A 72,089-nucleotide genomic window follows, 5' to 3' on the forward strand; every position below is an offset into this window, starting at 1 on the left:
TTGAAGCACCCATGTCCTGTCAGTATTTGGGTCAGGTAGTAATCTAACATCCGTTGGGAGACGAGCTCCATTTTTCCTGCCATGAAAGCTGGCTACGCTCTCTTGCTATCTTGCGTATTGTGGCCCGTTCTGAAGTAGCTTTTTTTTGTAGATTTCAGCATACTCTGTTGCCATTAGGTTGATTGGGAGTAGACCTGCTATAACCATAATGGCGTCTTCCGATACCGTGCGAAACGCGCAGCACACTCTGAGGGCACTCAATCGGTACACCGATTTCATACACTTCACATACGAGCTGTAGTTTGTGGCTTCCGCCCATGCTGGAGCTGCGTACAGCAAAATCGATGAGACCACAGTATTAAGAAGTCTCCTGCTGTTTTGCCTAGGGCCTCTAATATTCATCATTAGTCGTGTTAGTGCAGTTACTGCTTCTGCTGCCCTGCTACTCGCGTACACCAAGTGCTCTTTGAAATTGAGCCTACGGTCAATTATTACGCCCAGGTACTTAATGAATGGCTTCGATTCTATACCATGGTCGCCCACCATTATATTAGCTGACTCCACAATCTTCCTGCTGCTAATTAATACTACTTCAGTTTTATGGTCCGCAAGAGCTAGACCACTGTTGCATAACCATCTCTTTACCATGCCGACAGCCTGGTTGCATGTTTCTTCGGCTCGACGGAGTGTTTTGGCCACGACCACAACAGCTATGTCGTCAGCAAATCCAATGATTTGCGACCCTAGAGGCAGACTGAGGCGCAAGACTCCATCGTACATGACGTTCCAAAGTAAGGGTCCCAGGACTGAGCCTTGTGGAACTCCGCCAGTTATTTTGTGCTCTTTTACCCCAGCAGACTGATCACCAATTGCATTGATATCTAATAGAAAGTGTAGCAGTACAGTCAAGAAGAAGGATAAAAGTTTAATTGCCGAAATAGCTGCTTTATTTCTTTGCCTTAAGGGGTAAGGTGTATTCAGAATTTTCAAGAAACTCGATTTTTTTGCGTTTTCTTAAAGTATAATATCTTAAAAGTATTGTGTGAAAATTTGAAGTCAATCGGTCAAATACTTTTCGAGTTACTCAACAATTAACAAGGGGCGCTCGGGCGCTCCGGAGCCTTCGAGAGCAAATAACAAAAGTTTAAGCGCATTATTTTCAAAACTATGTTTTTTTCAACTGGTGATTACTGTAACTTAAAAACCGCTTGGTAGATTTCAATAAAATTTCAACTGCTTTTGACATACATAAAAAACTCGTGCCCGATCGAAGGATTTTTTTTTTTTTCAAAAATTTCGAGTTTTTTAAACAATTAATTGTCGGTTTTTTTCTCGAAAATCTGCGAAATATTTTGTGACACCGCCATATTGTTAATCTAAAAAAAAGCTGCGTTCAGGCACAATAGTATTTATTAATAAAAATAATCTCTCTTGTCCGGATGATTTTAGATGAATCTCCAAGGACTTGTGATGATCACCGCAAGGGACTTCTGGAGAAACGGGCTCCACACAAACAGCGACAACTTTTAAACCATTAATTTTTTTTTTGAAATTTTGCTGAAGTCAAGTCGAAATATGATGTATTTATGCTATGTAACAATTGTAAATTGTAAAATAAAGCAATTGACGGGCAAAAAAAAAAAAGATTGAAAACCATAATTTTTTCGGACCTCTGACTACCCGTAACCGGTTGTGACAGCAACTACTGCTAGAAGCCAGTTTTAAACGAGTAGGACGTAGCAAACGGTTAAAAAGGTCTTCACACTGTAGTATGCAGACTGAAATATTTTTTACGTACGCCTAACAGTTGCTCTTCGTCAACAGTTGAAAATGTACAATAAATGCGGGTAGAATCAATCAGAAGCGATTTGTGAACCAGTTTGGTTAGCCAATATTCCTTTCAAGATATTTATTAAAATTATTGAATTAGTATCAACTTTAGGCTTAGTCGTAGATCCAGCACTAAATTTGTCTTACGAGAGGTCTTTCAAAGCAGGACAAAAGTCGGTATATCTTTTCTGCTCTTTTATAGTATTTTGCTACTTCACAAAAGTAATTCCTTTGTAGCGCTGCGATTTTATCAGACTTTTTTAGAAATACATATTTTATAATTTGCTGTTTTTGATGACTCTTCACACCCTCAGACCAAGCAAAATGGATGGCTGGAATGGATTCGAACAAACAAATTTTATTACACCAGTTGCAAAATTAATTGACTTATTTTTTTTTTTGGTTAGCTGATTACCGCACTATGTCCCGGGATGGTTTCAAAACGCTCCAAGTAGTAGGAGCAGGAGTAGTGGGGACTAGAGCACTTAAAACCCTAACACTAAGTACAGATACCACGATTTTCCATGCGGAGCTCTTCACTATAATGGAAACAGTGGAAATCATATTTAAAAGAGAGTCCGAGAAAGTAAAAATTAAAATATATTTGGACAGTCGAACGGCTCTCTAAACCTTGAATAGCTTCACATTCAAGTCAAAAGTCCTAATAGAGTGTAACAATGCACTCAACAAACTGGCCACTCAGAATCAGGTCTCGCTGATTTGGGTACCTGGACATGAGGGATACGAAGGAAACGAGAAGGCAGAAGACATTTTTATGCCAAAAAAGGGCAGAAGAGCTGTTTATTGGACCATTTTTTAGCATTAACAAAAATAATATCAAACAGGAAACCAATAAATGGATCCAAACAGAAATCAGGAAACACTTGAACGGCACAAGCGGCCTTAATCACTCCAAAAAGTTTTTGAACTTCAATGCTAACAGAGCAAAATCTGCTCTAACCCTAGATAAAAAGGGCCTCAGACTACTCTGTGGAGCACTTACAGATCACTTTGCCTGTAACCCTTTAAAACAATAGGGTTATTTAATACAAGATCATGCAGGTTCTGCTGTGATGAAAAGGAGTCTATGGAACACTTAATCACCAACTGTGAGGCATTAAGCCACAGGGGTCACAGAATCCTGGGTTCGTACCTACTAGAGGAGAAAGACCTACAATTTCTCCCTCCTAAGGAGCTGGTTCGATTCCTCGGTATAAGAAATAATTAAAATTAAGTTAAAATTAGGGGCGCACAATAGATCAATCTGGTCGCAGTGCATAAAGGCCTTAGCCTAACCCGTACAACCATTACGATTACCATTGTCATATCCCGGGTTCAAGTCATTGGTAATCATTCACCATGAATACATACTTCGGCTGGAGGCTGCATTTTGAACAGCATCTTCACTAAGCAGAATTTCTATGATATAACAAGAAAATGAATTTATTTAATCAAGTTTTGCTTAATGAGTATCAAATAAAATGCCAAACTAACTGTGAAATTCCAAAAATATTAAAATATTAAAGTGTATATTTTAATCTTAGAATTTCATAGATTTCCATGTAATTATTTTATTTAATAAAGTAAATAATTCTCTTCCCATGCACACATTTCTGTAGTCAATATTCGAAATAATTTTATAAAAACAAATGATGCCTAAAATTGTCATTAATTACAAGAACACAAGCCTAAGTGCAAGCCTTGAAGATTGGAGGCGATGTGTGTATGTATATATGTATGTGTGCAACCTGTAATCTCAGCATAAATATTCGGATGCCCATTATTTAGTGACAGGAAATATTTAATAATTATTGGTAAAATGTGTAAATGGATTATTTATCTGTAAAAGAAAACACAGCAATACGAGAAATAATGCTTTCTAATGAGCATCTGTGGAACAACATCAACACGAACGACACAAGTAGGCGGAGGAGCTTGGCCGAACACGCAAAAGGAGCTTTGGTGGGAGAGGCTTTCAGCATATCGTATTTAATACTCCAATTATAATGAAACGAAAAGCATTGCATTCTTAAATTATATTTTGTTGTAGGTGCAATATTATTTTATATATATATTTTAATGTACAGTCGACTCTCGTTAATTCGAAATTCGAGGTGCTGTAAAATATTATTATATAATACGAATAATCGAGTGTTTGAAATATTATATTCAAAACTTTTGAGAGAAAATAAATAAAACTTCAAATTTCAAGTGTCTTTATTTAACTGATACTGCTTTACATATTTGATTGATTTTTATTAAAATTATTTAAAATGGGAAAGTCAATATATATATTTTTTTTCAAAATGGGCATACAGTTTATTTATACAATAAAATAATATAAATCTTTTTTTTATTTTAATCATTTAAAATGGCGAATGCACACTCAATTCTTCCAGGAAGGTCGCAGCGCCGGGCATTGTAGCATCGACGTCAGTGACCTGAATACAAAAAAAAAAAAAAAATTGTTTTGTTTATTAATTTCACAATTTCTATGTGAAAATGAAAAAAAAGTCGCCGAATGAAAAGTTAAAAAAAATGAATTTTGGGGCGAATTTTCCTACTATGCTTCGGAAAAATTATTTTTTCAACAATTTTTTCAAAAACTTGTAAATCCACATAGAAAGTAATATAAAAATTTCAGGGAGATCGGTCAATAACTTTTCGTGTTATCGTGTACGCCAATTCGAAAAATATAGTTTTGAGAAAAACGCGTCTAAAATTTTAATAGATGAAAATTCAACCTCTCCCAGCGCTCGAACGCAAAGAATAGAGTCGTCACGGTTGACGAGCTATTATATAATATAAGAAATACTTAAATTTACGGTCTAAATTTTTTTTTACATATTTTTGAAAGATTATATCCATTAACATTTTTTGAAAAAAAATAAAAGTTTTTTTCGAAATTTTACAGGTATCTGTCCCCTTAAGGGGAAAAAGTGCCTGATATGCTGTTCATCAGTTTCGTTTTGTAGATAAAAGTTTTGTAAATGTTTCGTAATTGTTTTCGAATGAGGCTCTTGCTACCTTAACTGACACCTCTGCCAAAGGTTCTGATGTATCGCCTTCATCTTGATTGTTGCCCTTTTCATTCGTATCTGTGGCAGATAAAATTTCGCCATCGCTTAGGAAGTGATCCTAAGACAGCAACATCTTCATCCACTTGAGCATAGTCAGAAAAACTCACAGCGCTGATGTCAACTACTGGTACCATTGATGGTTCTTCAACAAGTATTTGCGAATTGTCTTAATCTTCTTTTACGAAACCAGATTTTTTGAAGCAGTTGAGAATCGTTAAATGTGTTACTGCTCTCAATCAGTAAAATAGCTGTCAGAACCGTGATATTCGTAGTTAGCTGCTTGTCGAGAGATTCTAAAACGATTTGACCACTTTCTTTGCGATACAACGTCTTTTAATTATGAATGATTCCTTGGTCCGATGGTTGCGGTTTGGAAGTTGTATTTGGCGGAAAGAAGTAGAGTTCTACGTTGGACAATGTAGGATGACTGTTGTGGACAGTGCAATTGTCTAAAAATAATAAAGATTTTCTCTTTCATAAACAGCTAAAAGCCAATTGTTAAAAAGTTCTGTTGTCATCCAAGCTTTTTTGTTAGCACAGTAATCAGTAGGAAACGAGTTCAAACCTTTAAAACTTTAAACAATTAGAACTGTGAACCTCTCTTTTCTATATTTTCTTCCATGACACTTTTACCCTTTAAAAGTAAGCGTCTTGTCCGGTAAACATTTGAAAAATAGGCCAGTTTCATCAGTATTGAAAATTTCTCGGGCATCATAGTGTTCAATCAGTGCCTTCAATTTACCATGCCAATCTGAGCAAACAGCATCATTAACTGTTCCACTTTCTCCACAAACTTTTTTAAACAAGACTCCATTCCTCTTTTTGAAATTTGTAAGCCCCCCTTCACCTGCCGCAAAGATTTGTATGTTTAGAGTAGACGCGAACTCTTTTGCTTTTTCCTTTAACAAAGTTCCGCTAATAGATACTTTTTGTCCTCCACACTGTCTAAGCCAAATGACCAGGCTTTCTTCCTGGCGAGAAAGTTAACCTTTAGTTGTTCTTTTCCGTGCAGTTGGAGCAGCAGTAACTTTCTCCTTGTTCTTTATTATGGTTCAGAGAGTACAGAGAGGAATCTTAAATTCTTTTCCCACATCGCTTTCCTTCTCACCTCCTTCTACTTTTTGAATTAATTTCAATTAATTTCTTCAGCAGTCGTCAAACATTTATATGATACTTTTTAGGACTCATATTTAATACAAATTTTTAATCTGTATACCAATGAAGCGATTCGTGCGGAAGTGTGCGTCAAAATGTGCCTATGTTTTATGAGTAACAAGCAACCACGCCCAGTAAAGGTATTTTCCCGAGAGTCCCAAAATCCAAAGTTGTTACTAACACACCAAAGAACTTTGTAAATTTGAATTGTCGAATGTTTTGACCATATGAGTTCGAATTATAGCATCGTAGCAATGATTTTTTCGTTCGCATTACCGAGTGCATAAAAATTTATGGACATAATTTGAAATATAAAGAGATTTTGTAGGGGACTCGTGATAACTTTGAATTAATGAGAGGTTCGAAATATCGCAGGTTTGAATTGACGAGAGTCGACTGCATTAGTCTTATTGCTGTTGTGTGATGTACATCGGTCTTAAAAGGAGACGAAATGTTCTTGAGCCCGGAAGATGGACGATAGACTGGAGTGAACCAGGCAGGTTTATTTGCTCCCAGCAGCATATTTTGTGTAGGAACATTTTGTGTAATGCGACATTTTTCATATAATTTTTTATGCATTTATATACTACTAAGACTTTTAACGATTACTGTGATGACTTTTATTCTTTATTAAGAGTTTGCAACGAAGAAGAAAAAGGAAATTGATTTTCAAGTGAGTGTTTGTGCAAATATAGACACATTTTTTGTTGGTGTAATGAGATTACTCTTGGGTTCAGATAAATAGGAGACCCTGTAAATACAAGTGGTACAAGTATCTATGAGTACATTCAGAATCCAATAACCGCACAACTTTTAAAAATCTTAACCAATATCAGACTTTATCTTTAATACGGCAACACCACATTTTCATTTGTAATCCCATCACTTCTCGTTTTTCTAACTTCTGCTTCTACTTTCAACCACCGCGTGAGCAACACATTTTTTTGTCGTAAATCAAATTGTAATTAGCAAAATTAATCTTTTTGAAATCGTATAACTAAATATGAAATATTATATATAAAAATAATTTAAAACTTGTGATTATTGTGAATTTTATCGAAGATTAGGGTAAATCGCTACATAAACATACATACGAGGTGTGTTCAAAAAATGAGGATAATTATAATTTTTCTCAAAAAATATTTATTTAATCATCCATTTCTATTTTATCTCTTTCAAAGTATACCCCCTTAGAATTAATACACTTGTGCCAGCGTTCTTTCCACTCCTCGAAGCAGTTCTGATGTGCACTTTTTGGTATGTCCTTGAGCTCTCTCAGCGATTCGGTTTCTAGCTACTCAATCGTCGCGAAATGCCGTCCTGTCATGGGTCTCTTCAAACTTGGGAACAGAAGAAGTCGCCGGAGGCCAAATCTGGTGATAACGGTGTAGTTTTTGGTCAAATAATCTTTCACAAGCAAAGATGAGTGAGCAGGTGCATTGCCATAATGCATAGGCCACGCATTGTTTTCCACAATTGCGGGCGTTTTTTCGAATTGCTTCAAGTTATGCCCCTTATTAACCGTACGACCTCCTGATGCACTACGCCATATTAATCGAAGAAAAAAGTGAGCGAAATCTTTACATTTGATCGAAGTTGGCGTGCTTTTGTTGGTCTTGGCTCTGCTGGACACTTCCATTGGGACGGTTGGACTTTGGTTTCGATGTCACAACCATATACCCATGATTTTTCACCACTTATGATCTTTTTAGGCAAATCTGGATCATCGTTCACGTTATTCCTGAGGGATGCTCATGCGACGTTGTATTTCAAAATTCAGCAATTTTTGAGCGAACTTCGCTGCCACATACGTATGCCTTAAATTTCCGAAAATATTGTATAGCGTGAACCATATGATATGCCGATATATTCAGCAACTTCTCTAATTTTGCTCCGACGATTCTCCATAACAATTTTCTTCACTTTCTCAACATTTTCATCGGTTGTCCAGAGCGAGCGTCGTCATTTATAATAATTAATAATAATAAAAATGGCGCGTACACCCTCTTTGGGTGTTTCGCCGAACTCCTCCTCCTATTTGTGGTGTGCGTCTCGATGTTGTTCCACAAATGGAGGGACCTACAGTTTAAAGCCGACTCCGAACGGCAGATATTTTTATGAGGAGCTTTTTCATGGCAGAAATATACTCGGAGGTTTGCCATTGCCTGCCGAGGGGCGACCGCTATTAGAAAAATGTTTTTATTAATTTTGCTTTCACCGAGATTTGAACCAACGACCTCTCTGTGAATTCCGAATGGTAATCACGCACCAACCCATTCGGCTGCGGCGGCCGCCCGAGCGTCGTCATTTACATCTTCTCAAAAGTCTGTGAAAAGTTTGTAACACTTGTTAATATTTTTTTGACTCAGAGTACCCTCACCCGATTGCCACTGTCGACTTTTCAAGTGTTTTTGAGCACTTAATTCCATTTTTCACACAAAATTTGATGCAACTTCTCTGATCCATTTTTTTCGATAGCAGAAAGTCGCCGAACTCGCAAAACACTTGTCTTATTTAAGCCTCTTACAAACAAACTAAGCATGATATATGGCTAAAGCCGTGAACATATCTTCGAGCCGAGTGTACCAACATAAAAAAAAATAATAATCGAAAGTCGAATGTACGTAGCCCGCGAAATTTGAAAACTCATCTTATTTTTTGAGCACACCTCGTATACACGTGTTTGCGTATATGTACGTGAGCGTATTTAAAATGTATGCGGATATGTTAATTACTTTTTCCAGGTATGTTTCCATGACAGTTATTTTCCATACATAAGTACAAGGTGGCTCAAAGTTAATCATAAAATGTTGATATACGTTTTTGTTTTGATCTTTAGGCGCTCATTTTGTATACTGCAGCTGTTTAGTTGACAAATGTCAAATATGATTGACGTACGACGCCATTTGCAAAAATTAAAATTGGGTGAACCGGTTTGCCTGGTGAATAGGGTGATTAAATTCATGCCACCTTGTACTTATATAATCTCGAGCAACCACAACGAAGCATTGCCTAACTCTCTCAAATGAGTTAAAATTTATTTTTTGTTTTTTGCTAATGGTATTTATTGAGCTTTTGAAAAATTCCTAGTATCATTTGCAAGCAAACACTTTGAAGTGAAGTGGAAAAACTAATTACAGTAAACGATTTTCCACAAATTTTATGGCGTAACGCATGAAGCGTATATTAATTAAATAAATTTTATTTTTTTGTGAAAGTAATTAAATGATGATGTGCTGAAATAAATCTACTTTATGTAAGTACTTATTTATTGGCATAAGCGACTTACGTGAATTCGATAGCATTTGCAGATAACTTTTAGGTACGTGGAAGCAGTGGCCGGTAAAAAAATAGTGAAATGTTTGGAAACTGAACTGCGAATTAAGGTTCAAACAAAGCAGTTTTTAGGTATATCTTTTATGTATATCGAATTTGTTAGTATCCTTTAAAGTAATTCTCATTAGACATAAAATACAACTGTGCCAGCGCTTTTTCGATTCCTTGGAATATTTATGACACCTTTTGTATGGTTCTGAATTCTTCAGTGATGTGGCCAGTATATTCTTAAACATTCAGGAACAAGGAACAGAATTATAACAAAAATTAAGATACAAATAGAATAATTCAAATTAGAGTTAAAAGCGTGGGATGCTTGATATAGTAAATATTACAATCATTCTATTGGCAACTATTGGAACTTATGTACAGAGGGTTATGAAAGTGAAGCAAAATGCATCCGAGCCTGAATGAAAATTATTGTTTTCATTTAGTCAGTGATTTATAGTCCGACTATATGTCCAAAGAAAGGCCAGCATTGGCCTTGACACTGAATAGATACTCTCAGCACAGAAAAAGGAGACCGTGGATTATATTGACACAATCAAAACGAGATGTAAAGTTCCAGTTTGGTTTTTTTAGTTAATTTTTGTTGTGAATTGTACTTTAATCGATACAATTTTATAAATGAAATTATGGTAATGATAAATTCCTTCTTTACTTGCCAAAATTTTGTTCCGTAAAATAATTTCAAAATTTATGTTTTGATTATTTTATTGTAATTAACAAAATTACATCTTATTTGAAAATTATTTCATCTTATATGAACATTGAATAGAGTAAATTTGCGTGTATGAGACTTGTAGTATCTACGCATGTGTAAAGACTATACAAAGTGAGAATGCAACTAGCCTGAAAACGATTTAGCCTTCTATTCGTACTGCAATGCCGCGTGCCCGAGCAAGTTCAAATTCGAAAGAGTAAGTCGTAGACTCCCGAAATCAGTAAGAGTAACTCGGAGAGTGCAGGCATGCGCAGACCGCGCGTTAGCTCTGTCTTTCTTACTCTTCTATAGAAGATCTAAAAAAAGAAAATATTAATCCTGGCAATCCTAATAAAGATAATGAAAAACTTTTATCAAATTATTGCATTGTCATCGGTCCTTGATAGGTATGCAAAATTCCAAGTCGATAAGATTTTTAGAAGCCATTGAAAATTAAGCTCAAAGATTCCGTTACATACATACATAGGTACAACCCGAGCTAATAAAAGTGTGTTAAAAAAATCGAAATTTTTGAATAAAAAAATCCTTCGATCAAGCACGAGATTTTTACGTTTTTCAAATGCAGTATACATTTTATTGAAATCTACCTTAGCGGTTTTTAAGTTACAGTGATCACCAGCTCAAAAAACATCGTTTTGAGAAAAACGCATTTAAAGTTTTGCTATCGATTTATGTACAATTATACGAATTATTTAATTACTTACACTGTGTCATCTATTCATGGGCAACATAATAGTTCTTCATCGATCATAGCAGCTTCCAAATATCGATTTGCTGTAGCCTACGTAACATTCTACCTTCTCAAGTGTAATCGTTGGCGCGCTCATATTAGCCTTTTTTATACGAGCAGCATCCATTTTTTCAGTATACCGACGAGAATTAGGCGCACAATTAATTCCCAGTGTATTCATTATAACCAATAATGAATTTATAAATATATTATTATATATACATCAAAATGGACATTTATAACAATGAAACCCGAGAAGTCGGTTGCTTGCAGCTGCTGCTAGCTACTTGCTCTCGAATGCTCCGGAGCGTCTGAGCGCTCTTTGTTAATTTTTGAATAACTCAGTATTCAGTATTCAAGTATTAGTCGGATTCCCTATACATTTTCACACAATATTTTCAGTACTTTATATACTTTAAGAAAATGCAAAAAAAAAATTCAATACTTTGAAAATTCTGAGTACCCCTAAACCCTTAAATTTTTTATTCATATCACTCAAAATAATTTTTCTATTTAGTAAAAAAGTTATTCAACAGGCATACATAAATTTTTTGGTTTTCCACATTAAAAATGAGTTTGAGTTGAAGAATAAGTACTAAACTTTGCAATGGTTTCCCAATACTACTGCTACCTAGACAGCTGATAGAAGTGGCATGGTGGATAGTAAAAAACTATTTGGAAGATCACAACTTCCGGACCTTCTTTCCAGATGTCGACTTTTTACAGTTTCAAAAATGGATTTGAATGTACAACAACGAGTTCGTATTAAATTTTATGTTAAAAATGGGTTCAATTGTGCGAAAACCTTAGAAATGTTGGGAGACTGTTTCGGCACTATAGGACCTGAATTTTGCGCAAGAAAAGAGGACCACGTTGATATCGCCAAAGGCATTTTTTCCAAGGCTGAATCCGAATCAATATTCATCAAACGCATCATTCCTAGAGGGGAGTACGACCTGCAAACCAGTCATCAGGCGAGTAAGTGGGATCGATTTCAGACAAAAAATATGCTTACAAGTTCATAGATTAAGACGGTACTGTAAATCACAAATTTCTGGCAGAAGGTAAGGCAGTTAATAAGGCCTACTATTTGAGCGTTTTGAGACATTTACTTGGGGCGATTCGGGGAAAAAGAAAGGATTTGTTGGAAAACAACCTGTGGATTTTGCACCATGAAAACGCATCATTGCACAGTGCCATCAGTATCTGCTAATTTTTGACTACGAACGAAACCAATACCATCCAACAGTCATCTACTATAAGCATAATTCTTTCCGTTAAATCGAGTCAAAATACCATTATGGGAAACGCGTTTTAATAGCCGAGAGGAAGTAATGTAGAAATCAAAGGTGCTATAGCGAAAATAGCGTTTCAGAATTGTTTCATGAGCTGCAGCGAACGCTGTCTTAAGTGTGTCTCAGTTGATGGGAAGTACTTTGAAGTCGCTAATATAACTTTTGAGGAATAAACTTGTAGGCTGCATATATTCAAAAAATTTATATTTAAGGATAGTCTTCAGTCTTGAATCCAATACTATAATATCCATTCCTTTTGAGGTCCATTGATTACGATTGAATTCCAAAATGTTAAACTGCAATTGAGCTAAGCTCACAGAAATGGATACTAGAGGGTTTTGAGGTCGCTGAATACAAATAATACAAATACGTCAGTGCAAAGAGCTTGAGAGGCTGACCAATAGGAACAACGCCAGAAAATTGTACCAGAAGGCTCAGCGGCTTATAGAAGGTTTCAAGACTGGGACGACCGGCGATCTGGTGACTGACATACAGGGCCTGCTTAGATTATGGACGGAATACTTTTCGAATTTGTCAAATAGTGACAACTGCGCATGCCACAGAGAATGTGAAGAACCTAATCCTTCAATCGTTGATGATTGTGGGACTGTCGTTCTGCTACCCGACCATGCCGACGTGAGAATAGCGATAATGCGCCTAAAAAAAAACAAAGCCGCGGAAGCTAACGGACTGCCGGCTGAACTATCAAACATGGTGGTGAGGAGCTGGTAAGATGCATGCAAAATGGGGAAGCGATCAAGTTTAAAAAAATCGAGGTTTTTCATTCTGCATCCGCGACAACATTTTTTAAAGGCATCAAGGAAACAGTTCAAGGGGTTTATTTCTACAAAGATAAATTGTAGCTTTTCAGTGTTTAGGTATGGGTTAGCCTGCTTGTGGTGTGGTAGGGGTGGTTTCTAGGGGTTAGGGGATACGGGAGTTGATGGGTTAACAGTTAAGTTGGTTAGCCCACTTGTGTTGTGAGATATCTAGATATATAAGACTTATTTAAAAAAAATATGCGAGTAAACGCTGTCCCCACGGTTAAGTGGGTTAGCCTGCATGCGGTATGATAGGGGTGGTTTCTAGGGGTTAGGGCTGTGTGTGACTCGGTACCCAAAAGTTAGATAGTGTAGGGGTGTGGTGAGTCAGCACACTTATGGTGTGAGACAAAATTTTAAGAAAAATAAGACTCAATTCAAGAAAATTAGTAATCGACTATATCATGTCTATGTTATCTTAATCGATTTTCAGGTGTAGGAAAATTTAGAAACATGAAAATTTCAAAATACGATATCTCTGCGAAAAAAATGATATTTGAACAGACTCAACGCCATTTGAAAAAAAGGCTTGTATTTAAAGATGCTATCCTTTAATTTTGGTGAAAGAAAACATCTGCAAGGCTACATAACCTCAAATATGGGCAAAAACGGTGTTTTTTGCACTTTTAGGTTAGGATATCTCGAAAACCAGAGCTGATAGAGCAATTTTGAGGCCAGATTTCGATTCATCGCATCAAAATCCTTCGAAAATATATAATCCGGTTTCTGGGTCTGAGATGCTGTCGGCCTGTGTTATCGACTCGTCGCCGTTCGCAGCAATTGGGCCTCTGTTACTCAACAACGTGGTAAATTTTGCGAAAGGATTTAGGTGTGAAACCTTTCTAAATACAACTGGTGCAAGAAGTGAAGCCGAACGACCTACCAGAATGCAGAATTTTTGGTGAATGGGCTCTTGGAAAGTTGGCCGAAGATCCACCTTTTATTGAAAAAATGTGTTGAGCGACGAAGCTCTTTTTTGGATCAATGGGTACGTAAATACGCTGAATTGTCGATTTTGGAGTGAAGATCAGCCAGAAGAATTGCTAGAGCCACAAATGTATCCAGAAAAGGTTACAGATTGGTACGGTTTGTGGGCTGAAGGTATCATTGGACTGTACTTCTTCAAAGATGCTGCGAATCGTAACGTAACTAAGAATGGTGAGCGCTACCGTGAATGATATCAAACTTTTTCTTGCCTAAAATGCAAGAGCTTGACTTGCATGGCATGTGGTTTCAGCAAAACGGTGCCACATGCCACACAGCACGCGTAACAATGGACTTATTGAGAGGCGAGTTCGGTGAACATTTTATTTCACGTTCGGGACCTGTCAATTGGCCCCGCATATCGCGCGAATTAACGCCTTTAGATTATTTTTTGTGGGGCTATGTTAAAGCTCATGTCTATTCAGACAAGTCTGCGTCAATTAACGCATTGGAAGACAACATTAAAGCATTTATATGTGAGATACCGGCCGAAACATTGGAAAGAGTATGCCAGAACTGGACTAAGATGAAATAATCTTCAAACATTAAATTATATGGACTGTACTATCGATTTAAATAAAAATTTTACGTGTGTTTTTTTGAAAAACTTTCCTATAGCTCTTAAAAAATCACCTTTTATTTACGTGCCACGTTTGCCGTCAATTCCTGATCACATAAGTTGTTATATCATTTGAACAGAAAAGCGGCTTTCAACTCGCTTTGATGTTTCCGCTTAAGCTTTTCCACCTCATATTTTTATTATGTATGTATGTGTGTACACATTGTGTGTGTACTTAAATATGCCATGTGCTTTCACATATACTTGGAATAACGAAATGCATGACATTTGGCATGGCTGTTATATTAGCATAGCCTGTCCATGAATAAACATATTACAGAAATCCGCATGTGATCAAACATGGAATAGATTAAATTAAATACAAATCTTATGATTAATCACCGCAAATACCTATTTAATACACATAAGGCTGTCCCACGTGCGTCAATAAGGCTTAGCATAAGCACAAGGTGCTTCAAGGTCGAGTTTCGTTTAGCAATATTGTATTTTTTTCATTTCATTTAATTATTTAATTTAGATTATGATTACAAGAACCTTACATTCCAGATACATATACATATTTACTCAGAAGTACTCCTTACATGCCTCAAGGTCCGGCACTCGTAGTTTAGTAAATTTAGTTTGGAAAATTACTTTTATTCAATTCAAAGTAAAAAATGTGTGAAAATAATACAAAATTAAGAACCAATTTACTTTTGCTCGATATGTCCATCTTTTGCTTTGACTATGGCCTTGAAACGGTCCAGCAACGAATCGCAAGCAGGCCGTAGGTGACTTGCAGGCATTTTGACCCACTCGCGGACAATGGCTTTTTTGAGCGCCTCGAGACTGGTGAATCTTTCTGTTTGGACATTACTCTCCAAAATGGCCCAAAGAGAATAATCCATCGGATTTGCGTCTGGTGAATTTGAGAGTAATTGTGTGGACGTTATGAAGTTTGAACGTTGTTTTTTAGCCATTTTCTCAAGCTTTGTGAGACTGTGGCGAGTCCTGTTCAAACGTCCATGGTCAGCCACCAAAATGTTTGTGTGCACACGGCTTCGAAATAACCTCCAGAATACTTTCCCGATAATATTTCGCATTTACTTTGACGCTAGGCTCGATGAAAATGATTGGAGAGTGTCTATCTGCGGTTACAGTGGCCCAAGCCATTACCTATGGCGGGTGCTGCCTCTGGTGGCCAATCAATGACTAAAATTCTCGTATGAACTGTCAGTCAAATTAACCATAACGTTTCGGGAGTTTACGAATTGTTCAATTTGAAAAATTTTCTCGTCAGAAAACACAATGACCTAAAATTGGTCGCTTTCCGCCAAGCGAAGCACCTCCTTCGCTCTCTCAAGTCTGAGTTGCTGCTGCTTTGGTGTGATATTATGCGCCTTTTGGGTCTTGTAAGGCTTGACTTTGAGATAATTTTTCAATATGCGGCGGACGCTACGGTGAGATATTTTCAGTTCTTTTGCCATTTGATTGGCACTTCGTCGGGGATTTCGCTCAAGTCGCTTCTTCACTTTTTGAACCATTTCACGTGACGTTGCAGCCTTTTGATGACTAACTCCATGACGTTTCGCGATGCTACCAGTAACTAGATCATTTTAGATAGAAATTTCCGGAATGAACGATTTGCCATTCTGAGCAACGGACGGGTGACAGTTATCTTTGAGGATCTGACATCCTGTGTGATTAACTCCTCACTGGTTCTTGAGTGTATCGAGAAACTGAATCTGGGAAGACGCAATCGCATCCAGCCAATTTTGGTCACAGATCACAGGTGTATAACTGTAACACAAGAAAGGCTGCGGACTCGTTATTAGTAGAACTTGAGTCATTGCTTGTTAAACTCACCAGCAAGGAGAAGCTCAGGGGTCAAAAGCTAAGACTAAAGGAGGTTAGCTAGCACTAAACAATGAGACTACGATCGGCGAAACCCTTACTGGGTGCGTACAATCAAGAGATGTTTAGGAAACTCATACCCTTCCTAAAGCAAAACTGAGAATGCTCACGGGATTTATCACAGGTCAGTGCAAGGTGCGGAGCCATCTCCATTGATTCTTCTCGTTTCTGCGACCAATCCCCGCAGACTCCAATCCACCTTCCCCTTGGATGCAGCGCTATAGCGCGGAGAAGGTTGAGATATTTCGGCATGCAACCCAGCTCTATCTTAAGTTTAATAAGGCGGTTAAGTTTGCATGAGGTACTGCGATGCGCACAAAAAATCATGAGGTTGAAGTGCTAATCTCAAATCAAATCTAATCTAATTCAATCTACTGATTAATATTTTATACCTCCAGTAGGCATTGGATACGCTCCATCCGAAAAACAGTTAAGACCTCACGTAAACGCGAGACCTGCTAAGCAATGAAAAGCTCGATTAAATTGCTTTTGACACCGGTAATCGGTAGTCTTAATATTTGATTTGGCCAGCGAAACATCCACGGAAGAGGAATTGCCGTTGAATTAGTCGAGAGAATTACTTGTTTTTGATTTTAGATCCTATCTTCTTCTTTCTTGACATGATTGTCCTGGGTGGACCTCGGTGCGGAAGCAGCCATGTTGAAAGTCTTCAGTCATTGCCCTTTAACTTATGCTTTGGTCTGCACCGTTGGGTTCGATTATCAATTCGAGGCTATTGTTGCGATATAGCGACAATTAGTTTCGGGTAGGAGTTTGTCAAGATCGTAGTGCGTCTCTGATCGGTGTTCACCTTGCTTTATTTATTCCCTTACTCTCCACTGGAATTTTCCAAGCGATGATGCCCCACTCAGTCTCGAGTAAAGGCTAACAGCACCACCAATGTGGAGGAAAAGCAAGGATATTATTGATAGTTAGATGCGAGAAGCTTCCTTCTGTAGGATCAGCCATCAGTTTGTACATCACTACCCTTTTGTGGTGCCATTTTACATCCTATAGCTTTGAAAAATAGAAGTATTTACATCCACAATCTTCATCGATCGAAGGGCTTAGATATCAAAATGCTGATTATTTGCTGCTCGGTCTCAGATAATTAAATTTCCTGCCTTTTTTCTGAATTTAACGGAGTTTTATTATGTGTTCTTACTCTGTTGACAAACCATACAGAAGTGTGATAGTATGATAATAAAATTGTGTAGATGTGAGAGAAGGAAAAAAGTGAGAATGTGTGATGTCATAAATATCAACAGGATTCTCGTTTTTCTTTACTTATTATTATAATTTTTTTTTGATTTTTTTTTGTGGTTGCCTAATCCTATATTCACGCATGCATGCTGTTATCACCCCTGTCACATACAAATAAATGTATAGAGTGTCAAGGGAAACCAAAAATTTGTTTAAGAAGGTAATTGGATCCACGCCGAATTTCCGCTAAATCATTGCGTCTTTCATTGGAAAAATATAATGCAACAACTTAAAGCCGCAACACACGCATGCAAAAATATAATAAATATTTGTTATCATTTCTGCGAAAATCACGGCTTATTTGTAATTGTATCATTTGTGTGCTGAGATGTGAAAAGCAGGGCACAGATAATGTTTCTATCAGCTGTTGGCAGTAAATCTTGGCCTTTTTTGGGCGAGAACTAGGCCATTGGCAGCTGCATTCCAAAAAACGCGAATTTTTTAGTATTGGAAGAGGAAAAAATTACTTTTGAGAGAAAAACTTTTTTTATTCTATTTTTGTAGGATAATAAACCCAACAATTACCATCCATTAAACCGACAGAAGAAATGTAATCCGCAGGAAGTACGAATAATTTTTTGTTTTTACGTTGGGCCATGGAAGCCAAGAATTTTTTAAAAGTTAAGTATGAAAGTTGGCCGCTATAGAAAAAAATTATACGCTGCATAAAAACTTAAGTATTTTCCAACATTAATTACATCGAGAACATTATTTCTAATGATTGGATTATAAAAGACGCGCTTAGATGTGGTTTTATAATAAAATATGGTCAAATTTAAGTTCTTTCAGGTTTCACTTCTTCTTTATTTGCCAATTCGATTCCGCATATAGGCGATCATACAATTTATACAATATATATTACAATTAAATATCGATTTACAAAAATATTTTACGTTTAATATAAATGTGTTACAATTTCATGATAAAGGTCTCGATTTCTCGCTGTCTCCAATAAAGTTCCTACATTGCCGATTGTCTTATATTTCTCAGCCAGGAGAGTTGTTGAAGCACATGATATTTGTCGTTTCTCATAATATGACCCAAATACGCAGCTTTTTTTTCTTTTTATGGGGGTTAGTAAATGTCGATCATGCTGAATTCTACACAATACCTCAGCATTTGTTACTCTATCTGTCCAGGGTATTCTTAGAATTCTTCTATATATCCACATTTCAAATGTTTCTATTTTATTCATTTCAGTGGTTTTAATGGTCCATATCTCCATAGCATACAGAAGTACAGACAGCACGTAACACTTAACGAATCGAATTTTCAATTTAATATTGAAGACATGATTATTAAGAACCTTTTTGTACTTATGGAATGCAGCCCTAGTAATTTCAATTCGAGCTTTTATTTCTTTTGAAGAATTCCAATTTTCGTTAATCCAGCAACCTAAGTATTTGAAATTTTTTACTCTTTCTATGAGCATGTCATTAATTGTTAAGCTTGTGTCAACATAGGTGTTTATCTGCTGACAATCATATATTTAGTTTTATTAATATTGATTTTTAAACCGAAGTTTTTACTGCAACGCGTAACAACATTGACTAGCTCCTGTAGTCCACTTAGACTATCTGATAAGAGAGTTGTGTCGTCGGCGTATCTGATGTTGTTAATGTTTGTCCCATTTACTTTAATGCCAGTTTCTAATCCTTGGAGTGCTTCTTGAAAGATTTTTTCGGAGTAGATGTTAAATATTAATGGTGAGAGAATACATCCTTGTCTAACCCTTGTTAGTATAGGTATAGCGTCTGAAGTTTCGTTGTTTATGTTAGCTTCTGCAGTTTTCTGCCAATAAAGATTGCGTATACATTGAATTTCTTTTGTATCGATATTTATGTTTTGTAGAATTTCAATAAGCTTATCGTGCTGAACAGTGTTAAACGCTTTTTCATAATCTATGAAACACATAAACACATCTTTTTGGACGCGCTTCACGTGCGCCCATGCCCTTCTCTAAATCCGAATTGTGTTTCTCCTATTGCTGATTCGCACTTCTTGTAAATTCTTTTATGAATAATTTAAAAAAAAAATTTTAATGAATGACTCATCAAGCTTATAAGTCTGTGATCGCAACATTTCTTTGCACATTTCTTCTTTGGCAGCGCAATAAAAGTAGATCTAAGCCAGTCTTGTGGGTATTTTCCCGTGTCGTAAATATAGTTGAAAATTATTTCGAGGATTTCTACAATATATTTTCGTCATTTATTAATTTCAGGATTTCAGAAGGAAGCTCATCAGGTTTCACTATTTTTATTATATTTATGTATGTTGTAATATTTTATTATTTATATGTTTATATGTGAAAAATTACATAATTTAAATCACCAATCAGTAAAGTCGCCAAACAGTGGATTCATCAATGCTGAACCCTTTGAGGAGGGAACCGCTCGACGGCCGAGCGTCGCTGAGGACGAGAGTTATTGGAGTGCGCAGTGAAAATAAATTCGTTGAACGTTATTTAACACTAGAACAATTGTTCATAAAATCAAAAAATAACTATAAACAAACTGCTATCACTGCTAATGTGGAAATGCCTGAGTGGCACGGAATTCATTTCCACTTGACGAAGTAATGCCGTCAACTTCCGTTTTATCAGATTCAAATTAATATTCGTCAGAACTGTCACTATCTAACATATCATCTTTAGATCGCTTAGCCATCGTGCGTAGGATAAAATATAAAATATATAAAGGAGACACTGAATCGAAGAATTGAAATTGGTTCTGACTCTAGCATCGACTCACACCGTAAGTTTACATTATAAGGAAGATAAGACTTCGTCGCTAATGGCCCCCAATGTCTTTGAATGAAAACGACTCATTTACTATATTTACTATGACAAACGTTACGAGGCAGGTACGAACTAATTTTAGCGGCTATATGCCGACACTCGTCCGGAACGCTAAAAAAGCTTGGGCGGCTATATGCCGTCACTGGACCCCAAAGGGTTAAATGTTTCGAATTCGAGATATCGAGGTTAAAGGTTGTTCAGCAATACTTTGCGCTATATCAGCAATATTCTCAGCAGAACTTCCAGTGTTTTGTCTGCTTTGGTCTGCCAGACCTTTTTTAGCCTCAACCAGTTTGTTGAAATTTTTTCACCAACTTTTGAACTGTCGACTTATTGAACGATTATTTCCAATAAAAAATCCCGAATTTGTATATACATATGTTGTTCTTAAAAATCGACCATTTCCAAAATGTTTCAATAATTTCAATTTTACACTTATCTCTATGTAATTAAGTACACCCTGGAAAACCACAAGTTTTGCTGGTTGCAGTTACGTGCAAGCTGACTCAAACGAGTGGCTTCGTGAGACATGGAGTGGAGAGTTTCATAGTGATGATGATGTGATTTTGAGCATTTTCCAGCGAGCTACAAGTGGACGAAGATATGGGTAGGCTCCATGAGGATGCGGTCGAATACATTACAGGCTTCATTAAAAGAAATATGATATTGACGGAACATGTTTCTAATGAGTATACCTTCTCTTGGGAGAATAAAATATCCAGAGGACATGGTTGCCAGAACCTTATTTTTTTAAGCAGTTTTATTAAACCTTTTGGCTTATACAACTAATATTCTTCAAAATAGGACCCTTGAGCGTCAATACTCCGCTGGTAGCGGTCCTTCCACTGCATGAAACATTTTTTAAACTCATCCGCCGGAATCGCTTTCAATTCGGCTGTCACAGTTTTTTGGAACGCTTCGATGGAGTCGGCTTTCTTTTCAGGCGCGGGAACAAGAAGAAATCCGGAGGGGACAGGTCTGGGCTGTAGGGAGGGTGGGGAAACACCGGAACCCCCATCTTGGGCAATGCAGAGGGGCAGAGGAAAGCGGTGTGCGCCGGCGCATTGTCGTGATGAAGGGTCCAATTGTTGACGAGGTCGGGCCGAACCCGGGGACGCGGTTTTTCAGCCGAAGGAGCACTTCTTTGTAAAATGCCGCGTTTACAAACTCCTTGTGGACGATGCCTCGAGAGTCGAAAAAGAGGATCAGCTGCATTTTCGCCACTGCAAAATCCTAACTCACTTTTAAAACAGCTTTCACGGGCGGATCGATGTTGACTGCACCGCAGTTGCCAGCGAACTGGGATCGGTTTCTAGTGGAAGGGTAAGGTCCAACGATCATTTTCCCCCACCAGCCGATTCGGTTGATCGCTTGCCAGACGCTCCGCACGGAAAGGCTCATTACTTTTCAATCATACCCTGTATGTTTTTCCTAAACAGGAATGTGGCAATTGATTTAATATTTCAATTTACACAAACACATTCAAAATACAAAACAAAAAATTTAGTAGCACTCCTAATATAATAACACTTAAGCCTCCTTTGCACACCTTTTTAAAACCTACGGTTGGGTACCCTGATCTGTCCTCTTTTCATTTAGTTCAAAGATCCTTTTTAAAAGCTTATATCCATAAATCGATAGAAAATTTAATTTTAGGAAGCTACCTGGGTCCCCAAGTCGCTAGCTATAATAGAAATATTTTTAATTTACGTCCAAATTCGAAAAAGGTCTGGCCAGACCCGGGTGCCCAATGGATGGTTAAAAGATATTCTTTCATCAAGAGCCGGTGAAGAAAACTGATATAGGATTTTCCAGTAACAGGTGTTATTCTTGAATGGATTGCGCTATCGAGAGATGATTAACAATTTTTTATGGCCGGAATTGGATGGTGATGATCTGGACAACGTTTATTTTTAACAAGACGGCGCTACATGCCACACAAGCAACGAAATCGTTGATCTTCTATGGGAAAAGTTTCCGGACCGTATTATCTCTCGAAGAGGTGATCACAATTGGCCACCGAGATTGTGATTTAACACCTTGTGACTTTTTTCTTTGGGGCCACGTGAAAGAGAAGGTCTACGACAACAGCCCAGGGCCGATTCAAGACCTCAAAGATGAAATTCGTGAAGCTATCGAGGACAAAGGGCAGCCTTTTGCGATTCGGTTATGGAAAATTTCATGAAAAGGATATTGTCTTGTATGCGCGGTCGTGATGGTCATTTGCCTGATGTTATTTTCCACTATTAACGGCATACCTTCCTCTTTATAATGCATTAGACATCCGATCATTTATATTAAAAAATAGCATTAGTCTTTGAATATCAAACTAACACCCCTATATAATAGTGGTTTTTTTCGAACAGGTAGACAGACGCGCCAAATCGCCTCGCCTCATCATTCTGATCGTTTTGGTATATACCTATGTAAATGCCGATATCTACCTCGACTCCTTTATGCTGCTACATGCAACCGTTATGTGAATAAGTTTATAATACCCTTGGGCAAAAGGGCGCGCGTGAATAATAATTTTTCCTTAACGTTTTTTTTCTGCTTTAATAAAATTCAATTTCAATTGTGAATTTAAAAACACGCCTACTCTTCGATTCGTAGGCTGGTGCGGTAACATATTTTGGCTTCTCTTATGTGCCATGGGTTTTCTATGTATTCCCTTCACCCTTGGGCTTTATCACAGGCTGACAAAAACGGCGGTATAGAACTAATATTAAATTGGAATATGTACATCGAGGTATTAAATGTTATATGGCTTTGATATTTCAATCAACGCCGCATACAAATCTACTTCGATTGTCAGTAGCAAATCTGTATCTAAACGCTTGCACTTACATGCATTTCCATACTTTTTATAAATAGATTTACAACTCTATTCATCGTCCTATCACAGCGCAAACATGTGGTGTTGTTGACAATCACTTTGGTGTTGTTGACCTAAGGCTAAAATGTATGACAACAATATTTCAGCGGAGTATTGCTTGACAGAGACATATGACAGTTGAGCCAAGCAGCTTTTAGCTGCGATAAGCGGAATTAAGTTAAGGTAGATAGGGAATTTTTGTCGATTTGAATTGTGTACAAAATACCTATAATAATAAATACGAAAAAATACAAACATTTAATGAACGCATGAGATTGATGAGGAAATGGTTGCTTGGGGCTCGGCGATGGTTTCAGCGAAAGAGATGAAGGAGCGAATACAATACAAAATTATTTATGAAAATACGAGCGTACACAGTTCAACGTAATCGAGTTGAATTCCTTAAAATATATAATTTCTTTGTTACACAAATTCTCGTCGCATATCGTAGGGCTTAGCATTTTTTTCTTTGAAATATTAAGCTTTCTGAGTATGGCCGTGAGGTTGGAAGGAGACACGAAAACGTATTATTCATTATTACATACATACCTACGTAATTTCTAAAACTGTAAAAATGTAGCATTTTAAGGTTCTTAGAAATTTAGAATCACACACTCCATTGAACAGGTATTTTGTGAGGTACGAGTATGGGCATGATTTCAGTCAACTTGGAAATGGCCTGAATATGAAAAGTGTTTAAAACGAATCGTGTTTAAAAAGTTGGTTTTTATAAAAAAATGTGTATTTGTATGAGCAAAGATATGTTTGCAAATAGTAGTGGAACCGTTAGTTGGCGGTAGGTGAAAAATCGAGTTTAGGCTGTGACTCATCAGAATACCACAACACACTGCCGACTTTGTTCAAACGGGGACACATTATAAAGGGTGGTTTTTTCTTCTTTTTCTTATATTTTTAAACAGTTGGTTTAAACAGCTGACTCACGTTTCGTGTTTTGTTTCGCTTTCAAACATCTTCAGTTTGGTCTATAATTTAACAATGAATCGTCTTACAAACGAACAACGCTTGCAAATCATTGAATTTTTTTATAAAAATGCGTGATGTGTTAAGAAAGTATAAGATCCATTTTTTTCGAAAAATTGTGTTCAGCGACGAAGCTCATATTTGAATTAATGCGTACGTAAATAAGCAGAATTGTCGATTTTGGAGTGAAGATTAGCCAGAAGAATTGCAAGAGCTACCAATGTATCCAGAAAAGGTCACAGTTTGATGCGGTTTATGGGCTGGAGGTGTCATTGGACCGTACTTCTTCAAAGATGCTGCGAATCGTAACGTAACTGTGAATGGTGAGCGCTATGGTGAAATAATATCTAACTTTTTTTTGCCCAAAATGCAAGAGCTTGACTTGCATGACATGTGGTTTCAACAAGACGGTGCCACATGCCACACAGCGCGCGTAACAATGGACTTGTTGAGAGGCGAGTTCGGTGAACATTTTATTTCACGTTCGGGACCTGTCGATCTGTCAATTGGCCACCCAAATGGTGCGATATAACGCCTTTAGGTTATTTTTTGTGGGGCTATGTTAAAGCTCATGTCTATTCAGACAAGCCTGCTTCAATTAACGCATTGGAAGACAACATTAAAGCATTTATATGTGAGATACCGGCCGAAACATTGGAAAAAGTATGCCAGAACTGGACTAAGCGGATGGACCATTTGAAGCGCAGTCCCGGTCAACATTTGCATGAAATAATCTTCAAACATTAAATTAATATATATGAACTCTACTATCGATTTAAATAAAAATTTCATTCATTTTCCTGAATTTTGCTTGTGTTTTTTTGAAAAACTTTCCCATAGCTCTTAAAAAATCACCCTTTACTTTCTGGGTAGAGAAAAGGATAATATAAACCAAAAATAATACCTTTTTGCACTTTACATAACTACTTTTGGTACAGCTGAACGCAATGGCAAGATTTCTATGGCTGCTTTGGTTAGGCAGGATGAATGAAGATGATCGAAACAATTTTGTTTCTAGTTGGACAACGCCAAATATCTCAGCGTATTTATTGCAAAACATGACGGTCGCCGCAGTCGAACGGGTTGGTCCGTGACAGTCATGCGGTAATGCCTGGGTATGAACCACCAAATGATAGAAAATATTTTCTTCTAAGACGGCTTTCATACAGGGAAATTGTTGTTTGTCCAGCTCGTTACTTATGGAAGAGTGGGAGACAAGGAACGGAGAGGGGTGCTCGGTCAGCAGGGCTTGTGATCCCGTTCTCTGAATGTTTCTTTTGACTGTAGACTAAAAAAGAAATCTATAATTTGCTAATTCCATGAGACCAGTACATTTACACTTAATTGCGAAATTTGCCAATGCTTACACTCGACTTCCTTTGAAGCATTATTACAAGTGCTACATATAGCTCTTGTTCCACCTCCAAACGGCAGATGGGTTTTTATGAGAGGCTTTTTCATGGCAAAAATACACACACAGCGGCTATTAAAAAACACATTTTATTAGGTGCGTAACTAAGTTCCCGCTGTTTGTCAATAGATGCCGCAAGCACTGTGTGCTAGTCGATTCTAACATAACCTAAACGTCATAAGCCAAGCTTAGACATATGGTAAACAAACTTCTTCGACACATTACTGATTTTGTTTTGGTATCATGGGTTTTGTGAAAATGTCTGATTTTTTGCCGAATAATCGTCATTTGCGGGAAGTGTTGATTTTCCTCTTTCATTCGAAAAAACGCCTGCTGAAGCGCATCGAGAGCTACACAAAAGTTTATGGAGATGCTGCTTTAAGTGCAACAACTTGCCGAGATTGGTTCAGGGGGCCTCAAAGACGGTGATTTTAATGTTGACGACCGTCCGCGTGAAGGAAGGCCGAAAACCTTCGAAGACGCTGATTGAAGGCATTGCCCAATGAGGATACATGTCATACGCAAGAAGAGCTTGCTTCAGTATTAGGAGTTACCCGGAAAACCTATCTGGAAACACTGAAATGGGAAATCCTACCCCACCCGCCATATTTTCCAGATATTGTGACGTCCGATTATCACCTGTTCCCATCGATGGCACATGGTCTAGCTGACCAGCAGTTCCATTCATATGAAGACATCAAAAAATGGCTTGATGCGTGGATAGCCTGAAAAGATGAACAGTTTTACCGCGACGGTATACGATACCTACCAGAAAGATGGGGAAAGGTAGTAGCCAGCGATCGGCAATACTTTCAATGATTCACTTGCAACCATTTACGCTCCTAATATATTGTTTTAGTGTTTTCGTAACCACAGGGTACCACCGAATGGTTTTCACGTTCAAACCATACGAGATTATCGTTATGTAAGTGCCAGAGGAACTACATTAACAATGTAAACTGCTATCAGACACCAATGAAAAGGTTTAATGTGTTGACGTAATGTTTCAGATCATTGAATCGCTTTTTGAACAATCTTAATATATACGACGCCGAAAGTAAGCGGGGGTGAAAGATAAAGATTTCACTCGTTTTGGATTCGAGATATAGCCTTATATCTAAAACAACCCTTAAAAACATTTTACTTGGAATCTGAATTAGAGATAAAAAATGAGCTTAAAGAAGTAGAAGTTAAGTGCGATTTATGGAGCTCAAAGGCTAAAATTGTGGTAAGGGGACTGCCACTTGTCATTTTATTGGCAGAGAATATAATTTAAAGTGCAAAGTCTTGTCAAGTACAGCCCTGCTTGAGCTGAACCTGAATAGTTTATGTGAAAATATTGAGACATCGCTGTATGAAATATTCGAAGAGTGTGACTTGAAAGAAAAACTCATTTGTATTGTCACCGATAATGCATTTTCAATGTTGAGGGCTTATGAGTTTCTGCAAAAGCGGCATCTGCCATGTATTGCACATTCAGTCAACTTAGTCGTGCATGATTGTTTAAAAATGCACGAAGTTTCCTTACTTTTAAAAAAATATAAAGATATTGCAAGATTTTTTAAATCTAGCACCACTTCTACTGCAAAACTTCTCGCAGATCAATGCACTGGCAAACTTGACAGAATTTATTCAAGAAGGTTTAACCAGGTGGAATATTTGCTATGCAATGGTCCCTCGAATTGTCAAAAGAAAATAGGCAATTATTTATTGAATAAAAGGCCAATAAAAAGTGCACCGAAGGCAAAATATTTTACGAGGGTATTTTAAAAGTAGTGGTAAAATATTATCTCCCTATAATGAGCAAACTTGGTCTCAGGTATATACAAAATTTGACCCACGCTTCAAAACGGAAGGCTTTAGAAAAGAATAAAATGCTGGACAGGCATCGAAGGCGTAGCAGCAAATAACGAAAATATCGAAAACACAGAAATACAATCAACCAATACTAAATCCAGTATTTTCTTTAGCTTTCTATAAAAACCCATAGAACACCAACAGTGGTGATATTTGTAACAAAAACACAAACTTTGGAGCAGCTTAAGGGACTACATACGTCAAAAATTCGCTAGAGGAAGCACTTTTTTTAGAAGGGATAATAATAGAAATAAATATAGAAAAAATGTATGCATTGCTTATTAGTACATAAGCTTTATAAAAAAAATGTATTTATTTACTGTGGCAGTTGTTCAGAAGGCGAATTAGAATAATCTCAATATCTTCTTCTCAGTTGCTTTGCTTATGCGACGCTAATATTTAAAAATCTTCTTTTATGCTTTAGTTAAGTTACTAAGGATATTTTCACTCATAGGACAGCAATTCTGTACTTCACATTTTAAATTATCATCATTCACTTTACTTTTCCTTTATTTCTGTCTCTCCCTTAGCTAGACCATACCTTTTGTGTGTTTATGTTTCCAAGTGTGTCCATTTGAATTATCAGCCAAAAGTAGTGTCAAAATTCTTCTTTCTTACCAGCTAAAAAAATTAAAAGTAGCTTATAAGCTATGCTAAATTCACACTCACTATATATTCATTTACATCAGGGAGAAAATGCTTTTAAAAATATAAAAATTACATTGGTCCTTCTCATGGTGCATGCACTTGTAATACATAAACCGATTAGTAGTCCGCTAATCTAAATAAATATTTACCAAAAATATTCGAATAGTGAAGTATTCGAATAGTGATGTATTCGAATAGTAAGGTATTCGAATAGTAAGGTATTCGAATAGTAAGGTATTCGAATAGTGAGGTATTCGAATAGTGTGGTATTCGAATAGCATTATTCGAATAAACGAATAAAAAATTCGAATAAATATTATTCGAATTACGAATACCTCTCGAATAAAAGATTTTATTATTCGAATAATTTTTATTCGAATAGTCCCACCCCTAATACGTATGACTGGCATGAAGGAATTTTCATACGTTAATTCGTGTATTGCTTTAATATCTTCTACCCTCAAACAGCCGAAAATTTGCATAAAAATCAAAATTTTGTGTACTTGCATGTATTTGATTCATAGAGTGAAAGAAAAAAGATGGTCCATGAGTTGTTACCCAGTTTGAGGATGGAAGAAGTAAATAAAGAAAATTCATCTCTGTTAAAAAGCACATCTCGCCTTCATGGGAGGATAAGAAATCGGCTTATTTGCTGATACTTTAAACTTTTTTCAAGCAAAGACACGTTATTATGTTTTCGCATTTTAGAAGAAAAAGGATAAATATAATAGCATAGATACCACCAACAGCAGCAAAGCAATAATCATTTAGTGCTGTTATCATATTTTCCCTTACTGCTGATTGGCAAATAATGGTTCTGGGAAAAATAAGCAGATTTGGAACTTTCCTTATATAAACTGTTTGAAGTAGTCCTTAAAAACAAAAAGAAGCAAAAAGAAAAGAAAATTGTAAGTATAAATAGAAGAATACACTCGCATGAAGAGAGCAACGAACGAATGCGCATTTATTGCCACCAGAAAGGTGGTGAAGCAGTGAATTTATGTTACTCATACGCCCTGTCCCATTACAGGAACCAAATTTGCCCAAATACTATGCAAATATTTTTATACACTCGATTGCTTGATTTCGGATTACTGTATGATACGTCACGTACAAATTCTTCCCAAATCACTGGTCATCTATACAAATAATTTATTAACACCGTCAGAAATGTTGTGTTCGTGCCGATTGAGAATTGAAGGCAAACATATGTTGCTTAACTTACATATACATGCTTAACTTGCAAAGGCTACGGATAAGCGAGCCGATTTTTTTTTTGTAGTATTTTATCAGAATAGTAAAATTAATCGATGCTTAGCATACAAAGAGGAAATTTTATTTTTCTTCCACCTCTGAACTCGGCCAACCTCGACCATTCAGAATTGATGGCTTGCTTGATGATAATGGCAGCTAAATAGTTGTGTAACTTGATAATAAAGAACTATTAAAATGATAATAAAATTTGTTCGCGTTTTATATACTATTACAAAAATCCTTCTTCAATATACCAGGTTAAGCTGGGCCATATGATGGCTCCCAAAGAAGGGAACGTAACTTGGATGAGAATCTAAATTCGTCCATTGAATGAAGAAAGAGGTTGCGGGAAAGAGAAATAAGTAAAAAGTTTAAAAGTTTGGATGATGGCTAATTACTATTGTTTTGCCCATGAATGAGAGCCAAGATATGCACCTAGATCTTAGTCTCGCGAAAGCAGAACTGCTGAGATGATTTCAACTTACCTTTCAAGCGTCTTTCCCAAAAACGGCTATTTGAAATGCTAAATCTCACACCGAAGGAAAGTGAGAAAAAATTGTTGTGGCAGTAACCGGAAACTGAATGAAACTGAAGTAATTTAAGGCGGATATGACCAGGAAGTGGAAGTGAATAGAACAGCAGATGAGCACAGAAGGAAATTGAGAGGAAATTTTTATGACAGGAACCGGAAGTGGAATGAAAGAGAAGAGGGATCTGAAGCGGATATGGTCAGGAAGTGGAAGTGATTTGAAGGAGTGATGATCTCCAAAGGAAAGTGAGAGGAAATTTTTATGACAGAAACCAGGAGTGGGAAGAAAGAGAAGGGATTTGAGGTGGATATCTTCAGATAGCGGAAGTAACTTTAACAGGAGTTGCTCCCCGAAGGGAAGTGAGAAGAAATTTTTATGGCAGAAACCGGACATGGGATGAAAGAGAAGTAATTTAAGGCGGATATGGTCAGGAAGACGAAGTGACTAGGATAGGCGACGCACGGCGGTGAAAAGTAACAGGAAAGTCATATGATAAGAACCGGAAATTTACCGATTCTAACCATATAAGTTAGAGTACTTCCTGGATTGATATGAAGTTCACCAGACTACAGATATTCCAGAAATAATCAATTCTTTCCTTTAGATATGAAAATCATTTTTATATGAGAGTGCGTAGGTTAGGATCTCTGTGCATGAACATCAAATAATAGAAAGAAACCAAAATGTTTTTTAATAGCGGTCGCCGCTCGGCAGGGTATGGAAAGCCTTTGAGTGTATTTATGTCACGAAAAAGCTTATCATAAAAAGCAGTTGCCGTTTGGAGTCGGCTTCAAGCTGTAGGTCTTTCCATTTGTGGAACAACATTAAGACGCACCCCACAGAGGGGTGAAAAAGTTCGGCTAAACACATAACAAAAGTGTACGTGCCAATTATTTATTTTTGTATTAACCTTGTTGAGATCGTTTCCCTTACGAAGTCGAATTAACTCAGCAATGGAAGGCAAACGTGCATTCACTTTGTTACCATTTCATAATTTGAGGCTTACCAATCGGATTGAAATTTGCCTAGCAACAAAGTGGCTGCTGAGACAGGAAAATCCGCAGCAGACTCTTGAGCAAGTAATCCATTCGAGAACGCCGCAGAGCCATGATGTAGTATTTTTTATTTAGGTAATTAAGTAGCACAACTTTTTTCGAGATAATAATCTAAAGAAATCACAAAAAAATAGATCAATCACACGCTTTAACATTTTATATGTCCCCTCGGGCTGCTCCAACAGTATGAAAATTATGGTTAGTTAAAATTTTCTTTATGCCATGTAAAAGTGCAGTCATTAAATTAGCAGAAAAATTTAATAAAAAAGTTGACTACAACAATTTAATGTTTGTCATACGCCATGTCAATCATTTTTAATATGCTGAGCTATTGAAATTCGATATGAAAAAATCGAATTGATTAATTTAATATCCATCATACGCCCGGCCCAACTTAATAATTCTCTGCGATTGAAATTTGATAAAAAAAAGTTTAATGAATTAATGAATGTTCATCATACGCCATGGTAACGAATTTAAAAATCCTCAGGACTTGAAATTTGATAAGCAATACCTGAATTTTACTACTTTGTGTTCGTCATACGCCCTGCCAGCCTAATAAAAATTCTCTACTATTGAACATTCTAGGGCATATACAATTTATTTAAATATAAATCATATCGCTTTGCAACCCTGTAATACACAATTATAGAGCCACTGTACTGCATTAATTAATTTGTTCGATGCCCTTGAGAGATTATCTGCCGTCATATACATAATTTGAAGATGCAGCTTTTCTACGAATTCATTTAAATAGGGGAAACATAGAGAATTTTTGCATTTCCTTAGTTTTAGTGATCTATTTGGTAGCCCTAATACGAGTTGTTAACCAAAAGTTCAATTTCTAAGTTTTACATTATCTACTTTATCTTTCTTCCAACGCCCTTTTCCAATGTACCATACTTATAATTATATTTTCTTATCTTTTCAGATAATCAACATGACTCACGCAGATCAAGCGCTGAGCGCAAGCGTTCCTCCTGCCATTCCATTGGCAGGAATGTTGAATTCCTTTTCCCCTACCGCCGAATCCGAGGAAGCGGCTTCTATTACTGATTACCTTGAAGTGAATTTCGGCAACTTCAGTGCTCAGTCGAATACGAGTCTATTCGGTGCACAGGGAAAAGTTCTAGTTGAGAGATTTACACGAAATCGTGCCATCAGCGATTACTGGCACTACAAATTGATTAGCTTATATGTTGGGCTGATTATATTTGGCACAGTTGGCAATATACTCGTTGTGGTTGCAGTATTAAGAAAACCAATAATGCGCACTGCGCGAAATTTGTTCATACTGAATCTGGCCATTTCAGGTGAGTTAATAAAAGTTGTAATAAATTCTCCATTTTTTAATTTTTTCATTTGCTATATTCTTACTTGAATATCCCGTTTTTTCTAAATTTGGGGTTAAGTATTTTTCGAATACAAACGGTGACTGATTTGCGATGAAGTTCATCAGATTTTTGATATCAAGACCTGCTAAATTAGCAGGCGTAGAAAATAAGTGAGAACCCAATTCCTAAATTTTAGTCCCATAAAAGCAGATCAGCTAACGAAAAATTCTGAGATGATTTCATTTTACCCTCCATACAGCTAATGCAACAAGGTCCCTAAGTAGTTCCGCGTCTCACAGCATTCATACCTCGCAGATAGTGACCTATAAGGACACCCACGAAGTTTGATAGCTGAGATTTTGTCATCCTCAGAAGATCCCTGGAACGTCTCCGATTAACATGTGGCCAGAAGGATTTCGCGACCTTAGAAGTTTGTTTACTTGCCCAGCGCTTTCTGAGTTCAATGGAAGGTCATCGTTCCAGGAGCAGAGCGCAGGTTGTCAAAGGGATCCCAATTCTTGCCTTTCGTGGGAAAACTACCTCACAAATCCCTTGTCTGGCCAGGTCATCTGCCTCACAGTTAGCCAATGTCGCTATGACCAGGTACCCAGATGAGCCTTATGTCGAAGAATTCGGATGCAATCGAAAGTGAAACTAGGCATTCCCTGACCAATTTCAAATGCACCCTCATTTAGCCGAGAGCCCCAATTATAGTATAGAAATAAATATTTACTTACTTGACAGTTATTACCTAAGTGAGTAGCTACTCAGCTTCTTCTTTAATTGCGGCTCAGCTTCTTCTTTTATTAGATGGATGAACCTAAAGTTTTAAGGGTTAATTGAGTGTCCGTAAATCAAGTCGAGCCTGCAGCTCGAATTTCTCAGCTTGATTGCGGTTCGTGCAGTAGCAGTTTTGTCCGCGATGTCTCCTCATCTCACCTTCAGGTAAAGGCAACTGTAAATATAAAACATGCACACATTTTGGAAAATGGGCACGGCACAGCCTACTTACAAGTAAATATGTAAATAAGTCTAGAGGACTTTTAATCAGACCTCACCAAATTTTGGTAAACGAATTCAGTTTAAATTTATCAATTACACTATACAGAAAATTAGCTATTTTTCTGAGTATTGGAACAAACTATTTTTTTTAAGAGATTGAGTCAAAAGTAAAAACGTAACTTGAAGTTAACCTCCGAAATTGAAAAATGGGCCTTCGAAGTTTGCAATTGGGGCTTTAGTAACAAATTGTTTAGAACTAATGTGAAAATGAAGAAATGAAAAAAAAAAAAAAAATACCAGTCTAACGGTTAGACGTGATAGAAGTGAAACCTTCCGTAAAACAAACTGAGAGAGAACGAGACGAAAGCAGCATTAGGAGCGGGATAATTATAGGTTCATTATAATATTGCTATAAAGTTCATATTTTATTTTCTTCATTTTATTGTTATTCATCCTCAATGTTTTCAATTTCAACATATGATACGAGTGGCTTATGATAGCTAAAATATGATACAAATGCTTTGGTTTCGATGTTGTCAACATATCTTTGAAATACCGCGTCAATGGTTGTTTTTGATCGTGTTGTCGATTCAGTGCGATTGTTACACATTTTTAAATTGTATGTTGTATTGAGAAAATCAATTAAAGGAACCGCTGTGCTCAATGCAAAATTTACGTTAAAATCGCCACTTAAAATCATTGGAACTTTATCGTAATCTTTTCTAAGTATCCGCGATACTTCTAGTGTATACTTTATTAAATTTTCGTGGATGAATTCCGTGATGCTATTTATTGATTGATTCGGTGAAATATAAATTGCCACAATTAAAACTGTTTTTCCATTGCTCAATCTGGTTTCGCATGCACATATTTCTCCCACTTTAGAAAGCTGAACAGACAGTGATTCTAGTTGCTGTGCATTCAGATCTATCTGTGGAGTTACAATACGAGCACCGTCATTTTGATTGTGGTATATTGCAACACCGCCTGCAATTGCGGTAAATATTTAAAAATGAAAATATTTACGAATATAAAAATACGGACGCAATACAGCACACGCAGTTGCTATTATGAGCGTCGTAACGCGTATATTACACAGACGCACTAACATACACACAAACATTCGTAGGAGGCTTGGTCTAAGCAAGTATTAGGTAGTGTAGTTAGGTATACATAATGCCTTCTCGCTCACCGTGGCTCCGTAATACGCAGGCGCGCACACATACGTACTAGCATACATACAAACATACATACGTATGACGCTTGAACTAAACACCAAAGCAAGTAATATACTACACTGTATACATACTACAATACTCTCTATACTAGCGTGGCTCAGCAGTACGCAGCCACACACATATACGTATATCAACATATAACGCTTCGTAGTGTCGCTTTTTCGTTTCATCGAGTCTCAAATCACTCCCAACGATTCTAAAGAAGTTTTCACTTCAAAAATAAAAGTGTGGCCATATGAAATAGTAACGGGTATTTGTTTATCTGCACGAGAACTATCGATATCGATAACTATTGTTTGTTGGCTATGCTATTAGGGTTGAAAGATTACATCTTCGAAAACATAAAAACGTTGAATGTTAAAAAAATTGTTCGACCAATTTTTGAAGGGTTGGTGTTGTTGTAAAGGTAATGAAGCGCTCTTTATAAAAAATCAAACAAACCAACATTTAAAATTAAAGCACCCATTTTTTCAAAAACAAAATAAAAAAAAAATGTTTATTAAAAAAAAAGCCCGCAGTTTTTGCGATAGCCTCTTCACTCGAGTAAAATTTCTGACCGGCAAGCAAGTGATTAGCAAACACGGCACCCACTTTGAACGGACCTTTCTCATAGTCAAGTGCTCATACAATATAAACTCAACTCATTCTTTTAATATCTTTACGATGACAGCTAACCCACGCAACTTTGGGGATATTTTGATGTTGAGGTGTTACAGCCTCACTGCTTGACGATGTGCATCATTGGTGTCTCTGCCTCCGTTTGAAGTTAGCAAATCATCGTTTTATTGTTGTTTCTGATGGACCGGAGGTCCATCCATTATTCTGAAAATAACAAAAGTAGCTTCGCTCTAAGCACAACAACCCATGAACAAATGAACGGAATAGCATGAAATTTAAACAGCAGTCTTCTTTATAGCTATATATATATATATATATATATAATTGGCGCGTACACCATCCTCCTCCTATTTGTGGTGTGCGTCTTGATGTTGTTCCACAAATGGATGGACCTACAGTTTCAAGCCGACACCGAACGGCAGATATTTTGATGAGGAGCTTTTTCATGGCAGAAATACACTCGGAGGTTTGCCATTGCCTGCCGAGGGGCAACCGCTATTAGAAAAATGGTTTTCTTAATTTTGGTGTTTCACCGAGATTCGAACCGACGTTCTCTCTGTGAATTCCGAATGGTAGTCACGCACCAACCCATTCGGCTACGGCGACCGTAGCTAGTGCTAACTAAACTAAACTATGTAGTGCCATCTGTATTTCAGGCCCGGGAATTTCCAGCGCACATACTCCCTGGGAGCACTTTGCTTCTTTAAAAATAGTGATGAGCACACAAATATGGATTAAGAATTAGGTAAAAGGGAATAAAAGCAGTATTTTACAGGTAGATCGGACACATATTTGTACATTTTTAGTTATTTACATACATGACATAACTTTGATTAAATTTTTACTAACGCCCCAATTTTGAATTTCGAAACCCCACATCTGGATTTTGCACGATAACTTCGAAAATTGGAGAAGCTACTGTTTTAGTTATGACTCAATCTCAATCAAAAAAACCAAGCAAACCTTATTTCCTTATGAAACTCAGTAACCATCTGCAGTAATTTGAAACCGATCGAATCGGTCAGCAACTACAGCTACCTTCTTATACAAAGTGGAGTCCAAAATAAACAAGACTGAGCTAAAATAGGGTCATTGACCGGAATGTCCTTCAGGATACCGGTACAAGTCTTTTGGACGGCCCTTACGGACGCAAAACGTTTTCCTTTCATTGCCAAATGCAATTTTGCGAATAGGCAGAAGTCACAGAGAGCCATATCAGGCATATACGGTGAGTGATTAATGGTTAAAATGCGATGTATAGTCAAAAAGTTAGTCACAAGAGAGGATCGATGAGATGGTGTATTACCATGCAATAAGTGCCAGCTTCATCCTTCGCGGGCGAATTCGACAAATGCTATGCAACAAACACTTCAAAACGCCAAGATAGAAAATTACATTGACGGTTTGGCTCGTTGGCACGAACTCCTTGTAGACAAATCACTTGGAATCGTAAACACAAATGAGCATCGACTTGATTTTTGACTTCTCCAAACACGATTTTTTGGGTGATGGCTCATCTGGGGCCTTCCATTCGGCACTTCGACACCACGTTTCATCACCAGTTACAATGTAGTTCTCGTCTTTTCTCGCCTCTTTAATGAGGTCTTTCGAATGTTGTGTTCTGAGCAATTTTTGGTCTTCAGTTAATTTGTGCGGGATGAAACGTACACAGACCTGTGGTAAGTCCAAATGATCAGTTAAATCGATGTTTTGGAAATATCTAACTCTATGAATTTCAACAATGATTTCGGTTCATTTTTGATAAAGTTACGATCAATTTCGATGGAGTCTTCATTGTCAACCATCTCTGAAACGAGTAAACAACTCACGAACTTTGGGCGAGATAGACAATCATTGCCATAAACTTTTTTCATCAATTCAAATGTTTCGGTGAACATTTTAGCGTTACTAAAACAAAATTTTGCTCTTTGTTCGAAACTAATTTTTGCACCGATGACACAAACATACTGACACTTTAGACGCAATAACTTCGCTTTCACAGAACCGAATGTCACCGAGCTTTGAATGGAAGTCAGCTAGAGATGTAACTTCCAACACATGAACTCAAGAAAAAGATAACCTCATTTTTATGACGCCAGTCTTGTTTACTTTGGAATACACCTATTATAGTCAAAAAGTTGATTATTTTATACCTATTGAGGGGGTGAGCTAAATCTCATTGACGAAAATTAGGTTTCAGTTTATTCACCATTCTGGTGGTGGTGGTGGAAATGATTTCTGAGTGACACATCCCAGACCCAATTAGCATAAAATATGCCATTTTTAACCACTGCTTCTATTAGTCAAACCAAGATGAATCTGCCTATGTCGTCTATTTTGTTTTCTGCTATTTATTTTAAGTTAAACATCGAGAATTCCGCCAGGATTCTGTGTCGTAGGCCACCAAAACTTGGGCACTCACGTAGATAGTGAAACATTGCAGCTTCAACATCCATCCTCTTGCGGCCACCAAATCTTCCTATGGCCTCCTAAAGACCGGTTATGGTTGACTCACTACTTCAAATAGCCAGAGTTGTCAAGTAGGATTGTAACTGGCAGCAAAACTGCGGTTATAAATATTTAAATAAAATTAAAATTAATTATAAAATGAATAAAGAATAGAAAAAAGTTATTCGCTATCTACCTGCGCAAAAGTAAAATACAGGGTGGCTGATGAATTTTGCTACATTAAGAAACTCAAATAACTTTTTTTTTAGTGTATGGAATTCATTTATTTTTTTCAAGTTGAAGGTCATTAAATTTTATTAAATGTAGCTTAACTAGTCTTAAAAATAATTGAATTTAAATGCCCTCCATGCTCGTTGACACAAGTGCGGCATCTTAGTAAAAAGTTGTTCATTGCTGCTTTGAGAGTTGCGACAGGAATAGCCGCAATTGTTGCCCAAATGGATTGTTTTAGTTCATCCAAATTTGTTGGCTTTGTTTTATAAACTTCTTGTTTACATACCATAAACCCCACAAGAAAAAGTCAGGTGCAGTAAGGTCAGGCGACCTGGGGGGCCAACGAAATTCGGAGTTTCTTGAAATCAGTTTATTGGGAAATTTTCGTCGCAACTCTGTCATAACAGTCTGGGCTATGTGATACGTTGCCCCATCTTGTTGAAACCACACAGAGTTGAAAGGAATTCTCTTTCGGCGTAGTTCTGGATAGAAAAATTCTTTCAGCATTTTCAAATAACGGTCTCCAGTAACCGTAACGGTGTGACCATTTTCTTCAAAAAAATAAGGCCCGACAATACAGCGTGAAGAAACCGCACACCACACTGTCACGCGAAGAGGATGCAATTCCGTCTCGTGGAGTATCTGTGGGTTAGAAGTACTCCATATTCGACAATTTTGTTTGTTCACATTGCCGTTTAAATCGAAATGGGCCTCATCAGACATGAAAAGGCAGTTTAACATGTTTTGGTCTTCTTCCAACATTTGCCGGATCTTCTGGCAAAATTCCAAGCGAATCGGCAAGTCTGCTGCATTCAGTTTGTTAACCATTTGAATTTTGTAGGGAAATAAGTCTAAATCTTTGTGCATTATTGTTTGCAAAGACTGTCGGCTGACACCAAGTTGAGCAGATAAGCTTCTTGTTGAAACCCTTGGATTGCTTTGTATAGCTGCAGCTACAGCAGCGATCGTTCCCTCCGTCCGAACTGGTGGGTTTCGATGATAAGGCCTTCTTGCGACTGTTCCTTGCTCAGCAAAATTATTCACCAGTCTCATTATGGTCCATCTGCTCGGGGGATCGCCGCCAAACATCCGCCTGTACTCTCTCTGTACCAAAACTACGGACTCCAGTGCGTGATAGCGGCGGACTATACAAATTCTTGTTTGCGTGTCCCAGTTATCCATTTTAATAAATTTTAAAGATCAATCTGCAAATTAAAACAAAAATGGAACAGGTAACTTAAAAAGAAAAAAAGTTATTCAATTTTTTTTTGGTAGCGGCTTTCATCAGCCACCCTGTACCTTACGAAAAAAATCCGCTGCGATTTGCAGTAAATTACAATATAATATCACAGAAGAATTTATTACTATAAAATAACGTAGAATGGGAACGGCATCTTTTTTTAAGTAAATATTTAATATATAACGGGTGATTTTTTAGCTATTATCTTTTTAAACAGTTGGTTTAAGCAGCTGACGCCCGTTTCGTGTTTTGTTTCACTGTCAAACATCTTCAGTTTGGTCTACAATTGAACCATGAATCGCCTTAGAACAACGAACAACGCTTGGAAATCATTGAATTTTATTATAAAACTGCGTGCTCTATTAAGAAAGTTTAAAATCCACTTTTTCATCGAAAAATTGTGTTCAGCAACGAAGCTCATTTTTGGATCAATGGGTGCGTAAAAAAGCAGAATTGTCGGCTTGGAGTGAAGATCAGCCAGAAGAATTGCAAGAGCTACCAATGTATCCAGAAAAGGTCACAGTTTGGTGCGGTTTATGGGCTGGAGGTATCATTGGACCGAACTTCTTCAAAGATGCTGCGAATCGTAACGTAACTGTGAATGGTGAGCGCTACCGTGAAATGATATCCAACTTTTTTTGCCCAAAATGCATGACATGTGGTTTCAGCAAGACGATGCCACATGCCACACAGCAAGCGTAACAATGGACTTGTTGAGAGGCGAGTTTGATGAACATTTTATTTCACGTTCGGGACCTGTCAATTGGCCACCCAGATCGTGCGATATAACGCCTTTAGATTATTTTTTGTGAGGCTATGTTAAAGCTCATGTCTATTCAGACAAGCCTGCTTCAATTAACGCATTGGAAGGCAACATTAAAGCATTTATATGTGACATAGCGGCCGAAACATTGGAAAGAGTATGCCAAAATTGGACTAAGCGGATGGACCATTTGAAGCGCAGTCGCGGTCAAAATTTGCATGAAATAATCTTCAAATATTAAATTATATGGACTGTACTATCGATTTAAATAAAAATTTCATTCATTTTTCTGACTTTTGCTTGTGTTTTTGTTTTTAACTTTCCTATAGCTCTTAAAAAATCACCCTTTATAATAGGGCTTTTATATAGTTGGCCGTACTTACATTTTTCATTATTTATTTTATTATGTTCCTACTCTTTGCATCTGGTCAGCCCCATATAAATTTCTATATAAATTGGCTTAGAATTTTTATTTTTTTTTTCGTTTTTTGAGTTGGCTAAATTATGAAAGTTATTCATGATTAAATGTAAATAACCTGGCGCGCTTACAAAATTTTATAAATTTGGTTATTGTGTAGCTATGGTAATTTCCACTTAATTTTGAATTGCCCTATAGTTGCTTCGCAAAGTATACTGCTTGAAATTCATATTAAATTCACTAAAATTACAATTTTTATGCGCATACTCATACACTCCTACATTCAAGCGTAAGTGTTTCATCCTCTTTGACTTTAAATTTAATTTTGTTTTGAAGCTTTTATTTCTTCTTTGTTCTACTGTTAGCGTCAAAATAAAGTGTGCATCACATTTTGAAAAATTTTGACTATTTCTTTATTTATTTTGTATTATAATTTCATTTATTTTTTTATACAGACATGGTTCATACTACGACAGGAAGCATATAAATTTTCGAACTTTGTAAATTAAAAAAAAAAAAAAATCGAAAAAAAAAATTCAAATTTTTTACTCAGAATTAGTCTAGTGCACTTAGTCTAGCGGAAGTGCACTAGCCTGCCATCCCAGAGGTAGTGGGTTTGAATCCCAGCACGGTCCTCACACTTTTCCAAACTTATTTACTTTCCCTGTTTCTAAAACAAAAAACAAAATTGATTCGTCAACCCCAAAAACTTATGCTTTCCATCCCTACTCCCACACAATAGTCAGCGCATTATTTGCATTGTGACTGCTAAAACAAGCAAAATCAGTGGCATTACATTAGTGGCGACAGCAAGAGAAAGCGGGCAATCGTGGTATTGCGCAGACACACCAACAAATTAGCGAAGTCCTTAACCATGTGTGCGATGCTTCTGGCAGAAAAATGTGAAACACAGATGGCGCTTAGACAGTAGAAGGCGTTGTTCCTAAGCAACGACAGGTGGGCATTCCCATTATTTAGGACTGGTAGCGCCAGGCTAATCACCTACCCTGTCAGAAATAGAAATAGATTAACGAAACCAATGTAACACTGAGTCTTGTCGAGGCCCTATGCTCCCAAGTGGAGTGAACAAGAAAAAAACTCAGAATTAGAAAACTTTGAGGTATGCAGTTGCATAGATCATTAAATTTTGGTATAACAAAATCTAAGTTTCAAGTATCACAGATCGAAAATCATACTGATTTTTGAGAATTTTTTTTGCGGGCTTCTTCATTTTTCCATTTAGCGCCTACTGCACATTTTTCTACATGAAAGAGAACACCCAACACCGTCGGCAGAAAAAATTGTCAAAAATTAACGCGATTTTTAAACCACTTGAAACTTGCACTTTATTATATCAAAATTTAACCATCAATAAATCTGCATACCTGAAAATTTTATAGAAATTCGAAGTAACAATTTTAAAATTTTTATGAAAATTTGCCGAATTTTTTTTTAATTTTATACTAAGTTCAAAACTTTGTTTTATAGGATTCTTGTTGTAGTATGAAAATAATTTTTATAAAAAAATCATTGAACTTATCAAAAAATAGATAAATAGTTAAAACATATCAATATGTGATGTGCTCTTTATTTTGACGCTGAGGGTATGTTGATACTCATGAATGTAGGTTGCCATTGGGGTTACCAACGTGGGTAGCAAACAAAATAGGGTAAACAATCTATGTTTTTTTTGTGTTTTCCTTTTGCTTTATTTTTACAGATGTACGAATAAGCGTCCGACTTAAATTTATTTTTATACACTCGGAAAATAAATAATATTCGTATTTACCCCAGTTTAAGAGCTCTTTTTTTGAGCTTTGCACTCATATGAAACAACATTTTAATTTCGAGTTTCGTTGCTACTGTTTCAGATTTACTGTTATGCGTAATAACTATGCCCATAACTTTGCTGGAGATTCTTTCCAAATACTGGCCGTTTGGTATGTTCGAATTGCTGTGCAAATTGGTTGCTATGCTGCAAGCTGTGAGCATATTTGTGTCGACGATTTCGATAACAGCCATAGCGTTTGATAGATATCAGGTGAGTGAGTGGCTGTATGACCACATTTTGTCTTGTATAAATATGTATGTATATTAGGGCGGGTAAATTTTTTTCGGCATCGTTCCTCGCGTATTCGAGTTTTACATCAAATTCTAAGAAAAAGTCTACTACAGCCATAGCTCTAAAGTCATTTTCGAGCTCCTCAAATTTTAAAAGAAACTGTGTTGAATTTATATGAAGTTAAGTGCTTACTTAAGTTTGTTCATTCAATTCATTCATATAAATTTAGTTCATGAAAATACAAACTTCTTACATATCAAATACATGAGTTTAAAGTTTTAGCAAATGAATATTTCGCTAAAGAAAAATCAATTGATATACAAGTAGAACTCGAGATCCTAAGGCTACACATAGTCTTTTTTGCGGAATATTAAAATTTATATGGTAAAAAAGAAAATAATGTTTATGTGTGGCTCGAAGTTGGACGGAAGAGTTGGTGGGGAGTGTTATGCGACGAGCTTCCCATCACTCATAGTCTTAGGCTTTCAGACCACTTTAGTGTTTTCCAAGCGGAGGTAGCCGCAATTAAAGAATCAGTGAATTGGTTGCTTACTTCTGTAATTATTGTAAAGCTCATAAATATTTACTCCGACAGCCAAGCGGCAATTAGAGCCTGGGGCTCGTTGCTTGTGCGTTCGAAATTAGTCGTGGAAAGCCTGACTTCATTATTAGGCTCATTGGGGTTCGTTGTTACGGTGGCTTGGCGGGAAACTGCTGGGCTGATGAGCTGGCTAGATAGATAACCCTGAAGACGGTTTTATCGCAAAACGAGTGGATTGGGATTCTCTTCAGAACCTGTTATCTACTTCTGGGGATCTCATGTCAATGCAGCGAGTGCTGGGTTAGTGCGCAAACGTGCAAAGCCGCTAGATCCTTCTGGCCACGGTTGGATTGGAAGCGCTCGAGGGAACTACTAAAACTGACAAATTCGCAGCTCTCGAATGTGGTGGGTATCTCTACCGGACATTGCAAGTTAGCTGTCCATGCGTTGGGAGTTGGGATTGTTTGGTCGTCAACCTCTGATCTAAAGCTCTTCCTTTTCTTCCTTTTTCCTCCTGTTGTGTTCTTTTTCTGATGTTACAACTATAAACTTATTAATAAATATTTAGATTTTAGATCATTTTTCTTTCACCACAAGATGTATTTACTCTGCTTTATATCTTAACAATCATAGCAAGAAAATCTTTGTTTACTTCTCTAGTCCGATCCAAATTTGAATTTGCTTCTATTATGTGGTATCCATTTTATGTCTCAAACTCAATAGAATTGAGCCGCTACAACATAGCTTCACTCATTTCTCCCTGAAACTACTTCATTTGGATGATCCATGTCCTTCATATAATGCTTCCTGCTTGCTGATAAATCAGAAATCTCCTGGAAGTAGGCAAAAGATAAGGTTCTTAAATTGCACAGATTGGATATGGTTTTGCTGTAATTAACCGTTAAACAAGTTGGTAATGAGGATGTGGTAACAAAATGGTACGGAAGCGCTAGTTGGATTCTGGATGAGCCACCACTTTAACCAACCAACCAACCTACCAGCCTCTCTATTTTAGTATTAATTAAAGAAACCTTCTACCAAAATTTGCTGGGGCTCAAAACGGCCTCCATAACTATGCTATTTTTCTCTTATAATTTTATCTAGAATTCGAATCTGCAAGGAACGACATGGATGAAAATTTTCCGTACAAATTGATCCGCCTTAATGCCCATATGTGTGTATTCTTTCCACTTATTTGTATTTATATTTTTATTCATGTATTCGTATCCATTACTTTGTTTGTTGATATTTAAGATCAAGTCCTTGTACATATAAAAATATTTATACTTGAACACAAACACATATCCATATGCACGTATGCATATACACACACAAGCACACATGTGGTCACTGTTTTCCAAGTGGTCTCAATTATCTTTGTTACAAAATTAAAGTATCGATTCTTCAGTTTGGTATCAATTCATGGCAATTGAAATAAATATTTTGAAGTCATTTAATGCGAATGCAGCTGGGAACAAAAATATACTTCCAGTGACAACAAGTACTCACTGTGTGGAATGAGTTGCAAAATTCTACTTAAAAAAAACGACGAACGAAGAAAGCTGCCACTAAAATGTATCGAGATTAAGTAGAGCAGGCCCTGGGGAATAAATATTTACTTAGTGATAAACTTAAAGTTTGTAAGAAAACGAGTTTGAGGCTGCTTATGCTGGTACGAAGTAGGACCTATTCATATCCTTACTAATGAAGCAAACAGGAGAATCAGAGGGTATGAAAAGTGTACGTGATATTGCAAAATGCACCAAAATACACAAAACCATTTAAATATCGGCGCTATGCTGGTTGACAAAGAATTATTGAAATTTTTTTTGAAATTTTAATAGGTCGAGCCGTAGAGCTCCACGAGATTTGGTGGCTTCTAAAACACTCAGGCTAAAAGCCCATTGTATTTAAAGTGAAGGGAAAGTAAAAGGCTAGATAGTCAAGGAGGAAAGGAGAGAAGTGACAGAGAGAAAGAGGTAGGATGGAATAGAGACAGAGACTTAGATAGAAGTAGTTAGTCCTCTGAGAATTTTCCAGATTCTTTGGCAAATCTGTAAATATCCTCCAGTTTTAGAGAACGAATATTATTCATTTTAACGACATCGGAACCCAAAACTCGTAGCCGTGCTCTAGCAAAGGCAGCACACTCACAGAGAATTCAGAATTATACTTAGACCTGCCATAGGTTCTGTTACAAGCTAAGTCCGTTACAGGTATGAAATTATAATACCCTTTTTTAATGAAGTTAGTTTTATTTAATCATGTAAAATTAGAAAAAAACCAATTTAAATTATCATTAGACATTGCCACTATTTACTTTTACGCAAGCCCTCAAACGATTGGGCCATTCAGCTATTGCAGTACACGCGGTTTCCATGGATATTGACGTCGCTGCCCGAACCAAAGATTGTTTGAGACTCTCCAAATTTCTGTGAGGTCTTCGACAGGCGGCGTTCTACAATTCTGACAACAAGCTGAAGTAAAAAAGTAGTTTTTTCAGTAATTCTTTATTTATTCATAAATATTGAATCTTACATTTCAATTATTTATAAAATAATTCATTTAAATTTATAAATACATAGAGAAAGAAATAATAAATTTGTGTCTGTTACAGTTCAAAAATTAATCAATAATTAAACTCTGCAATAAGAAATTCTCTATAGCGTAAGGCCGAGTTTATAAAGCAAGTTAGTCTTTTCCAATTGTGGCCATTACTTATATCTATTACTTTTGCGTCATTTAGCTTCGCTGCGTTTAGGTATCTTGTTCTGATCTCCTTCAGTACCGGACATCTTCCTAAGAAGTGCTGTGTATCTTCTTTCTCGTTTAAATTACAGAGGGTGCATATTTTCTGGGTATTTCCATACGAGTTTGCATTTAGCTTTAGAAAACTACATCTTGCTTTGAAAATTGTTGTAAAGTCAGGTAGTCGCATATCTTCTTTAAAATATAATTCTCTTGCCTTGCCATGTTGAGATCTTTTACTTTCATTTTGGTAAGAAGTTGCACACAGCGATCTTTCCAGTCTGTAGCGGCGATGTTTTCTTCAAACTCCATTCCCATGTCGTTCAGATGCTTAAGCCAAAACACAGTGGGAGTCTGTTGTAATTATATTTGTAAATGGTTTTCCGGATATACTTCAGTTGTGTAGTTCTAAAGAATAAATGTGGCTACTTTCTAAATTAGTTTCTAGTGTTATTGCATAGTTCGGAGTGAACACGAGTAGTTTAAGGATTCGTTGAATGAAGTAACGTTGAAGTTTATTTACTTCAACGAATAAGGCAATCCCCTCAAACTTGCGCTGCGTAGGTTTGTATCGCCCTGCATACCGCTTGGAACAGCTCCCATTTTGATTTTAATGAAATGAATAGATTCGCTAAAAAATCGTTCCATGTGCAATTAATACTAGCTTTTGCTGAAGTATTTCTGGCTTCTAATTACATGCCGAATACAATTGTTGGGTTAGAGAATGACACCAAGATATTTGTATTCTGCCCCCAATTTAATTTCTTCACTTTGGTTCCAACATTTTTCTGCCTGCGAAAATAGACCACCTCTTCTAAAGACCATCATCTCCGATTTATTTGTGTTTACTTCCATATTCCATTCAGCGCAGTAATCTCCAAGGTTTTTAATCATGGATTCCATGACCTTAGGGTTATCCGCCAAGAGAACAATATCATCGGAATAAAGGAGAAGACGTTTATTCGTGCCCTCAACCAATAGTCCACCTTCCAAGTAGTCATGCAAATCATTTAGGTATATAGTGAACAATAATGGGGACAACAGACATACTTGTTTCACACCAGTGCAGGTTTCAAATAGTCTTTTCCCATCCAAACCACATATCTAGTATTCTCGTAGATATTTTCTGTCAAGTTCGCTATCTTGCTATATATGTCGAAGTTAATAAATCAACGGTTAAACTAAAGTATAACGGGTTTAGATCCGGACTTTCAGATGACAAATCTTCTGGGGCTATGAAACCAGGAATATTGTGTTTTAGCCACTGCTGAGAAATGCAACGAGTTTACAAGGTATTCCCCACCAAACTATTATGGAGGTTGGACGGTGGCCCCTTGGAACAACATTCTTAGCGCCTTTGGAAGTTTTAGCATAGATTTAGTTGTTTTGTTTCTTAAAAACTTCTTCAACAGTGATAAGGAATATTTTCATGGTTTTGAGTGCGTGCCACCGAAGAAGCTGCTGCATCTGCCGAGTCAAGCGCGCTACTAAAAGATGAACAGTTGAGCGATGGAAGACTTTCCTGTGGAGATCATCTCTAATTAGTCTTGACACAGATCTGGTCTGGACATTAATTTCCCTGGATATGATTTTCTGCTTTCCAAGGGGATTTCTGTGAATTCTTTCGCGAAAGGCTTTTATGTCTGCACTGGTTCGAACCACGCGAGGACGGCCACTACTTTGCCTGTCTATTACTTCAGACCTTTAGGAAAAAACGATTGATGGTGCGGTAAACAAACATTCTCGAAGTATTCTGTTTTTTCAGCAATTCGCAAAACTCATTTGCACTTTTATTCCACTTCTGTAATGCAATCACTGCAATGCGATTTTCCTTAGCTCCCCACTCCATAACTAACAAGCGACATTTGCCACGAAACCGAGTATAATTTATAAACAGACAATGCATACGAACAAAAGCATTGCATGCAAATTTGTTCTCGTTGTATGCACTGTAAAATTTGTCACAGGATTTATGGCAAGTCTAAGCATAATACAAGATGTGATCGTTCTGAGCAAAATTGTGATTGTGTCCAATCAGTCTTTGAGCTGTGGCTACGTTGATGTTTTCTTTTATTACCAACAAAATCTCAGTTTGCAGATTTCCTCATCGCTGAAAGCCGATTAACGGTCTAATGTTGGCCATACTTTCTGAATTATTTTTACCATGAATTGGGGAATAACTGACCAAAACTTGCCCCATGGCTTACTTCAACGACATAATTTGGAGCGTGTGGGGTTAGAGTAATCGCACCTAATATCGGTGTTTCATTGCTTATGCGAAATGTTTCAATGGCAGACATTTTGCAGAATAAAAAAAAATTTCCTCAAAAATGTTCAACAAAAATATGAACTAGTTTGGGGAAAAAGAAATCCATTATTATTAACTACAATTTTTGCGCAAATGGTTGAAAAGTGCTTTATGGACGATCTGTAGGTCTTGGGCGATGCTACGACTACTCAAATGCCGGTTAACTTGGATTATTTCTGTGATTTTATCAACATTTTCGACATTTTCTTTAAGCGGTTGACTACCCCTAACCATTATTTAAAAAATCGAAATATTTGAAAAACAAAAATTCTTCGATCAGACCAGAGTTTTTCATGTTTTTCAAAAGCAGTATACATTTTATTGAAATCTACCAAACAGTTCTTAAGTTACAGTGATCACCAGTTCAAAAAACATAGTTTTGAGAAAAACGCATTTAAAGTTTTGCCAGCGAGTCCTGGAGCGCCCGAGCGCACTCTGTTAAATGTTGAATAACTCGAAAAGTAGTTGTCGGATTCACTTAAAATTTTCGCACAATATTTTTACGATATTATACTTTAAGAAAATGCAAAAAAAAAAATCCAACACCAAAAATATCTAAGCGTGATCGCCGAAATCAAAACTTGCACGCGTCTGTTACAGTATCGGCACAGTAAACACCATTCACAATTTTAGCAATTTATCCTTTATAAAAAAAAAAAACTTTAAAATGTACTGAATTTTCTCTTTGTTGACTTCCCTGTAACTCAAAACTGAATGGAACATAGATTTATTTTTCTCCAATCTAATGTTTAAGGTAATCCACGTATATCCACATCATTACCGTTCGATTTATGAGTAATTGGAATAATGTTTTTCCTGCTTATTTTCAATTATATCGTAAACACGAAGTTTCATGCTGCCTTCATGGCACGAATATTTGTTCATTATTTAAGTTCCAAGCCATTCTTAACAAGCGGAAGAGATGTTCCGATATGTCAAAACTAACTTGATTCCAAAAGTTCATATTTCAGCATCTCTCTGCAGGTAAACATATTAAAATAATGTAATGGATAATAATGAACAAGAAAAATAACTGGTGCTAAATCAGCTTCATAATTTATGTCTGTTTTTCAATTTCTTTTATTTACTCTCAAAACAGTAATAACAATGTTCAAGTCCATTAAAATTTTCTTACATTTTTCATCTGACTTGGCACAGCTTGAGGGTAGGTTAAGCATACAAACATTCTAAAGTGACATCTAATCCGTTCAGCCAGCCCCTCCGTTTGCTGCGCAGACCATCATTTTAAAAATTTTCCTAATAAATTCAAGTCACTTTTGGATGCAAAACACTTGCACACACTTCCACGAAGTTGCCAAAAATTCAATGTTCGCTTTCTTTTCAATACATATGCAGATATACATATACACACATACAAACACCTTTCGTGCATTCGAAGAAAAGGCAGCTGTGCGTATATTAAAAGTTAGATTGCGGTTGATGTATCACAGCGTCGCCACAAGTCACGTATCCAACGTAGGGATGTGGTTCAAGGACAACAGTCGAAGACTAAAGTCTGCATACAGCGTATACAGTGCATTAAATAACTATGCTAAGTTCTGGCTTTTTGATTTGTTACTTAATTATGATAGTTTTCATATTTTTTATGAGAATTCGGGTGAGCACGAACAAACAGTTCGTACGACGCGGAATGTCATGCTGCAGCAGAAAGAAAAGATCCCGCCTAAAGAGCCACGCTGCGATCGCGAGCAACGCGAGCCATGTGGGAGCGCTACCGAGGCCTAAGAAAGGAAGAGAGACGTTTTATCAGAAAGAATAAATGAGAGGCTGAAATACGTGAGTGCGAGGAGCTTGAGACGCTGGTCGTTAGGAACAACGCCCGAAAATTCTACCAGAAAGTTCGGCGGCTTACAGAAGGTTTCAAGATCGGGGCGTTTTCCTGTAAGAACAAAGACGCCGAACTGGTGACTGACATTCTGAGCATACTTAAATTATGGAGGGAACACTTCTCGAACCTACTAAATAGTGATAGTTGTACATGTCACAGAGAATGTGAAGGTCCCGATACCCCAATCGTTGACGACGGAATTGTCGTTCCGCTACCCGATCATGACAATGAGCAACAAAGCCGCGGGCGCCGACGGACTGCCGGCTGAGCCTATGCAAAATATGGTCGGATGAAAGCATAGCTGCTAATTGGAATTTAAGTGTGCTCTGCCCAATCCTTAAGAAGAGCGATTCTGCAATCTGTGCCATTTACCGTGGGATTACTTTTCTAAATATCGCTTATAAGGTTCTAGCAAGCGTATTGTGTGAAAGGCTGAATCCCACCGTCAACCAACTGATCGGACATTATCAGTGTGGCTTTAGACCTGGAAAGTCTACCATCGACCAAATATTCTCAATACGCTAAATCTTGGAAAAGATAAACGAAAGGAGAATCGACACACACCATCCTTTTGTCGATTTCAAAGCTGCATTCGACAGTACGAAAAAGAGTTTCCTGCATGCCGCGATGTCTGAATTTGGTATCCCCACAAAACTAATACGGCTTTCCAAGATAACGTTTCTCAACACCAGCAGCGCCGTCATTGGGAAGGATCTCTCCGAGCCGTTTGATACCAAACGAGGTTTCAGACAGGGTGACTCGCAGTCGTGGGACTTTTTTAACCTGATGTTGGAAAGGATCGTACCAGCTGCAGAACATAATTGCTCAGGCACAATATTTTATAAGAGCGTACAAATGTTGGCGTATGACGATAATATTGGCATCATTGGCCGTAACAACCGCTGCCTTCTCCAAAATGGATAAAGAGGCAAAGCGAATGGGTCTCGTGGTGAACGAGGACAAAACGAAGTACCACCTGTCATTAAACAAACAGTCGGCGCACTCGCGTATCGGCATCCACGACACTATGGACAGTTATAATTTCGAAGTTGTAAAAGACTTCGTTTATTTAGGAACCAGCATTAACACCGCACTTGAAATCCAACGTAGAATCTCCCTTGCCAACAAGTGCTACTTTGGACTAAGTAGGCAACTGAGCAGTAAAGTCCTCTCTCGACGAACAAAACTAACACTGTACAAGACTCTCATCATGCCCGTCCTAACGTATGGCGCAGAAGCGAGGACGATGACAACATTCGATGAAGCGACACTTGGAGTGTTTGAGAGAAAGATTCTGGCAACGGCGAATATCGCAGGCGATGGAACAATGAGCTGGATGAGCTTTACGACGACATGCGCTATGTCAGCGAATAAAGATCGACTACGTTGGCTGGGTCATCTCATCCGAAAGTATTCGATGCAGTACCAGCTGGTGGTAGCAGAGGAAGAGGAAGGCCTCCTCTGCGTTGGAAAGATCAGGTGGAGAAGGACTTGGCTTCACTTGGTGTGTCCAATTGACGCCGGTTAGCACAAGAAAGAAACGACTGGCGCGCTTTGTTAAACTCAGCCAAAATCACGTAAGTGGTTATCGCGCCAATTAAGAAGAAGGAAGAAAATAATATAACGCCAACAAAAAAAATGCAAAAAATGTCTTAAAAATTTACAACTTTTTAGTCCGAATCTTTGGAAAAATCAAGTTTGCAGTTTTATAGCCCATTACATTTTTGGGCAATAAATCGCAAATTTTGGAGTGACTCAAAGACCGCTAAGTTAAGCGTTAAGTTAAGTTTTTTTGTTTTGCTTACTTCTGCATTTTCTTCGTATGTCACACATATTTACATGCACTTTAGTCCTTGACTGCTTGTAAGTATGTGGAATATACACTGTGCATGCATTTATTTTACGACTGACTTGGGTGTGCTTAAGCTAAATAAATGCAAGCAAATGGGAAAAAACTATGCCAAACTTGTGTGAATTTCGGCGATATATTCGAAATGCAAATTTCGTCTTACTTCATGAAATACGAGCTAAAATGAACTTCTGAGCAAAATGTAACTCAAACAAATACATACAAAAATACACACTTACGCCCTTCCCACTCAAGTGTTTTAAAACAAAAATCACAAAAAGCTGATTTGAGTTCAGCGGAACTTCCGCTTTTATGTGTGGCGTATTTAAATTGCATTCACGCATACAAACATGCAAGTAAATAGCTTTGTGTACATAAATATTTGCTTCTGTACAATTTTCTTTGCTGGTAATTAGCTTCTGTTTTTGAGCGCACAAGCGAAAAGATGCCCGTTGCTTGTTCTTGTTGTCTGTATAAATGGCGCCCAATCTTACTACTCATGCCAATTCCTGCAGCCGGTTTTGTGAGGAAAAAATGTGGTTCCGTATATTTTCATGGTTTCAATTTGTTTATTTTTTATATGCCATTTGATTTTCTTCTTTTTCTTTTATTTGATACTAAAGCGCGAAATTTATTACGAGTATTTGTTTTCTCTGACAATTTTCGGGTTTTCCGCCGTTTCAATAGTTTCTTTTTTGTTGTTTTGCTTATTGAAGTAAACATCCTTGAATGTCAGTAAACATGCAACCAACGTAGCTGAGTGGCTTTTTGTGTGTCTATCATTCAGTTGGTCCGTGGTTCGATGTGCATCGAGCACGTGAATTATGAAATGATAGGTTTGGCAGCCGCCTCGTAAATAGAGACAGCGATGCCATTTAGACCACGAAATTGGTCCATAGTGAGCCGCAGGGGCTGGAGTACATTTCCCCTTCCATATTGAACCATCCTGAGCTTTTGACAAAGCGTATAAGGTTGTTGAAACCAAAGTGTAGGAGTAAAGAAGTAGGATCTTAAATATCGGTTCCTGCTTCTGGCTAAAGCCGGGCATATGCCAAAAAGGTGTTGCATTTTTTCCAACTCCTCCTCATTTCTGCAGCTATGACAGAAATCTTGCATGTAAACACCTAATCTCCTTGTATGATTTCCTATGAGACAATGTCCTGTGAGGGCCCTACTAAGGTCCTAACTTGAAGTCTACTTAATTTTATAATATTTTTGGACATACGTAGTTTTAGCCTTGGCCATGTTTGTCTAGCAATTTCACTGGTATTGGCACTAATACATCTTTGATTTACAGAACTTATTAGTACGTCCTTAATAAGAAGCTTGCTAGAGGTACCCCCATAAAATTACTCCTCTTTGGCATACAGGTACCTTCTCTTGCAAGTTGATCAGCCCTACAGTTCCCTGGTATATCTTTGGACCTGGAACCCAGCATATGATGATACGATATTGTTTGGTCATCTCATTAAGAGATTGGCGACAATGTAAGACACTCCTTGATATTATTTGGAATGCATCCAGCGCCCGTAGGGCAGCTTGGCTGCCTGATAGAATGCAGATATCTGTTGATGAGATTCTGTATCTCTAACCATTTTGAGGCTTCATGAGTATCTTTTTTTTCCGCTTGAAAAACACTACAGTGATCCCTTAGTTTAAAGGAGTCACTGATAAAAAGCTCTTTGTAATATAACCCTGACATTACACCGGTGTCCATTTTGTATTCGTCAGTGTAGATCTAAATAAGTGTATTGGGTGATGGTTCTTATTCAAGCCATTCCTATCTAGAAGGGATTTTCATTAAGAAATTCCTTTCGAAGCAGAGAATGGCAGGGTAATAGTCACAATCTCGGGTATATCCGTATAGGAGTCTAAGATGGCTGAATGTCCATGTGTGACAGTCTTCCATTGTGAGCTCGCTCTGAGCCTTAAAGTGGAACAAGCTGCTGAATATTTGCAGAAGAGATCTAGGGGCGGCAAATGAAATATGATGTCCAAAGTCATGGTTGGCGTAGTTTTCATGACGCCACATATCGCTAATTTCGCTGATTTCTGCATCTTAAGCAATAAATTAGTAAAGTTCTTTTCATGTATAGCACACTATCAGATAGCATTTCTATATAGAAGAATGGTCCTGACAATTGCAGTATAAAACCAAAGAGTTTAATTCCCCAGGTCTTACTTAAAGCTGTTTTACAGGCCAAAAAACAGGCCAAAGCGGTGCAGGCACAGGATTCTCACTTACTACTCTCAGGCCAATTACAGAGATGGCGAACGCTACTCTTTCCCTTACACCCTTTTTTGTTGTTTGGCCGAGCTCCTCCTCCTATTTGTGGCATGCGTCTTGATGTTGTTCCACAAATGGAGGGACCTACACTTTCCGAACGGCACATATTTTTTATGAGGAGCTTTTTCATGGCAGAAATACACTCGGAGATTTGCCATTGTCTGCCGGAGCGCAACCGGTATTAGAAAAATCTTTTTCTTCATTTTTGTGTTTCACGAAGATTCGAAAATACGTCTTCCGAATAGTTGTCACACGCCAACCCATTCGGCTATGGCGGCCGCTCTCTTCCTTGGCTCCCTGGAAATAACACCGTCTTCCCGGCAGCTGTCGATTACTCCAGAAGTGATAGAGCCTGCTTGCTTAACGACTTAACTAAATAACTTAGATGGATCACCGCCAAGCCTGGGTCTCTATTGTAGCGGTGGTCTACTCTGCAATACCTAATTTTACCTCTCGGTTCGGCTTTCAGCGCCCACTCTTTTTGTAGTCTAAGAATTATTAATTAATAATACAAATTTTACAGCTACATAACTCAAAATATTACATTGTATAACATTTATTTCTTTATTTCTCTCTCTATCTTTATTTCTTATTACGTACACAAAGAATTCTCATAATTCCTATTTTCTCTCTCACTTTCTTTTTGGCAGCTCATTGTGTATCCAACGCGGGATAGTCTCCAAGTTACTGGTGTAATCATCATACTAGGATTTATCTGGCTACTCGCAGTACTGCTGGCCAGCCCACTCTTCATTTATAAGCGGCTCGAGCAGGCTGAAATTCCGCCAATGCTGCAAGCGTTAGGCATCCACGGTGTTTGCTTTTGCGTCGAAGATTGGCCACTAAGCAACGGACGATTCTATTATTCCATTTTTTCCTTATGTGTGCAATATTTGGTGCCAATACTGATAGTTTCCGGTGCCTATTTTGGTATTTATAGAAAACTAAAGAGTCGCTCCACAGTCGTGGCAATGCAGACGCCACAACGCAAAGCCGAGCATGGCCGGCGTATGCATCGAACAAATGCTCTGCTAGTTACAATTTCTTGCATTTTCGGGCTTTCTTGGATGCCACTAAATGGTTTCAATTTGTACGTGGATATGCGCAGTCCAGTGGCGGTGACGGAGGGAATGCTTGTTGTATATGCTTTCTGTCATATGTTGGGCATGAGTTCGGCCTGCACGAATCCAATGCTTTATGGATGGCTGAATGAAAATTTCCGTAAAGAATTTAAAGAATTATTATGTCGTTCTAAAGAAAACACTAATGTTGCTCTTAATGGTCATACGACAGGGAGTGCGCAGACGCGTCGAAGACGTAAACATGCCGACATATCCAAGGGCGATTTGAAGTTATTACCCATCAGCAATGGCAATGGATTGCGAAGCGCCGGCAACGAGTCGGTAGCAATGACTGAAAATCCAATTTCTACAGAAGTAACCACATTGACAGCGGTAAATTGACAACAAAAACTCAAACAGAAACAGAAACAACGACAACTGAAAATACAACACAATAATTATAAGAATAGGCAAGAAAATAATTGTAAACAGATATAAAACTATTTGAACAATGTAATTTTGGATATTACAAATATGTATGGAGTCCTTCAAGTTTGAGTTTCTTTTATGAATGCAAATCAAAAACATGATTTAAATAACTGTTTATTGACAAATGTAGAGGGCCTAAAAAAGCCAAAAAAAATATTTTTCAAATCATCGTAAGTGTGCCCCATTTACAAATTTTGATTATTTTGGCGAAATTGGTGAAATTTTTTAAAAATAATTTAGATTTGTTCAGTCAGGAACATCTTTGTAACATCTTAGTGGAAGATATAGAGAGACACCATAGATATTATATGGATGGATTACGGGCAAATTTGTTGGAGATCACTCTTCCGCTAATCTTTTGGATCCATTGATCTTAAGAGATCCGGAAGAGGAAGAGTATGAAATTTATCCATGCTCAGAACATCACACTACAATAGCCTAAGTCTGATTCTAGAGCTACAGCTACCGAGAAAATGCTCTCCAGTGTCCTTATACCCAAGACGGCATAGACATATTGGGTCGCCAATGATTCCCATGGTAGCCATATGCGGAGTTTTTTCTCTATTTTCCTGTTCTTTCAGAAAGCACTTGGCTACTCTGCAGGAGACCAACGTCTTCTACGGGTGGGCAATATGAGGTCGTCACTCCACAGCTGAATTAATGCAGAATTGACACCTAGAAAGGGTTGTGCTTGCAGAGCCTTCATTAGACAGATTATCAGCAAACTTGTTCCCTGTAATACCACAATGTCCACGCACCCAAATAAGGCAAACTATGTTGTGTTTTGCAACACTGTTCAGTTTTGTCTTACATTCACCGACTAATTTTGAAGAGCAGCGTAAGTTAGCAAGGGCTCTTAGTGCAGCTTGAGCTGAGCTCACTACAAATTCCGATACTACTACTTCGCCACCCTTTATCAATTAGCCAGTATGGCAAGATTGCTTAGACTTCTATTAAGAATACCGTAGCCATCTATCCTGTAGCGTAGGAGTTCTCGTACGTAGTGTCTTCGTCTAAGTACCATCCAGATTCACTACCATCACTGGTTTTGGATCCGTTGGTGTAGAAAGTGTGCAGAAATTCCGTTAATACGTTGACTAGGCTTAACCATTGATATCTATCTAGGGTCAAAACATCATACTTCCTACCGAAGCTTAACGTATGGCACACGATTGTCCGCTGGCTTCGAGAACAGTGTGCACCGCTCCGACAACTGGTGGCATATCCGGCAGTGGTCAGTGTTTTCTTCGCTTACCCAGACGCCATGAGCCTGTTCACCGTCTTCATAGCTTCCTTTGGAATTTGAAGATCTACAGGTTGCAAGCTCAGGATGGCATCTATGGACATAATTAAGGCTTTATATATAAAGGGTGGCGCAAAATTAACCGTTCAACTTTTTACTAAAAAAAAAAATTATTTTGAATGACGGAAATCTTTATTTTGACCCTTACGTGCTCCATTGCTTGTCTGTTTGTATGCTGCACCTGTCTAGCTCACAAGTGTCAAATATGATTGCCGTAGGACGATATTTGCAAATATTATAAATCTTTCCATAATTGATTAATTTTGCGCCACCTGTTATATATAATTAGCGCGTACACCCTTTTTTGGGTGTTTGGCCGAGCTCCTCCTCCTATTTGTGGTATGCGCCTTGATATTGTTCCACAGATGGAGGGACCTACAGTTTCAAGCCGACTCCGAACGGCAGATATTTTTGTGAGGAGCTTTTTCATGGCAGATATACGCTCGGAGGTTTGCCATTGCCTGCCGAGGGGCGACCGCTATTAGAAAAATGTTTTTCTTAATTTTGGTGTTTCACCGAGATTCGAACCGACGTTCTCCCTGTGAATTCCGAATGGTAGTCGCGCACCAACCCATTCGGCTACGGCGGCCGCTTTACCTCGGATATTTCGTGCAGGATGTTTTCTTTCTTAAAATCTGATTTTGCTTAGAGACTAGTTAATATAAGATTTCTATTTCATTGACTGTGTGGCAAAGTGCATCGTCTTGTTGTCAATAGTCTAAGCGATTCCACGTCAAGTGATTCTAGTATTTTGAAAAATGCCTTCAATTTTTCTGAAAATTAGTTCATTTGTAGGCTTGAATATAATAAGCAGTTAACTGGAAAAATATTGAAACAAATTTTATTATTTTGTGATTTATTCAATGTTGAACATTTCGGTATAGAGTTTTTAAAGTTTTTAAAAGGTTTACATTTTAGAATTTTTAATTTTTTTATTTTTTAGTATAAAATACTTCTTTAAACTTTATAATTTTAGGGAAACAAGTTGCTTTTCTTAATTTTTTTCTAGATGTATTTCTTATTGCTTTCTTTAATAGTTGAGTAATCTATAAAAGTTTTATAGTGGGATCACATAACTCTTCGCGTTATATTCAAATACTTGCGAGTACAGCGAAGCAGTGAAAAGCTGAGAAGGTTGTTTACTTCAAAAAAAAAAAAAACATTCCCGAATTTTGAACAAGCAAATATAGGATGGTCAGTTTGGAGGTATTTTTTCCACAGGGTTTTCTTGACAAATAAAAAAAAGTCCCTAAAAATTTTGAACTAGCAACTGTCGGGTGATCGGATTGGCGGTTCTCTTCCCAATAGGGGTTTTAGATAGATCTCGCGTGACTACTGTCAAACCAAATACATACTTTTTTTCGGTAATCATTGACATTTCATCAAGGAAAGTCTTACACATCAACAATGTTTACAAATCGTCAAATTGTATTATGAAAATCGACGCTCTGTGAAAAGTGTTCATCGCGCGCTCAGACCAATTTATGGTGGAGACCGACTTTTGGCTTATTGGCTACGTCAAAGACGTCTAAATGGCTACGTCAATTTTTGTAATTTTGCTGAAGATCAACCCGAAGCCATTCATGAACTGACATTACATCCATTGAGCACAACCATTCCCGTGCGGTATAGGGGCTGGAAGAATCATTTGCCCATATTTCTTCACAGACGAGGCTGACACCAATGTAACAGTGAATCGCAAATGCTATCGCGCCATATTAAACGATTTTTTGATGCCGGAAGTTCAAGCCCGAGATCTTCACAGCATTTGGTTCTAACAAAACAGCGGACGGTGCTACTTGCCATACAGCGCGCGAAACAATGGACTTGGGGTTTCGGAAAGCAACTTATCTCTTGTCTCGGACCAGTGGATTGGCCACCAAGCCACCAAGATCGTGTGATAACAGATCTTTGAGCTTTTATTTGTGGTGATATGAAAGTCTAACTGCTTTGTGTTTAAGGGGGAACGCCACTGGGGGAGTCAAAAAATAGTCGATTTTTGGGAATTTTTTTTTTGTAAGTAGGAATATCATTCGAGGATCGGGCAGAAGGCAATTTATTATTTATGTGTTATACTATGTTGATGTAAATTTTTATTAAAAAATATTGAAAATTGACAAATTTATGTAAATAAACGTAACGAGTTAAAAAAAAATGACATCATCTGGTGGCAGCAATACAGCAATGATTAATCTGAAATCAAAAAACCACAAATTTTATTAATCTACAAAATACTGGCTATCGTAGTACGTAGCCGTTCTTTTTTTTGTATTGTTTTTGACAAAATGGTGGTGATTTGAAGTTCGATGTGTGATTTTCACCATTTTTTTGATTTTCAACAGGCCCAAAAAAATATTTATTTTCAAAATTTTGAAAGGCGGCTATGTGCAACGATAGCCAATGCGATAACAAAAATTTGGAAAAAAAGAAAATTAAAATCGGTTCATTAGTCTTCGAGAAATCGTTGCCACCGTATCAAAAAAAATTGTTTCGAGAAAAACGCGTTTGAAATAAAGCATCGTATCGTAAGCGCTACGGGGCCGAACCAACGGGCGCTCACTTAAGTGCATATAGAATCGGGGATAAAGCGAATTTCGCTTTAAAATTTTTACCACACTTTCTTGAGTAGTTATACTAACAATTTATTTTCACAGTGGTGGTCCCCCTTAGTTCAGCACCGATTAGAGCATTGGGAGCCAACATTCAGCCAACTAAAGTTATTGGTGAGATACCGACCGAAGTCCTTCAGCGACTCATTCAAAATTGGTGTTTACGGATGACCGATTTACGTTGCAGCTGTGGCCAACATTTGAAAATGTTTGTCTTTAAAATAAATGTCATAAATGGTTCTACTTATGCACAAAAATAATAAGGATTGCCTAATGGATTTAAATTTTCGTTGTTTTATTTCAATTTAAAATCCGATATCTCTAAATTGATCACCCTTTATACATATATATATATATATATTAGGGCGGGTCGCTCATTGCTTTGTGAAAATCGTATTCTAGGGATCAAAATAAGAAACTTTGCCGAAGGAACGATACCTCTAAAACGAATTCTGATGTTTCGCGTTTTAATACCGCGAATACCAATGATACCATCGGATATGCCGTTTGAATTCAAACGTCTTCAATTTCCTGTTCGCCTTGCATTCGCGATTACTATTAATAAGTCACAAGGCCAAACTTTATCAATTTGTGGTATTGATTTAGAATACCCATGTTTTTCTCATGGCCAACTTTATGTTTCATGCTCAAGAGTTGGTAAGCCATAGGTATTGTTCATTTATTCAACAACGCATGGAAAAACGAAGAATATTGTATACCAAAGAGCATTACAATAAAAAAAGTAATAAAGTAAACCACATCAAACGTTTTTTAATTGCTACTACTATTTAAAACTTCTTTCATTACTATTCATGCACGAGAATTTTTATAAAATACACACAGTATTTTTGGGCTTAATTTAATTAATTAATCTAGATTTTTTTAAAGACGACCAGCGGAACGGGCGGGTTTTCGCTAGTTTCCAAATAAATGTTGACAAATCTATTTACCATTCATAGGAATCCATTTACAGTATGCTCAATTCCAAGTGCATTTTGATCTTTCTCCCTCTCTCTCTCTCTCCCTCTTTCTTTTTCAAGCTTTTTCTTACAGCAGCAATATTTTCAACTGCACAGCTGGGATGAACATGTAAAGGTATTTTATGTCATGCACTAAGTCGTTCGACTGCAGCTTTTCAATTCACTCTTTTATTACCGCTTCTTTTGGAAGACTTATAACCAAAAATATCCACAATTTAGCGAATTTTTGACTCTACGCAGGCTTACCATTTTTGTAGAGCATTTTAGTTATTTTTAAAGTGATCTTGTGCGAAATCGTACTAAGTTTAAGTATTTGTAGATTTTCTACTTGCATATCTGTCAAAAGCGATGATATCGAAGTGTGGGTACGCTTAATATTATATAAAACACGGAACATAATAAACGTACTCGAACTTGAAAGATCTTACCTGTGAGAATTTCTGTACTTACGAGTTATAGTTAGTTATTTTTGAAATAGTGTTTAAGGAAACGAGGGGAGAAGATGAGTATTATTTCTAATCACGACAATTTGTCTGACAGACTTTTGAATAAGTTTTTTTTTGTCACTGAAATAGTATTGTATTTTATAAAAGAAAAGAAATTTCTATTCTAAATTTTTACCCGGAAACACACAATTTTCATTTAATCAACAAAACTAATTTCTCTCTACCTTCTAATTATTCTCCATATCATTTGCGCGGATTTGAGAGAAGACAGAAGTCGCACGGGAAAAAGTGAATGAATTGAGTGATGGTGGTATTTTCGCCATGTCCTATAACTCATATGTATATTCAGTATATTCACATTCGAATATATCTCTTCTTTTCTATAAATATTTAGTTGATCTTAGAGTATTTCACTTCCTATTGTTAAGTATAGATGAATACCCGATATTTCCCTCCATTTTTGATTTAAAGCTGACTTTTTACTTATAACAATTTGCGAATTGAAAAAAAAAAAATATATATATACGAGTATATGAAACTCATTTATTTCTAAAACATAGCACTAAGCTGCCTGCAATTATTTGGTTGGCTGAAACTTTTTGGCTCTTTTAATTATTATCCTAGAGGTTTCTATTGTTTAAAACTTATTGTATTTACAATTTAGGAAATAACTTAGTTAATTACATAGTTGCTGACAGTACAATAAATTACATACAAAAAATAATCTGACGGTAATTCAAATTTTCTTTTCTTTCTTTTTCCTTTACATGCAAATGTCAAACACGAAATTGTGCAGGCCCATTATAGGCTGAATTCGTTTGTAAGTGCGTTGTTGTGAGTGTACTGCATAAAGGATAACTAAATTTCTAATATTTAGTATTAAAGTATTTTAAGTATTAAAATAAACAGAAACTAAAATTGTATACAAAAATTGATGCAGCGAATTTGAGTGATGTGAACTAAGAACCTGCGTTTGAAGCGTATACATGTGCATGTGTATGTATTAGTGCAGCTCTTTAAGAATATGTAACATATTTTCCAATTTTAAATGATTGTAAACTGGTTTTTATACTTGACTGGAACTTTTAGCTGAACAAATAGGCTCTTTGCTTTTGTAATTTGTAAGCCGTTTTCGTGCTGAATGCAATTAAGGTCTTTCTCACAAGGCTCGTATCGTCACTGTAGCGTATTTTTTTTTTCTGGGATGACGTCCGTGAAGAGCAAACTCTCATGACTACTGTTATAACGGAATAACAGTATGCGCGGCTTGTAGCCTCACAGTTGCACCTACGTACGTACTAGTTACCTCTCCATAATCTACGAATCTCCCCGCGGAACTGCTCAAAAGGTATTACCTCAGTGGTCTGCTAACAAGGTACTTCCATTTCTATCAGCATTTTATAATTCAAACAATTTAATATGAAATGAAAATAATTGAAAATCAACCCAAACGAAATGTCACGTCAACAAAATTTCACAAACAAAATTAAAACAACTCAGGCCAGACAAATCACGACCAACGTAATTATTTTGAAAATTTTCCAGTGAATATTTCGTGTTTGACCTTGAACTGATCTTCAGATTGACCCCGGAAGAACAAATGGACAGCGAATTCGAACTCAGCAATTCCGAAAATGGATATTAAAATTTTTTGAATATTCTAAATTTGTCTTTGAAAAAAATTAAGGGGGTTGGAAAATTACATACTTGCTGGGGTGTATTACTGTCGACTAGAACTATGTATGTATGTTATGTACAATAAAAAATACGAAACCGAATTTGAATAAATACAATTTTTTATTTTTAAAGTTTTTCTGAATTTTTCATAAATACACCTCATTAAAGGGTTTGTTTTGACATAATAAAAAAAGAACTTTGAAATTCGGGTCTAGATAATTCGGGTCTTCCAAATTCATTTATGAGCATTTGAAGATACAAATTTTTAAAATCGGTTATGTTTTGTAGCCATGCAAATATGCAAATTTGTTAAAAAATCCCCGCTGCTGAGGGCTGATTAGCTCATAGGCTGCTAGTTATTACGTCTACGAAGCTTCGAGCGTCTTAAATCAGTGTGGATATGTTATGCATGCGTGCATATTCGCTTACAGATATTAACCGATTTCAGCATAGGTTAGGTTAGACTGAAAGCCATCACAGAGACCTATTGGTCCTTAGTCGTACCAGATGGAGTTTGACCCTTACGTTTTCTTGTAGCAGGCTTCTTGTAAAAAGCCTGTATCTTTTGCGAATCTAAGTAAGCGCTCAAGCTCTAACCCCGAGGGACATTCTAACCTCTCATATTGTAGAGCTCCTAAACATTTAATTCAGGTTCTAGTTAATGCAGGGACATGGATTTTGGTCTCATTGCATATTATATATTTCAATATTCTCCTACTCTACTTGGCAGCTATCGAAGCCAACCAAGCATAGCCAGCCTGCACTGGGATTTGTATTTCAGTAAATATCAACTGGGTTGGTGGCATTTTGCTCATACCTCACACACATAGACACATTTCATTGGAATTGGAATTGTATGAGTATTACTTGAATAAATATTTGAGTCTTTGGCTCATATGAATTTGTTGCCGCATTTCCATAGATGTGTCCGCTTCGTTGAATGAATGCAGTACATACATAAATACATACTTAACAATGGGACTCGCTGTTTTCGTATATTTTATGTATGCACGTATGAATGCAAAGCGTTGCTCTTGTCATGCCTTTTCCACCGAATTTTCGGCAAGCCAACCATTGGGGATTCTCCATGTTTAACATGAACGCACAATAGCCTGACATGCAAAAATCCTGTACTCAAATATGCAAGTGTACAAGAACAATCATACCGCACGCCACGAAGCTGCAATAAGGGAATAGCAGCAAACAGTTGACACACAGTTGACCATGTAATGCTAAAAAGCCAAAAAATGTGTAAGTACAAGGTGGCGCAAAATAAATCATCTAATTTTGTTTTTGAATAACTTTTTACTAAAAACTATCAAATTACTACTTTTTAACAAATTAAAAAAAAAGTTTTTCGTTTATTTGTTTGTATGCTGCAGCTGTCTAGTTCACAAGTGTCAAATATGATTGGCGTACGATGACGTTTGTGAAAATTATAAATTTTCGGATAGGGTGATTCATTTAACGCCACCTGGTATATGCATTTAAATGCGAAACCAAACAATAATCGGCTGTATGAGTATTTCAAGCCGCGAAGAAAATGATTGACTGTAGCTGCACTTGTCACCTCTGCCTTTAGAATAACACGAAACGGTCACACTTGCAGCAGCAATTCTTTGCAAGAAGCGTTCGAAAAATTAAGCGAAACCCATAAGAGCAGGCTTATCGTTCCTCACCTAATATCACTTCAAAATATCGAATTCATAGGTCATAACACAGCACTGATTTGACTAAGAAAGAAGCTTTTTTATTCTCGAAGATTAAAAATGAAATGCCAGGTTAATATTTTGCGACTGCCGAAGATGCGGTTGATGCGTGGAAATCATTTGATTTTCAGTGGAAAGGAGTTTCAAAAAAAAAGGTTATAGGTATTCTCGGAAAATATTTTTAAAAACGGAAAATCTTATTCTTGATTTTCAATGTTTATTTTTGCTTGTCCATCGCAAAACTAATAGCAAACAAGTTACATAAGTTGCTATGGTAAATTAGCAAATGGCAACTGGTCCAGCTCACCTTTCATGTAAAGGCACGTTGGAAATGCAAACAAAAAACATGATAACACTTTTAAAATTTTTGGAAAATGGCTATGGCACAGCCCACTTACAAGTAAACATGTGTGTCTATAATTTTGTGCCACCTTGTACATATGTATTGGCTTCGTAATTGCAATTCCACTATAGGTAGAATACAAAAAGTGGTGACACGTAATTTTCGAGTTTGGTTTATATTACTTATAATACTTTTCTTTAAGAAAAGAATTTTACGTTCTATTATCTTTCTTATTAATATCAGTCTAACTAGATTATAAATTCTATTTACCAAAGCTGGCTATTTAGATACTCTTTTTCTCAGCCCGATCTACAGAATTCAGAAACGCAATATCAAACAGGATCCTTTCCATTTCAATTCAACCGGGCTATTCAGGTCATGTTCTTCGATTTCGATGTAACTCAAATATGTTGCTCTCTGGTCAAAATAATGAGACACGTATTTTTTTTGTTCGCCAGAAAAAATTTTTTTTTCAAGATTTATCGGCAATTTTGTTTTTCGGCTCAAAATGGATTTGTTTTAATTATATAAGAAAACATTTTTTTTAATGCTCATAACTTAGTCAAAAATGAACCGATTTTAATGATTCTGGGTTCAAAATGATCGTCATTACTTGCACGAGGGACTTCATGTAGAAAAAATTGCAGAAAAGTTGTTGAAAATTTTTATTTTGCAAAAAAAAAAAAATCCAAATTTTTTCGAAATTCAATATTTCAAAAGGTGTATCTTTTTTTTTTTTATAACTTTTTCCAAATGGACATCTCAAACTTTAATTGAGTTGAATGCTTAGTAGCTAAAATGAGTTGTTTTTGAGTAATGAATTTTTGAGTAAAAAACCTATTTCGCACTTTTTGTTTTTTGCAAAATAAAAAATTGTCAACTACTTTTTTGCAATTTTTTCTACATTAAGTCGCTCGTGTAAGTAATGACGATCATTTTGAACCCAGAATTATTAAAATCGGTTCGTTTTTGACTAAGTTATGAGCATTTAAAAAAAAAATTTCTTGTATTATTAAGAAAAAAATCGATTTTGAGCCGAAAAACAAAATTGCCGATAAATCTTGAAACAAAATTTTTTTTGGGCGAACAAAAAAATGCGTGTCTCATTATTTTGACCAGAGAGCAACATATTTGAGTTACATCGAAATCGAAGAACATGACCCGAATAGCCCGGTTGAATTGAAATAGAAAGCATCACAGTTAATGATACAGCAGGGGTGGGCAAAACCTGAGGTTCGCAAAAACTTGCGCTGTTATTCTTTTATTTCTCGCCTTTCTTCATTTCACGCCCTATCTCCTTGCAGTTGAGGCAATTTTCAAGTGCAGTCTTGTATTGCAGACTTTTTTGGATTCCCCCTCTTTCTTCATTTCTGGCTCTCTCTCTCTCTCTCTCATTGCAGTTGCACCAATTCTCAAGTGCAGTCCTGTATTCCATAATTTTTTTCATTTCCCCTCTGTCATCATTTGTCATTGCAGTTGAACCAATTCTCAAACGATATGACCACAAGAATAATATTGTATAATACAAAATTGCGTTCACCAGAGAGGCGAGAGAAATGTGAAAATCCGAATAAGAGTGCGAGAGGGATTACACGAAAAACACACGAATAAATTGCATACATGTGACGTCTCACACACAGCAATTCACTGTGCGTGATTCACTGAGAGCAGGATAGTGGTACGAGAAGGGCGCCATCTTTGTATTATGTACCTCCTGTGGTATGACTCTATGAACAGGCTCAAAATAATTTATACTAAGACAACAATTATTCATAAATTTTGCTTTTTAATTCGATAAATTGTTGACTCACAAATGAAGGCTTTGTAACACAGATTGCGAACACTTCCAGGTTGTTGTAAAGCCTTGTATGTATTTTATTTGGTATTCCACACTCACCTTGCTCACTTCACCTTTATACACAAAAAAAAAAAAGAAAAAGCATATTGCAGAGCGGTCTCGATGTGGTCTAAAATGTTTTACTTTTTAAGCTGTTTTTTTAATTTTTAAAAATTAAAATTAAACGATGCCCACTGAAACCCAAAAATGATAGATTACAAGATTTGGCCAACCGAAGCAAGATTGCAGAAGTAACATTTGCTGCTGCGTCAAATGGGATTCGGCATTGTGTCCGCTCCTTTCGCCACGATAATGGCGGAACACAAGATTACGTCTTCCGAATTCGCTGCGAAGTCAACGCTCAAAGAAAAAGAAAGGAAATTATTTGTTTGTGAAGAGGAAGAGTAAGCGAAATAAATTCCATACATACATACATACACTTCCTTGCCACGGCGTCACACAGTGCGGCCGATTCCCGAAAAGCTGGCCAAAACTCAAAAAATTAAGTAATTGATTCAAAATTTCTTACTCGGGGGTTGTCGGGGTCGCTGATTACGAATTTGATCTTAAAATTTTGAAAATCCACCCCCTTCCACCCCTATTGGCCACCCCCTCACGTGAAATAGCGTATATTAAAGAACATAATCAAGATGCATGTAAATTTATATGTTTTCGGGGTCGCAAGGTAGCAAGTGGTAGCAGCTGAATCTTGTTTTATTCAGTAACCATTACTTTTTTGAGTAACCTTTAATAGGTTTCAAAGCAGCATATGACGGCGTTGTATTACTATACAGTTTGAAAACTCAAATTTTATAAAAAAAATTGCAAAAAATGTATCTACGTATTGCTGCAGCTAAAAATTTTGTGTCGATGTATTGATATGTACTAAAGATTTCTCGTATTTTACTAACATTCCGAAGTTGATTCCATTTGGTTTTGTTCAATTTACTCCATTACAAAATCTTTCAAATGTGTACAACTTTCACTATTCATCGACAGTAATACGATGCTCAAACGAAGGCCACGTTGCGACTGAAAATACAGAGGATATTTATTGTACAGGACGTTGCTATGAACGGTTTTCACTACTCAAGGCATTACTGTAGCCAACCCAAAGACAAAAGAACTCTATCTAGAAACTTTTTTTTCGACTTTTGGCCAGCTTTTTGGGAATCGGCCGCACTGTGCGTCATCGACAAAAATATGGTCATGCTTTCACAATTTAACAGGCGGCACTTCATTTTCATTAGTTTGTTTAATTTAAAAATCCGCAATATTGCCAAGCTATTCACTGAATATTTACAAACTAGTAATTTCCCTTCTTTTTGCTTGATTTCGTATTATTTGATTTTATATTATTCCAACCGAACCGTCAGCCGGTTGTCAAAATCGCAAAAGATCAAATAGCGGTTTTCGGAAGGAGCCAGCTTCAGGTTCTGTACTTCGTGCATTTCACAAGTATTCGTACGATTTTCCAATTAATCGTTATTCCCACTGTAACGGAGTAAAAAACGACCAATACCAACGATGATAGATTAACAAGGTTTACTCTTTAACTATGGAAATTGTGAGGGGACTTCGGCTGCTGCATGACAGGGGATTCGGAGATGATAATTTCACACATATTTACACGCTCGAACAAAATCATACGCACACACTCCTCCAATCAATCGTTATTCAGACGACAACGAATTGGTCATAGATTGATTTTTTTCGTATATCCCCAACCCAACCTGAGTTCTTTTTAAACACATCCCAATTGTCGTCAGCCCATCAGCTGAATCTGTCATATTCGCTTAGAGCGAATAACGGTATATTTAAGAGCACAGCTCTAAACATCTTTTCACTATGACCAATTTTTGTTTTGTTTTTCCTTGTTCACTCCTCTCGTGAGCATAGGGCCTCGACAAGACTCTTCCGTCGTACACGGTTCTGTGCTGTTGTTTTTGCACCGTCCCATGAGATGTCGGCATCTGCTAGTTCGCGCAACATCGACCTTCTCCAAGTGTTTTTGGCCGGCCGCGACCTCTGCTCCCTTGCGGGTTCCAGTCCAGTGCCATTCTCGTGATGATATCTGGTGGTTTCTTCAACATGTGATCTATCCATCGCCACTTTCTGCATTAGATTTGTCTAAGGATGGGTTGATTTGTCTAAGAGTGGTTAATTTCCAAAGTACGTCGTTACTAATGGTGTTCGGCCAGAATATTTTGCAGATGATGCGTAGTTATTTGTTGATGAAAGATTGTGGCCTCTGTGTGATGGTGTTAGAGACCAGCCATGTTTCACTTCCGTACATCAAGACGGACTTCACGCATGAGCCGAATATTCCTAGTTTAGGACACCTGGAGATTTGTGAATTCCCCTTTACTATATGCATTCTCCCGAAAGCCACCCTTACTTGTTTAGCCTGCAATTAACATCTTCATGATGCAGCTGAGGTAGCAGAAGCTTACGACAAATTCCACCGGGCATCCGTCAACCAATATCTGCCTTTCGTTATTGTCGTTAACTCTCATAGGCTGACCAAAATAATCTTAATTTTGCTGGCTTCTGTGGTAAATAAACCGTTATCATTACATCATTGTATCAGCAAATCAGCTGACTCCTTCAAATTTGCTCAGGTTTGATATTGGCCTCTTTTTTGCATTCTGCACATCGCGCACTGAAACTCAAGCTGATTTTTACCTTATAACTGCTAGTATTTTAAGGATAGAAGTTTAGCGATAGCAAGTTTTTAACCACAAACCATTTTTGGATGTACATACATCCATACATACATACATAATTATATAGTCCTTATTTTGTTAAGATAAACCGCAGCCTTCAGTGTAGGACTACGTTGCTAATTGATAAAAAAACCTAGTAAAATATTTATGAATTTGAATAAATGTAAAAAGATATATTGGAAATATATTGGAATATGTCGTTTGACGGTGTAAATATGGAAGTAAGGGCGAAGGAAGAAGTTAAAATGTTTAGATTTAAATTTTTTAGAATAAAAATCGATAAATGTACAAAACATCTTCACTACTTAGTTAAGGATTTTTAACGGAAAGCATACCAAATATTTGAAAAAAAGTACCTATTTAGTGATAAAATAAAACTTATCTATAGAACGAATTTGTAACTAATTTTAACGACACAGTTTTTAAAGTTGGTAGATTTTCAAAAAAATCAAATAGAAAAAAAAAATAAATAAAGTTATTATTATATGTAAATATAAATAAAATATAAATACGTTGTTAGTTTCAAATATTTCATGTTAGTTTTCATTGTTACTGTTAATGAAGTGAAATGAATTTTATGAATTTATTCATCTGTATACAATAATTATTACAAAAAAAAAAACAAATACATAAAATAAATATAAGTTCATGTGATTAAATGTAAAGGCTTATTTCCTAAGGTATATACAAATCAAACCAAAAGTCTTTCTGATGAATAAAAATGTTATTATTTCTTACCTAAATGTAGACTTAATAAAACATACATACATACACACATACATACATGCACATGTATAATAAGTACATGTACAGCTGAATGTATATATATTTTAGCAATCCGATGAGCTAAATTATGTTGTGTACTTTTGGCATCAATAAAAACAAATATCGAAATAATCCTCTCTCAAAATTCTTTCTTCTTCTCTCTAAATTTGCTTATGGTAAGTAGATAGGTTAGATGGCAAGAGTACCCCAGGTATACTACAAGTACAACTTAGGTGCCGTTTTGATACCATAAAGTGGACCACTATATGCGAAAAACATAGGGAAGAGAAACCATCTATAGCCACCCAGTGCTGTTGACGTAGTGGAGAAGGGAAAAGCGGTTGTACGGAAGTCCTAGCTTCTCCGCATGAGTTCTGATCATTTAGTTACCAGTGAACACCGCAATGAGTTTGGAGATTGAATGGCGGGGGACTCCCATCATCTTATGCGTCCTTTTTCTGTCGTATTGAGGGCATAGAGTTTTTGAGATAGCACACGATGAGACAGACCTCCATCTGTCTTGCGCTTTTTTTAGAAAGAAATTGTGTAGTTTTCCTTTAACAACGGTCAAGGGGACACCGATGTCTGAGAAGGGGACAACTGAAACCTGTTCTGTCAACCTCCTCCTGTCTCGTCGGCAATTTCGTTTCCCTCTATGTTTCTGAGCCCAGGAACCCAGATAAGGGAAATGTATCCTGTATGTTCCAGACGTTTGGGTTGCTCCTTACAGGAGTTGACCAGAAGAGAGCTGCAATACGCCGACTACAGGGCCTAGATAGCAGTTTGACTATCTAAAAAAGTATTAATGTCCCAACAGCGATCCATAAGCATTTTGCATGCTTGTAGGATCGCGAAGACCTCTGCTTGAAAGACGCTGCTCGTTTCCGACTCGTTTCTTACTCCAGATTCCATCTTGAATCCGTCAGTGAAAGCAGAGGTGCCTATATCCGTGCCGATTCTCCCCCCCTTCCAATCCCGCCTGTTCGAGATAGCCCTAGCACAACCCTCAAAATCTAAAGAGGTCTGTACGAAGTACAAAGAAGGAAGGGGAGATCTGCTTCAAGATGCTACCATGTCCTACAGGAACTCGGCTCCAGAAACCAATCTCCTTCAACCTAATAGCGCTCTAAGCAGCAATGGATTTAACTTGAATATCCACGGGAAGAAAGTGCAGAATGACGTTGAGGGCAGCGGTGGGACATATTTTACATACACCAGTGATGCCAACACATGCAGTTCTCTGCACTCTCTCAAATTTAGTGGTGTTGTGGCCATTCTGAAGAGCTACCCACCAAACTAGGCAACCATATGTAAAAATTGGCAGAATCACTAAGTTGGCATATTTTTTGCCGAACATGGATTTATAAATATAATTGGTGCATACACCCTTTTTGGAATACACCCAAATGGATAGACCTACAGTTTCGAGCCCGCATATAGTATATTTTTTATGGGGAGCTTTTTCATGGCAGAAATACACTTGGAGGTTTGCCATTGCCTTCCAAGTGGCGACCGCTATTAGAAAAATGTGTTTCTTAATTTTGGTGTTACAGCGAGATTCGAACCTATGTTCTCTGTGAATTCCGAATGATAGTCATGCACCAACCCATTCGCTTACGGCGGTCGAACATAGATTTGAATCCGTGGAAAGTTATACCGACCTTCTTAACTCGATTTTCTATGCGCAGTTCCCAGTAGAGCTTGGGGTAAAATATTACACCAAGATACTTGACTTCCCATGAGAGTGTAAGACACTGGTTGTTTAGTCTTGTAAGCTTAAAAGGTAGAGACTTTAATTCCTGGTGAATAGCATCAACTCCGTTTTGCCAGTGTCGACTTTAGTACCGCAACAGGCAGCCCAACTATTGAGTGTAGACAATGCACCTTACAAAATTTCAGCCATTACTGATGGGAAGGGTCCTGAAACTATTAGGACCAAGTCATCGGCATATGCTACTACCATTACTCCACCCGTGTTTAAACGAGTTAAAGCTTCGCCAATACCTACTAGCCAAAGGTGAGGCGAGACAACGCTGTCCTGTGTACGAACCTATTGATTCTCGCCCCCTACCACAGCATTAATTTCCCTACAACCCAGGACGAGTG

At 37.1% G+C, this 72,089-nt stretch overlaps 1 protein-coding gene across 1 annotated transcript; it reads left to right on the top strand.

Moving 5' to 3' along the window:
- Positions 1-9,194: 9,194 nt before the first annotated feature.
- On the top strand, positions 9,195-55,594 carry LOC129253196 (neuropeptide F receptor). The gene is made up of 4 exons (XM_054891472.1): positions 9,195-9,321; positions 32,031-32,412; positions 42,266-42,435; positions 54,689-55,594. The coding sequence occupies exons 2-4, from the start codon at positions 32,040-32,042 to the stop codon at positions 55,499-55,501; spliced, it is 1,356 nt and encodes a 451-aa protein (XP_054747447.1). The 5' UTR covers positions 9,195-9,321; positions 32,031-32,039; the 3' UTR covers positions 55,502-55,594.
- The last annotated feature ends 16,495 nt before the right edge of the window (positions 55,595-72,089 follow it).

This window comes from Anastrepha obliqua, chromosome 1 (assembly GCF_027943255.1).
Source record: "Anastrepha obliqua isolate idAnaObli1 chromosome 1, idAnaObli1_1.0, whole genome shotgun sequence".
NCBI classification, from domain to species: Eukaryota; Metazoa; Arthropoda; class Insecta; order Diptera; family Tephritidae; genus Anastrepha; species Anastrepha obliqua.

Coding starts and splice junctions, on each gene's coding strand:
- LOC129253196 (XM_054891472.1), top strand. CDS start 32,040: ATGACTCACGCAGATCAAGCGCTGAGCGCAAGCGTTCCTCCTGCCATT. Junction 32,413..42,265: donor ACTGAATCTGGCCATTTCAG/GTGAGTTAATAA, acceptor CTACTGTTTCAG/ATTTACTGTTATGCGTAATA. Junction 42,436..54,688: donor TAGCGTTTGATAGATATCAG/GTGAGTGAGTGG, acceptor TCTTTTTGGCAG/CTCATTGTGTATCCAACGCG.